The sequence below is a fragment of the Papio anubis genome, chromosome X, assembly GCF_008728515.1.
Source record: "Papio anubis isolate 15944 chromosome X, Panubis1.0, whole genome shotgun sequence".
NCBI classification, from domain to species: Eukaryota; Metazoa; Chordata; class Mammalia; order Primates; family Cercopithecidae; genus Papio; species Papio anubis.
In genome coordinates, this window is record NC_044996.1 from 80,353,956 (window position 1) to 80,424,566 (window position 70,611).

A 70,611-nucleotide genomic window follows, 5' to 3' on the forward strand; every position below is an offset into this window, starting at 1 on the left:
GCCGGGCCAAGCCAGGTCCCAATTCTCCCTCAGCCTCCGCTCGCCCACCCTATAATCCTTCTGTCACCTCCCCTCCTCACACCCGGTCTGGCTTACAGTTTTGTTCTGCGACTAGCCCTCCCCCATCTGCCCAACAATCTCCTCTTAGAGAGGTGGCTGGAGCTGAAGGCATAGTCAAGGTTAATGCTCCTTGTTCTTTATCCGACCTCTCCCAAATCAGTTAGCATTTAGGTTCTTTTTCATTAAATACAAAAACCCAGCCCAGTCCATGGCCCATTTGGCAACAACCCTTAGACACTTTACCACCCTAGACCCAGAAGGGCCAGAAGGCTGTATTATTCTCGGTATGCATTTTATTACCCAATCTGCTCCCAACATTAGAGAAAGCTTCAAAAATTAGATTCTGGCCCTCAAACCCCACAACAGGACTTAATTAACCTCGCCTTCAAGGTGTACAATAATAGAAAAGAGTTGCAATTATTTGCCTCCACTGTGACAAAAACCCCAACCACATCTCCAGCACACAAGAACTTCAAAACACCTGAACCACAGTGGCCAGGAGTTCCTCCAGGACCTCCTCCCCCAGGATCTTGCTTCAAGTGCCAAAAATCTGGCCACTGGGCCAAGGAGTGCCTGCAGCCTGGGATTCCTCCTAGGCCGTGTCTCGTCTGTGCAGGACCCCACTGGAAATCGGACTGTCCAACTCGCCCAGCAGCCACTCCCAGAGCCCCTGGAACTCTGACCCAAGGCTCTCTGACTGACTCCTTTCCAGATATTCTTGGCTTAGCGGCTGAAGACTGATGCTGCCCAATCACCTCAAAAACCTCCTGGACCATCACAGACGCTTTGGGTAACTCTTACAGTGGAAGGTAAGTTCGTCCCCTTCTTAATCAATACAGAGGCTACCCACTCCACATTACCTTCTTTTCAAGGGCCTCTTTCCCTTGCCTCCATAACTGTTGTGGGTATTGATGGCCAGGCTTCTAAACCTCTTAAAACTCCCCAACTCTGGTGCCAACTTGGACAACATTCTTTTTTTTTTTTTTGAGACGGAGTCTCACTCTGTTGCCCAGGCTGGAGTGCAGTGGTGTGATCTTGGCTAACTGCAAGCTCCGCCTCCCGGGTTCATGCCATTATCCTGCCTCAGCCTCCTGTGTAGCTGGGACTATAGGTACTTGTCACCACGCCTGACTAATTTTTTATATTTTTAGTAGAAACAGGGTTTCACCATGTTAGACAGGATGGTCTTGATCTCCTGACCTTGTGATCCACTCACCTCAACCTCCCAAAGTGCTGGGATTACAGGCATGAGCCATTGTGCCTGGCTGACAACATTCTTTTATGCACTCCTTTTTAGTGCCCTTATTAGGTCAAGGCATTTTAACTAAATTATCTGCTTCCTTGACTATTCCTAGGCTACAGCCACACCTCATTGCCACCCTCCTTTTCCCAAGTTCAAAGCCTCCTTCCATATCCTCCCCTTGTATCTCCCCACCTTAATCCACAAGTATGGAATATCTCTACTCCCTCCTTGGTGACCGATCATGCACCCCTTACCATCCCATTAAAACCTAATCCCTCTTACCCTGCTCAATGCCAATATCCCATCCCACAGCACACTTTAAAAGGATTAAAGCCTGTTATCACTCGCCTGCTACAGCATGGCCTTCTAAAGCCTATAAACTCTCCTGACAATTCCCCCATTTTACCTGTCCAAAAACTGAACAAGTCTTACAGGTTAGTTCAGGATCTGCGCCCTGTCAACCAAATTGTCTTGCCTATCCACCCCGTGGTTCCAAACCCATATACTCTCCTATCCTCAATACTTCCCTCCACAACTCTTCCACAACCCATTATTCTGTTCTAGATCTCAAACATGCTTTATTTACTATTCCTTTGCACCCTTCATCCCAGCCTCTCTTCGCTTTCACTTGGTATGATCCTGACACCCATCAGTCTTGGCAACTTTCCTGGACTGTACTGCTGCGAGCCTTCAGAGACAGTCCCCATTACTTCAGTCAACCTCTTTCTCATAATTTACTTTCTTTCCATCTGTCTGCTTCTCAAAGTATTAAATATTTTGATAATCTTCTACTTTATAGCCCCTCCTACAAATCTTCCCAACAGGACACTCTCCTGCTCCTCCAACATCTATTCTCGAAAGGACATCGCACATCTCCCTCCAAAGCTCAAATTTCTTCCCCATCTGTTACCTACATGGGCATAATTCTTCATGAAAACATGTGTGCTCTCCCTGCCGATCACGTCCAGCTGATCTCTCAAACCCCAACCCCTTCTACAAACCAACAACTCCTTTCCTTCCTGGGCATGGTTGGACACTTTCACCTTTGGATACCTGGTTTTGCCATCCTGACTAAGCCATTATATAAACTCACAAAAGGAAACCTAGCTGACCCTATAGATCCTAAATCCTTTCCCCACTCCTCTTTCCATTCCTTAAAAACAGCCCTAGAAGCTGCTCCCACACTAGCTCTCCCTAACTCATCCCAACCCTTTTTCATTACACACAGCCAAAGTGCAGGGCTGTGTGGTCGGAATTCTTACACAAGAGCCGGGACCATGCCCTGTAGCCTTTCTGTCCAAACAACTTGACCTTACCATTTTACGCTGGCCCCCACATTATTCCTGATACCACATCTGACCCCCATGACTGTATCTCTCTGATCCACCTGGCATTCACTCCATTTCCCCATATTTCCTTCTTTCCTGTTCCTCACCCTGATCACACTTGCTTTATTGATGTTAGTTCTTCCAGGCCCAATCGCAAATCACCAGCAAAGGCAGGCTATACTATAGTGTCTTCCACATCTATCATTGAGACTACTGCTCTGCCCCACTCCACTACCTCTCAGCAAGCCAAACTCATTGCCTTAACTCAGGCCCTCACTCTTGCAAAGGGACTACGTGTCAATTTTTATACTGACTCTAAATATGTCTTCCATATCCTGCACCACCATGCTGTTATATGGGCTGAAAGAGGTTTCCTCACTACACAAGGGTCCTCCATCATTAATGCCTCTTTAATAAAAACTCTTCTCAAGACTGCTTTACTTCCAAAGGAAGCTGGAGTCATTCACTGCAAAGGCCATCAAAGGGCCTCAGACCCCATTGCTCAAGGCAACAATTATGGTCATAAGACAGCTAAAGAAGCAGCCAATATACCTACTTTTGTTCCTCATGGCCAGTTTTTCTCCTTCTCATCAGTCACTCCTACTTACTCTCCCACTGACATTTCCATCTATCCATCCCTCCCCACTCAAGGCAAATGGTTCTTGGACCAAGGAAAAGATCTCCTTTCAGCCTCACAAGCCCATTCTATTCTGTTGTCATTTTATAACCTCTTCCATGTAGGTTACAAGTCGCTAGCCCGTCTCTTAGAACCTCTCATTTCCTTTCCATTGTGCAAATCTATCCTCAAGGAAATCATTTCTCAGTATTCCATCTGCTATTCTACTACTCCTCAGGGATTTATCAGGCCCCCTCCCTTCCCTACACATCAAGCTCAGGGATTTTCCCCTGCCCAGGACTGGCAAATTGACTTTACTCACATGCCCTGAGTCAGGAAACTAAAATACCTCTTTGTCTGGGTAGACACTTTCACTGGATGGGTAGAGGCCTTTCCCACAGGGTCTGAGAAGGCCACCCCAGTCATTCCTTCCCTTCTGTCAGACATAATTCCTTGGTTTGGCCTTCCCACCTCTATACAGTCCAATAATGGACCAGCCTTTTTTTTTTTTAATTCTCCAACTTAAATCTTTTAATTAAAAAGTAAACTTTGGCTGGGCGCAGTGGCTCATGCCTGTAATCCCAGCACTTTGGGAGGCCGAGGTGGGTGGATCATGAGGTCAGGAGATTGAGACCATCCTGGCTAACACAGTGAAACCCCGTCTCTACTAAAAATACAAAAAAAATTAGCTGGGTGTGGTGGTGGGTGCCTGTAGTCCCAGCTACTCGGGAGGCTGAGGCAGGAGAATGGCGTGAACCTGGGAGGTGGAGCTTGCAGTGAGCCGAGATTGTGCCACTGCACTCCAGCCTGGGTGACAGAGCAAGACTCCATCTCAAAAAATAAATAAATAAAAATAAAAAGTAAACTTTAATGTCAAAAATGCAAACTTGGGGAAGGCAGAAAGATCACACACAAGGCTGTCACTTCACACTTGGAGGGTTGCACAGTGGCCAGGCAGAGGCTCTCCTCACTTCCCAGACGGTGGGTAGCCGGGCAGAGGCGCTCTTCACTTCCCAGTCAGTTGAGCGACTGGGCAAAGGGGCTCCTCACTTTCTAGAAGGTGGGTGGCCAGGCAGAGGTGCTCCTTATGTCCCAGGCAGGGCGGCAGCCGGGAAGAGGTGCTCGTCTCTTCCCAGACAGGGCAGTGACCAGAGAGAGGCGCTCCTCACTTGCCAGATGGCATGGCGGCCAGGCAGAGTTGGTGCTCCTCACATCCCAGACGGTGGGGGTGGGGGGGTGGGCAGAGGCGCTCCTGATTTGCCAGACAGGGCGGCAGCCGGGCACAGGTGCTCTTCATTTGCTAGATGGGGCAGTGGCCAGGCAGAGGCACTCCTCACTTCCCACATGGGTGGCAGCTGGGCAGAGGCACACCTCACTTCCCAGACAGTGGGGCAGCTGGGCAGAGGTGCTCCTCACTTCCCAGATGGTGGGCAGCCGGGCAGAGGCGCTCCTCACATCCCAGGCAGGGCGGTGGCCAGGCAGAGGTGCTTCTCACTTGCCAAACGGTGGGCAGCTGGGCAGAGGTGCTTCTCACATCCCAGATGGTGGGCAGCTCAAACTGGCCTTTATTAGTCAAATCACCCAAGCAGTTTACCAGGCTCTTGGTACTCAGTGGAACCTTCATATCCCTTACCATCTTCAATCTTCAGGAAAGGTAGAACAGACTAATGATCTTCTGAAGACATATCTCACCAAACTCAGCCTCCAACTTAAAAAGGGCTGGACAGTACTTTCACCACTTGCCCTTCTCAGAATTCGGGCCTGTCCTCGGGATGCTACAGGGTGCAGCCCATTTGAGCTCCTGTATGGATGCTCCTTTTTATTAGGGCCCTGTCTCATTCCAGACACCAGCCCTCTAGTTGATTATCTTCCAGTCCTCCAGCAGGCTAAACAGGAAATTCGCCAGGCTCCTAATCTTCTCTTGCCTACTCCAGATTTCCAGCCATATGAAGACACCCTAGCTGGACGATCAGTTCTTGCTGAGAATCTGACCCCTCAAACTCTACAACCTTGATGGACCAGACCCTACTTAGTCATCTATAGTACCCCAACTGCTGTCCAACAGCAGGACCGTCCCCTTTGGGTTCACTGTTCCAGAATAAAGCTGTGTCCATCGGACAGCCAGCCTGATCTCTCCTCTTCCTCCTGGAAGTCACATGTACTCTCCTCTACTTCCCTTAAACTCACTCGCATTTCTGAAGAACAGTAATAACCCTTATGAGCCTAATACATCCTTTCATTTTTATTAGGTCTCTTCTTCCTTAGCCTACTCTATACAATAGGGCTTTACCCAGTCACCCCCCACTAATTGGACTGCACCCCAAAAACTTGTCATCTCTACTATCTTCTGTCTAGTCATACTCCTACTCAACATTCTCAACTACTCGTAAATGCCCTGCCCTTGTTTACATGGCTGGTTTACACTTTTCCTCCAAACCATCGTAGCAGATATTATCTGGTATTATCCCCAATCCGCCATTCTTACTCCCTCTTGGAGTGGATGGATGATCTTTGCTGACAGGGCACACTCCAATACTTTCACCCTGATGAAGTCCTATTCTTTACTTTTATACTCACTCTTTTTTTTTTTTTTTTTTTTTTTGACACAGAGTCTCACTCTGTTGCCCAGGCTGGAGTGCTGTGGCATGATCTCGGCTCACTGCAAGCTCCGTCTCCTAGGTTCACGCCATTCTCCTGCCTCAGCCTCCCGAGTAGCTGGGACTACAGGCACGTGCCACCACGCCTGTCTAATTTTTTGTATTTTTTTAGTAGAGACGGGGTTTCACCATGTTAGCCAGGATGGTCTTGATCTCCTGACCTCGTGATCTGCCTGCCTCAGTCTCCCAAAGTGCTGGGATTACAGGCATGAACCACCGCACCCAGCCTACTTTTATACTCACTCTTATTCTCATTCCTGTTCTTATGCCACCCTCTACTCTCCCCAGCTATCTCCACCACACTATGAATTTCACTCACTCTCTCCTAGCCGTTTCTAATCCTTCTTTAACAAACAATTGCTAGCTTTGCCTTTCTCTTTCCTCCAAAATTACCCAGGTCTCGACTTACTCACTGCTAAAAAAAGGGGACTCTGTATATTTTTAAATGAAGAGTGTTGTTTTTACCTAAATCAATATGGCCTGGTATATGACGACACAAAAAAACTCAAGGATAGAGCCCCAAAACTCGCCAACCAAGCAAATAATTACACTGAACCCCCTTGGGCACTCTAATTGGATGTCCTGGGTCCTCCCAATTCTTAGTCCTTTAATACCTGTTTTTCTCCTTCTCTTATTTGGACCTTGTGTCTTCCATTTAGTTTCTCAATTCATACAAAACTGCATCCAGGCCATCACCAATCATTCTATATGACAAATGCTCCTTCCAACAACCCCACAATATCATCCCTTACCCCAAAATCTTTCTTCAGTTTAATCTCTCCCACTCTAGGTTCCCATGCTGCCCCTAATCCCACTCGAAGCAGCCCTGAGAAACGTCGCCCATTATCTCTCCATACCACCCCCAAAAAGTGTTTGTCACCCCAACACTTCATCACCATTTTATTTTGTTTTTCTTATTAATATAAGAAGACAGGAATGTCAGGCCTCTGAGCCCAAGCTAAGCCACCATATACCCTGTGACCTGCACGTATACATCCAGATGGCCTGAAGCAACTGAAGATCCATAAAAGAAGTGAAAATAGCCAGTTCCTGCCTTAACTGATGACATTCCACCATTCCTGCCCCACCCTAAATGATCAATTGACTTTGTGACAATACACCCTCCCCGCCCTTGAGATAATGTACTTTGTGATATTCCCCCATCCTTGTGAATGTACTTTGTACGATATACCCTCCCCACCCTTGAGAAGGTACTTTGTAATATCCTCCCCAGCCCTTAGGAAGGTACTTTGTAATATTGTCCCCACCGTTGAGAATGTACTTGGTAAGATCCATCCCCTACCTGCAAAAAATTGCTCCTAACTCCACCGCTTATCCCAAACCTATAAGAACTAATGATAATCCCACCTTTGCTGACTACTTTTTCGGACTCAGCTTGCCCGCACCCAGGTGAAATAAACAGCCTTGTTGCTCACACAAAGCCTGTTGGTGGACTCTCTTCACAAGGATGCACGTGACAGTCAGGAGTTTGGGACCAGCCTGGCCAACATGGTGAAACCCCCTCTACTAAAATACAAAAATTAGCTGGGCGTAGTGGCGTGTGCCTGTAATCCCAGCTACCTGGGAGGCCAAGGCAGGGGAATCACTGGAACCTGGGAAGCAGAGCCTGCAGTGAGCTGGAATCATGCCACTGCACTCCAGCCTGGGAGACAGAGCAAGACTCCATCTCAAAAAACAAACAAACAAGAGAGAGAGAAAATATATCATTTTTCTTGGGATGACAGTAATAGTATTAACATGATCATATTAACTTTTCAGGCCAGGCGCGGTGGCTCACGCCTGTAACCCCAGCACTTTGGGAGTCCGAGGCGGGTGGATCACGAGGTCAATAGATTGAGACCATCCTGGCTAACACAGTGAAACCCCATCTCTACTAAAAATACAGAAAATTAGCTCGGCGTGGTGGCGGACGCCTGTAGTCCCAGCTACTCTGGAGGCTGAGGCAGGAGAATCTCTAGAACCCAAGAGGCGGAGGTTGCAGTGAGCTGAGATTGCGCCACTGCACTCCAGCCTGGGCAGCCTGGGTGACAGAGTGAGGCTTCCTCTCAAAAAAAAAAAAAAAAAAAAAAAAAAAAAAAAAAAGCTGGGCACGGTGGCTCACACCTGTAATCCCATCATTTTGGGAGGCCGAGGTGGGTGGGTGGCTTGAAACCAGGAGTTCTAAACCAGCCTGGTCAAAATGGTGTAACCCTCTCTCTACAAAAAATACAAAAATCAGCTGGGTGTGGTCGTGCACGCCTGTAATCCCAGCTACAGGGGAGGCTGGGGCAGAGAATCACTTGAACCGGGTAGGAGGAGGTTGCAGTGAGCAATTGTGCCACTGCACTCCAGCCCGGGTGACAGAGCTGGGTCTGCCTCAATTTCCAGACTGGGCACAGTGGCTCCGCAGCCTGTAATCCCGAGCACTTTGAGAGGCTGAAGCGGTTGATCACCTGAGGTCACCGCCTCAGGTTCGTCAAAGACCACCGCCTGGGGAGGCTGTTCAAGACCAACCCACAGCTAACATGGTAGAAACCCTGTGTACAAAAATACAAAATTGGCAAGTTTGAGACCAAGAGGACAAAATCACAAGGTCAGAGATCAAGACCATCCTGACCAGCCACGGTGAAACCCGTCTCTACCAAAAAGGCGAGGCGGTGGCTCAAGCCTGTAATCCCAGCACTTTGGGAGGCAGTGAGGTGGATCATGAGGTCAGGAGATGAGACATCCTGGCTAACATGGTGAAACCCGTCTCTACTAAAAATGTCCCTAAAAACTAGCCGGAGGTGGTGGTACAAGTCCCAGCTACTTCGAGGGCTGAAGCGGAGAATAAAGAAGCGTGGGCCGGGAGGTGGAGCTTGCAGTGTGAGCGAGATCGGCGCCACTGCACTCCAGCCTGAAGACAAACAGACAGTCTCAAAGGTAGCTGGGCATGGTGGCTGGTGCCTGGAACCAGCTTTTGGGGGGCTGGGGACTAGGAGGAGTCACTTAGTCACTTGAACCGGGGGAGGCAGGGGTTGCTGTGTGGCGAGGATAAAAGCCTGCCTCCAGCCTGGTGACAGGAAATGAACTCCATCTCAAAAAATTTAGAAAAAAAATCACTGAAGAGGAAAATATTTATTTTAGAAAAAAAAGAATGGAAAGCCCACGGCCTTGGTGGCTCAAGCCTGTAATCCCAACACTTTGGGAGGCAGAGGCCAGGCCGGATCACAGAGGAGTCAGGAGATGAGAGACCATCCCTGGCTAACAAGGTGAGAAACCCGTCTCTGCAAAAAATACAAAAAACTAGCGGTGACGTGAGGCGCCTGTGGTGCTTCTCGGGGAGGCTGAGGCAGGAGAATGGCGTGAACCGGGGCCGGAGCTGCGGTGGTGAGATCCGGCCCTGCCTCCAGCCTGAAGCGACAAGCCAGACTCAGTCAAAAATTAAAAATAGCTTCGGGTCTTGGTGGATTCGTGCCTGTAATCCCAACATGTTGGGAGGCCGAAGCGGGGCAGATCGAGGTCAGGAGTTCAGACCAGCCGGCCAACATGGTGAGACCCACATCTCTACTAAAATACAAAAATTAGCCAGGCGTGGTGGCCTCAGCCTGTATTCCCAGCTACTCCAGGAGGCTGAGGCAGGAGAATGTGCATTGCCTGGGACTGTGACCAGCTACTCAGGAGGCTGAGGCAGGAGAATCACTTGAACCCCGGGGAGCCGGAGGTTGCCCGGCGAGCCAAGTTAGCACCATTGCACTCCAGCCTGAGCGACAGTGAGACTCCATCTCAAAAAAAAGAAAAAAGAATTAAAAATAATTCATTATACAATTCAGTGGATTTTAGTATATTCACAGATCGTGTATACAATTCAGTGTAGTTTAGTATATTTGCAGATATGTGTAACCATTACCAGTCAATGCTACATTTTCATTACCTCAGAAAGAAGGCCTATACCCTTTAGCTATCACCCCCATTTCCCCATCCTCCCAGCCTTTTTCTTTTCTTGTTTTTTCATTTGTTTGTTTTGCCAATTGAGTCTCGAGCCAGTGTAGCCTCAGATACTTATTTTATTTATTTTAAGAGATTTTGTGTATTTATTTATTTTTCCTCCAGCCTTAAATAACCACAATACTACTTTCTATCTCCATAGATTTACTTATTTGGGACATTTCACACAAACGGAATCATATAATATGTGGTCTTTTGTGGTTGCCTTTCAGTAGCATATTTTCAAGGTTCATCCACATTGTAGAATGTACCATTAGTTCATTCTTTTGTATTCATATTCAGTAATGGATAGACCATGCTTTATTTATGCATTTATCAGTTGCATGGGTTGTTTCACTTTTGGCTATTATTAATAAATGCTTACTTTATAAACATTTATTATTACAAGGATTTTTGTGTGAACATATATTTTCAGTTTTCTTGGGTAGATAACTGGGAGTGGAAATGCTGGGTCACCTGCTATGTTTAATTGTTTGAGGAACTGCCAGACTGTCTTCCAAAATAGCTGTACCATTTTACATTCCCACTAGGAAGGTTTCAATTTCTTCACATCCTCGTCCACACTTGTTACTATCTGACTTTGATTCTAGCCATCCTAGTGGTTGTGAAGTAGAATCTCATTGTAGGTTTGATTTGCATTTCTCTGAAGACTAATAATGTTGAGCATCTTTTCACGTACTTTGAACCTTTTGTATATCTTCCTTGGAGAAATATATATTTAAAATTTTGTACTTTTGAATTGACTGAGTGTTTTTTTTTTTTTGTTTGTGTTTTTTTTGTTTGTTTGCAGAGTTTCACTCCTGCGCCCAGGCACAGGTCACAATGGCGCAATCTTGGCTCACTGCAACCTCCACCTCCCAGGTTCAAGCTGATTCTCCTGCCTCAGCCTCCCAAGTAGCTGGGACTACAGGTGCACCACCACCATGCCTGTGTTTTGTGTTTTGAAGTGAGGCGGGGACACCTGAGGACAGGGCCATTCTGGGCTCCTGGCCTCAGGTGGTCACACGTTGGCTCCCAAAGTGCCGGTTACAGGCATGGATCACCCATTTTATTTACTATCTTTGTAACTTGAGGTGCAGGGGTTTCTTTAGCATGTCCTGGATGGCCCCTTGTAATGGGATGATTTACAAATATTTTTGTTCGTTGGAAATTTTCCATTTTCTTTGGGGTGGGTCGCTCTCAGCCGAAGTGGTCAGCCGGATCAACTCACGCTGCAAAGCTCCGCCTCAGTCCACCTCAGCCTCAATGCTGGGACTACAGCGCTCCCACTCCTCCGGCTTGGGTACCCTGTGACCTGAGAAACGGTTTCACTGTAATTAGCTTCAGGATGTCTTGACATCTCGACCGCTCGCCTATCTCGACCTCCCAAAAAAGATGCTGAGACAAACCCTTCGCCATGCATCATTTTGTAATAATGTAATTTGAAGCATAAAAGTTTTAAATTTTTTAGGACACCTGCCCAGAAAGTTTTCATTTTGATGTAGTCCAAGTTATCTATTTTTTCTTTTTTTTTTTGAGACGGAGTCTCGCTCTGTTGCCCGGGCTGGAGTGCAGTGGCCGGATCTCAGCTCACTGCAAACTCCGCCTCCCGGGTTTATGCCATTCTCCTGCCTCAGCCTCCCGAGTAGCTGGGACTACAGGCACCCGCCACCTCGCCCGGCTAGCTTTTTGTATTTTTTAGTAGAGACGGGGTTTCACCGTGTTAGCCAGGATGGTCTCGATCTCCTGACCTCGTGATCCGCCCGTCTTGGCCTCCCAAAGTGCTGGGATTACAGGCTTGAGCCACCGCGCCCGGCCTATTTTTTTCTTTTGATGTCTTTGCTTTGGGTGTTATATTTAAGAATTCATTGCCAAATTCAAGGTCATGAAGATTTATCTCTATGTTGTCTTCTAATAGTTTTATAGGCCAGGTGCGGTGGCTCACGCCTGTAATCCCAGCACTTTGGGAGGCAGAGGTGGGTGGATCACTTGAGGTCAAGAATCTGAGACCAGCCTGCCCAACATAGTGAAACTCCGTGTCTACTAAAAATACAAAAATTAGCTGAGCATTGTGGTGCATGCCTGTAATCCCAGCTACTCAGGACTCCAAAAAAAAAAAAAAAAAAAAAAAAAAAATTAGAAAATGTGAGTCCTTGGCCTCACAAGAGCTTGTTAAAAAGAGAAAGAGAGAAAGAGAGAGAGAGAGAGAGAGAGAAAGTGTGAGTCCTCCAATTTTGCTCTTATTTTATCAAAGTTGTTTTGGCTAATCTGGGTCCCTGGGAATTCCATCTGAATTTTAGAATCAGCTTGTCAAATTCTACAAATAACTTAGTTAGGATTCTGATAGGGATTGCATTGAATTTTTGGTTAACTTGGGGAATATTGTCATTTTAACAACATTAGGCCTTCCGATCCACAACCATCAAGTGTTTTTCCATTTACTTAGATCCTCTTTAATTTCTTCTTTTTTTTTTTTTTTGAGATGGAGTTTTGCTCTTGTTACCCAGGCTGGAGTGCAGTGGCGCGATCTCAGCTCACCGCAAGCTCCATTTCCCGGGTTCAAGTAATTTTGCTGCCTCAGGCTCCCGAGCAGCTGGGATTACAGGCGTCTGCCACCACGCCCAGCTAATTTTTTGTATTTTTAGTAGGGGTGGGGTTTCACCATGTTGGCCAGGCTAGTCTTAAACTCCTGACCTCAGGTGATCCACCCGCCTCGGCAAAACCTGGCCAACATGGTGAAACCCTGTTTCTACTAAAAATACAAAAAAAAAAAAATTAGCCGGGCATGGTGCTGTGTGCCTATAATTCTAGCTACTCCGGAGGCTGAGGCAGGAGAATCGCTTGAACCCGGGAGGTGGAGGTTGCAGTGAGCCGAGATCAAGCCACTGCACTCTAGCCTGGGTGACACAGTGAGACCGTCTCAATAACTAAACAAAACAAAACAATATTTTGTAGTATTCAGAGTGTAGGTTTTATACTTCTGCTGTTACATTTATTTCTAAGCATTTTATTCTTTCTGATGCTACTATAAATGGAATAGTTCCCTTAATTTTTTTTCTTTTTGTAGTACATGTTGTGGCTGTGGTGTTTCCTTAATTTCATTTTCAAATTGTTCATTGCAAGTGTATAGAAATATACTTGACTTTCCTATATTGACTTTTGTATATCCTGCAGCCTTGCTGAATTCATTTCTTTGTTCTAATAGGTTTTTTTTTTTTTTAGTAGATGCCCTAGGATTTTCTATATACAACATCATGTCATCTGCAAATAGATACAGTTTGACTTCTTCCTTTACATTCTGGATATCTTTTCTTTTTCTTGTCAATTGCTCTAGCTAGAATCTCTAAGTACAATATTGAATACAACTGTCATTCACTTATAGTCCTTAAAGCAGAGTGTTGCAAACTGGGCCATTCACTTTTTCTTGATTGATATTTCTTATGTATCTAGTTACTTATTATTGAGGACAGAAATCCTTAGTATTGATAAACCCCAATTATGTTCAGTACCTTGAAAGTATTCAAGTAGTATGGAATTAATAATGATACTTAGAAAAAAATGGCCTCTTGGCTGGGCGCGGTGGCTCATGCCTGTAATCCTAGCACTTTGGGAGGCTGAGGCGGGTGGACTCTTGTCTCAAAACAAACAAACAAACACACAAACAAAATTAGGTGTGGTGGCAGACGCCTGTAATCCCAGCTACTTGGGAGGCTGAGACAAGAGAATGGCTTGAACCCAGGAGGTGGAGGTTGCCGTGAACCGAGATCGTGCCATTGCACTCTGAGACTCAAGGAAAAAAAAAAAAAAGACCAGGGGCGGTGGCTCACGCCTATAATCCCAGCACTTTGGGAGGCCAAGGGGGCAGATCACAAGGTTAGGAGTTTTGAGACCAGTCTGGCCAACATCGTGAAACCTTGTCTTTACTAAAAATACAAAAATGAGCTGGGCGTGGTGGTGCATGCCTGTAATCCCAGCTACTTGGGAGGCTGAGGCAGGAGAATTGCTTGAACCCGGGAGGTGGAGGTTGCAGTGAACTGAGATCACGCCACTACTCTCCAGCCTGGGCAACACAGCAAGACTGTCTCAGGGGGAAAAGAAAAGGAAAAAAATGGCCTCTCAAAGCCTTGCTTGGACCTTCTTTCTCTGTTGCTTTGGCTGACTCCTCTCCATCACCTGCCTCTTAACTGTAGATGTTTTGCAGGCTTCTGTCCTAGGTTGTCTTTTTTTTTTTTTTTTTTTTTAACTTCAGTTTTCTCATTCCCTCATGCCCTCAGCTTCCACTACCAACATTAGGTTGACAACTCACACATTGTCTATGTCGACAATCCAGACCTCTATTTTGTCATTTAGACCTACATTTCAATTGGCTTGTAGCCAATTACATGTTATCTCCACCCGGACATTCTGCATACACTTAAACTCAACATGACCAAAACTGCACTGATTGACTTTCCCCAAATTTTGCTCTTTTTCCTCTATTTACTATCCTGGTTAGTGGCACAACCAGACTTCCAGGCACCCAAATCAGAAACCTGGGAATCATTCTAGTCTTCTTCCATTCCTTACCCCCTACATTTAACTGGTTATTAAGTTCCCTTGATCCTACCTTCTAAATATCTGAATTTGGTTTCTTTCTCTTTACCCCTACAACCACTGCTGTAGTTCAGTACTTCCTGGTTTCTTACCTGAATTATCATCATTGTATCCTAATTGGTGTCCCTATCTCCTAGCATAACTCCTCCAATCTATTTTACACTCTGTTCCCAGGGTTATATCCATGTCCTCTTCCCTGGAACCCATGAGTGTTAATTTATATGGCAGAAAAGAAGGACTTTGCAGATATGATTAAGTTAAGGATCTTGAGATAGAGAGATTATCCAAGTGGGCCCTAAATGCAATGACAAATGTCCTGATAAGAGAGAGAGAAATTTGACACACAGAGACGAGGAGAAGGCCATGTGATGATGGAGGCAGAGACTGGAGTGAAAGGGCCACAAGCCAAGGAATGCCAGCAGCCACGAGAAGCTGGAAGAGACAAGAAACAGATTCTCCCCTAGAGCCTCTGGAAGGAGTATGCCCCTACCAACACCTTGATTTCATCTCAGTGATAATGACTCCAGATTTCTGTCCTCCAGAACTGTAAGAAAATACATTTCTCTTGTTTTAAGCCATCAAATTTGTGGTAATTTGTTACAACAGCCTCAGGAAACTAATACAGTGACTTTCTAAAATTCAATCCTATCACAGATGGAAAAAAATGATTTTCTCTGTCTCTGTGTCTCTGTCTCTATATATCTATCATTCCATTTATGTATTTATGTATCTATATGTCTATGTATGTATGTATGTATCCATCCATGTGTGTGTATACCTGAAAGAAAAAACTACCAAAATGTTAAAAATTATTTCTGGACAGTGGGATTATGATGATTTTTATTCTGTGCATTTTCCAATTTTTCCCTCAAAAAGCATATATTACTTTTGTAATCAGAAAAAGCAATATAAATTTTTTTTTAAACCCTTCAATGGCTCCCCATCACTTACAGATTAAAGTGCAAACTTATTTTTTTTTGAGAGGGAGTCTCGCTCTGTCGCCCCGGCTGGAGTGCAGTGGCCGGATCTCAGCTCACTGCAAACTCCGCCTCCCGGGTTTACGCCATTCTCCTGCCTCAGCCTCCGGAGTAGCCGGCTAGTTTTTTGTATTTTTTAGTAGAGACGGGGTTTCACCGTGTTAGCCAGGATGGTCTCGATCTCCTGACCTCATGATCCGCCCGTCTCGGCCTCCCAAAGTGCTGGGATTACAGGCTTGAGCCACCGCGCCCGGCCTAAAGTGCAAACTTCTAAGCATAGCACAGGGCCTTAATTTTTTGGTCTTTGCCTATGTCTCTAGCCTAATTTCCTATCACTCAGCCTCCCAACTTCTCTTCAGCCATGAAAAACTACCCAAAACATATCATTCTGCCTCTGACACTTTGCATATTGACCTTTTTGACTTCATCCTCTTGGTCAAGAACTAATTCATATCAGGGAAGGTGGCTCATGCCTGTAATCCCAGCACTTTGGGAGGCTGAGGCAGGAGGATGGCTTGAGCTCAGGAGTTTAAGACCAGCCTGGGCAACATGGCAAAACCACGTTTCTACAAACACACAAACAAACAAATTAGCCGAGTGTGGTGGTAAGCATCTGTAGTCCCAGCCACTTGGAGGCTGAGGTAGCAGGATTGCTTGAGACCAGGAGGTCAAGGCTGCAGTGAACCGTGTTCATGCCACTGCTCTCCAGCCTGGGTGACAGCCAGATAGTGTGTCAAAATAAATAAATAAATATATAAACCAATTCAAAGGTATTCTTTCCTGCGAAGCCATTCCTGATCTACTTAAGCAGATCTATGTTACCCTTTACTGCTAACTGTACCTCCAATATGTTACTATTATTTTATTTGCATAAGGTATTGCAATTATTGGTTGTTACATGAACATCTTTCCAGTTATTTTATTAACAACGTATAAATTCATTAAAATGTTATTGAATCTATAGTGTTTTTTTGTAATTATGTATTTTCTCACTCAGCAGATAACTAAAAACTATCATGTGGCAATCTATAAAATGTTTGACATTAAAAAGTAGTCCTGGGCAGGTACAGTGGCTCACGCTTGTAATCCTAGCACTTTGAGAGGCCGAGGTGGGCGGATCACTTGAGGTCAGGAGCTTGAGACCAGCCTAGCCAACATGGTGAAACCCTGTCTCTACTAAAAATACAAAAGTTAGCCGGGCGTGGTGGCAGGCCCCCGTAATCCTATCTACTCGGGAGGCTGAGGCAGGAGAATCGCTTGAACCTGGGAGGCAGCGGCTGCAGTGAGCCGAGATCACACCACTGCACTCCAGTCTGGGCAACAGAGCCAGAATCCGTCCCCACGCCAAAAAAAAAGTGGTCCTCCGCTGGGCGCCCTGGCTCATGCCTGTAATCCCGGCACTTTGCCAAGCGGAGGCGGGATTGCTTACACTCAGGAGTTTAAGACCAGTCTGGGCAACATGGTGAAACCCTGTCTCTACAAAACATACAAAACGCCCCCCGGGGCGTAGTTGTGCACTCCTGTAGTCCCAGCTACTCAGGAAGCTGAGGTGGGAGAATCGCTAGAACCTGAAAGGCAGAAGCTGCAGTGAGCCGTGTTTGTGCCACTGCACTCCAGCCTGGGTGACAGAACAAGACTCTGTCTCTAAGTAAATAAATATAAACAGTACATACATAGAAAATAAAACGCAAGAAAGTGGTCATAATTGCTATCTCTAGAGAATGAATAGAGCGGGAGACTTTTCCTTTATACTGTTGGGTATTTTTTTTTTTTCCCCCATGAGTAGGTATTAGTTTTCTTCTTTTTAAACTGAGACGAGGTCTCACTCTGTCACTCAGTCTGGCGTGCAGTGGCGCGATCTCTACTCATTGCAGCCTCTGCTTCCCAAGCGAGCTGAAGCTATCCTCCCACCTTAACCTTAACCTCCCGAGTAGGTGGGACTACAGGGACGCTCCACCATGACAGGCTAATTTTTGCTTTTTTTTTTTTTTTTTTTTGGAGATGGTTTTTCGCCGTGTTACCCAGGCTGGTCCCGAACTCCTGGGCTTAAGTGATCCTCCCATCTCGGCCTCTCAAAGTGCTGGGATTACAGGCATGAGCACTGCACCCAGCCAGAATTAAAAATTCGGGTTCTCAGTTGCATTAGTTCTATTTCAATGGCTACTTATAGTTAGTAGCTGCCATATTGAACACAGCAGACATAGGACCTTTCCATCATTGCAGACAGTTCTATTGAACAGCCCAAGTCTAGATCATTGCGTTCCCACATAAGGTGGCGCCCATTGGGATACCCTGCAACCCTGAGTGTGAATTAATTAATGGGAATTAACAACAAATACTTATCAATTGATCCTTGTAGTCCTTGGTTAACCACGGGGGCAGGGCGAGTTAGGGATTACTGAAACAATGAAGGTTAGTTACTGATAGGCCTCCTATGGAATATACAGTCTGATCTAGAGGCCTACAATATATCCATGGCAATGATGACACCTGTTGAATCTCTCTGTAAATCATAGGAACAATAGTGATGTTTGGACTGCTAAGTTTTCTGGTTACCATGGAAATGAGGGTGCTGGTTACAATTCTGTGTAATCACGCAGAGACTAAGGTATGATGCACCCCCTCCTCCCCCATCCCGTCTGTAACCATGACCAAAGAGTTGACTATTTCATTTGCGTTTCCCGAGCAGCCCCAGCAACAGGAGAAGCACCTAGAAATCATGTAGTGTCAGGATGCAAGCCCTAAAAAGGAAGTGTGAAAAAAGAAACATGGCGGGGCACTTTTTCAGTAGGAAAAGGCCAAATCTATTACACTGAATACAATGACATTGTTACTCTTGCTTCTTGCACAGGCGCAGTGCAGGACTGCTCCGAGCACGCCTACGCGCGCATTTTCTCCCCTTCCTCTCCCTCTTTCCACTTTCCTCTCCCATTTTCTCCTCTCCTTTCCCCCTCCCACCACTTAGTCTTTGAGTCTTTCAGTTAGTTCGTTTATGTCTCTCCTTCCGACCCCCAGCCCCAGCTCCTCTCCTTTTCCTTTTCCCCCTCCCCCTTTCCTTTTCCGTCTCACGCGCCAGGCCGCTTGCACATGCGCATTAGGTACAGAGCCTCGCTCTTTGTCCCCATCTGTCGTTCACACGAACGCAAGCCTTTGGCATTCGGCAGCCAATAGAATCTAAGAAATGGCGGAAAAATGATTCCGCTCGGGAGATAAACCTTGATTGGCAGTTCAGCTAACCAATCGAGAATGCCACTTTGTACCCCTGGGAGGCACCGAGCTCCGTCGTCTCGTTTCCGGCGGTCGCGCGCTCTTTTCTCGGGACGGGAGAGGCCGTGTAGCGTCGCCGTTACTCCGAGGAGAGACCAGTCGGTAGAGGGTGAGTTTTGGGACCGCTTGGTTCTTGTTTGGGAGGGTAGTGGGATTTCTTGGAACAATCAGCGAAAGAAGAGGCGAGGGTGAAGCTAGGTTTGGAGGGAGGATGGCGGTTCCGAGGCCCCTTGAGGCCTTGTCTCCGCCGCCACACTGCCTTCTCAGCCCACCCGCGGGGGCCCACCTCTCTTAACTCGCTTCGCATCGGGCTTTCCCCGTTTTCGTTCCCGTCGCGTTTCTTTGTGCAACTCATCTCCGAATCTTACCCGTGTCAGTGTAAGTTGCCGGCCTCTGAGCCGTTCTGGGCCCGAGGGTGTGGGGTCTATTATGAGAGATCGCTGAAGTCGTGGTTGGTTGGAGGAGGAGGCGCTTTGTCGGGCGCTCCTCCTCTCGGCCCCGCGAGGCCATTAATTCAGAATGGGCAAATGGGGCCCCTCGAGCGATATTTCTTTGTCAAAATTCTTAGCTGGAAAGTTCCTCTGCATATCCAGAGCCCACCGCTTTCGTAGTCTGATTTCTGTATGCCCTTTTTCTAGTCTTACCGCCTGGCTCCTTGACGCATTTATATAGCGTCACTTTTTAAAATGAAACTTAAATTTATGGATTTCGCATCGAGTATTTTATTTTCCAGATTGAGAAACTCTTACCATAACCTGACACGTTTCTTTGTGTTTTTAACAGAGAAGTCGAGGTTAGAGAGAACTGGGAGGCACTTTGCTGTCTTTAATCGAAGTTGAGGTAGGTGTAAGGGATAGGGTTGCCAGACAAAACACGGGGCACCCAGTTGAATTAGAATTTCACATACACAACCAATTATTTTTAAGTATACGTTGCATAGTTTCAACTAAATTTGAAATTCAAATTTAATTGTGGGTTGTGTATTTTATTTGCTGAATCTGGCAACTCTAGTGGGGGGGGGGTGGCCTGGCTATATTTATACTGTGTCTTTGTCCACCTTCTTTGTTATTAAATGAAAAGTCCTAAGAAACTCTTAGCAAAGGACCTTAGTTCATTTTGCAGCTTTCAGGCTGGCCATCCAGGCGGCCATCTCAGTCTCGTAAATTTATACCAGATTAAGATTTCAGATATGTGTGATGTAGTGTTTGGTCCTGTACCTAAACATTTGTTCAATTGTAACATGCCCAGTAGTTAGTCTTTCTAATCAGCAATACGTATTTTCTCTCAGAATTCTTCATCAGGATTATTAGTCTCAGGAACACATAAGTAGATAGAAATCTTCGCTGCTGATGTTTGCGCTGTGTTCACTTTTCAGAGGCCCAGTATTTAGGCGACGGTGAATTTATTACTCTGAAGAGGGCTCTGCACATATTTCCAAATTATATTGGTGGTCATGAGAAGTAGGTGATAGGAAGAAATACTTCTCGAGCTACTTGCTACTTGGTAGGCACTGTTCTAGGTGCTTTATACAGTATGACAGTCTTCACTAGTACATTCCATCTTGGGCCTCTCCGGGGCCAGGGGAAGAGAGAGGTAACACCTGGAACCCAAATAGGAAAAGATTTGATTCTGATGCCCACCTTACCCCATCCCCAGCTCTTTCCAGGGTGGACTTTAGATTTCGTGTGTTTTAACTTCCTGCTTTTATATCTTATTTTTTAAAAGACTATTTCCTTTTTTTTTTTTTTTTTTTTTAAGGTATCTCATTTGCCATGAAACTGCTACACCTGCTCGTGGCATTTAAAATCCTTACAACTTTTTGAGAAAACGATGTTGCACTTTGTGGCAAGGGTCACAGGGTAGATTCTATTTTTAAGAATTTATCCTATGGAAATAATTAAATGGAAATAAAACTGAAAGCCAGAAGACATTTACTGCAGCATTATAATAGGAAAAGCCAAAAACAACAACCTAAATGTCTTGTAGTAGGGTGTAGTTTAGTAAATTAAATTAGTACATCCTGGGGAACTTTAGTCATTAAAAATTACAATTATGTTGACGTTAGCAGAAATTAGGAAACTGAATATACAAGGGTGCATTATCAGTTACCAAAATGATAATGTATGTCTAAATAAGCAAGAATGGAAAATTGTGGGAGGAATATTTAATCATGGATATGTCCAAAGATTTAGCTATGAGCATTGATTATAATGGTGAAAAATAAGAAGCAACCCAGGTGTCCAACACAATAGGGACTTGGTTGACAACTGAATGCTGTGTCCATTAGCGTAAAAGATTTAATGACGTGAAAACTGTTTATGATACATCATAAAGTGGAAAAAACAGGTTACAGAATAGTTTTTATCATATCTCATTTCAAATACCTAAATTAATGATTAGAAGGATATACCAACATGTTAATAGTGACTATTTTTAGTGGCAGGTCTGTGGATTTTTATATTTGTATTTTTATTTATTTTGGTTTTTCTAAATTTTCTATATTAATACATTTTGTAATAAGTATCCGATAGTAATTTCTGTTTAAAAATTTTTAAATAGATTTTTAATTGTAATTTCTGATACCTTATAAAATTGATGAAAAACAAAATTGATTAAATGATATAAACGTGAAAATTTAAATCTTGGCTGAAATGTCAAATATTGTGAGGTTTATTACCATCTGCCTCCTTCCACTCCCTAACCACTTTACCTTCCTCCCCCGTTTTAATTTATTTTCCCATAGCACTTACCTCTTCTTAAGTACTATATAATTTACTTATATATGTTGTCTCTCACTAGAAGTAAGCTCTGTAGGCAAGAATCTGCTTTGTTCACTGATCCACTCTAACCATCTAGAATAGTGCCTAGCAAATGGTAGGCATTCACTGAATATTTTTTTAATGAAATCGTGAATTGAAAAATTATCAGTAACCTACAAGCAATGCAGTTTTCATTTTTGCCTACCTTCTGTTCCTTGTCTATATTCACACCTTTAAAATTAAAAAAAAAAAAAAAACCCTTTCCCCGTTAGAGTATCAGACATAGTCGTGTTTATGTGGTCTTCATAATTTTTAATGCTGTGAATATTCTATTATATAGCTGTACCATAATTTCATGAAAACCTTTCCCCTAGTTTTGGAAATTTAAGTCATTTTTATTATTTTGTTACTATAAAGGCCATTACAATGAACATTTTCACGAGTGTAGTTTTCAATTTTAAAATTATTAGGATAAATTTCCAGGAGTAGAATTTCCGAATTAAAGACTATGAATGAACATCTTGATAGCTCTTGTTAACTGTTCTCTTACTAAACTTTTGGATACAGAATTTGGTAATTGCATTGATGTTTTCAGTTTTGGTGGGATGTGACATAAAATGGATTAGGAATGTTTTTATACACATGAAAATATTCCCATATACTCATCGTCAAAATCAGTAGTTATCAAGCCTGTGTCACATTTCTTTCATTTGAGAAATATAATTTTTTGTGTTTATTATGTTTTGAGACAGAGTCTGTTGCCCAGGCTGGAGTGCAGTGGCACCATCTTGGCCTACTGCAGTCTCCGCCTCTCAGGTTCAAGTGATGCTCCTGCCTCAGCCTCCTGAGTAGCTGGGATTACAGGTGCCCACCACCATGCCCAGCTAATTTTTGTGTTTTTGGTAGAGACGGGGTTTCACCGTGTTGGTCAGGCTGGTCTTGAATTCCTGACCTCAAGCAGTCCACCCTCAGCCTCCCAAAGTGTTGGGATTACTGGTGTGAGCCACCACGCCTGGCCAATTTTATTTTTTGTTTTTTGTGTTTTGTTTTGTTTTATTTTGTTTTGTTTTTGAGATAGTCTCAATCTGTCGCCCAGGCTGGAGTGCAGTGGTGTGATCTCAGCTCACTGCAATCTTTCTCTCCCGGGTTCAAGTGATCCTCCCACTTCAGCCTCCCAAGTAGCTGGGATTACAGGTGCATACCACCATGCCTGGCTAATTTATTTATTTTATTTTTATTTTTGAGACGGAGTCTAGGTCTGTCGCCCAGGCTGGAGTGCAGTGGCACAATCTCGGCTCACTGCAACCTCCGCCTCCCGGGTTCAAGCGATTCTCCTGCCTCAGCCTCTCGAGTAGCTGGGATTACAGGCACCCGCCACCACTCCCAGCTAATTTTTGTATTTTTAGTAGAGACGGGATTTCACTGTGTTGGCCAGGCTGGTCTCAAAACTTCCTGACCTCATGATCTGCTCACCTTGGCCTCCCAAAGTGCTGGGATTACAAGCATGAGCCACTGCGCCTGGCCTGATTTTTGTATTTTTAGGAGAAATGAGGTTTCACTATGTTGGCAAGGCTGGTCTTGAACTCCTGACCTCAAAATGATCCACCCACTTCCACCTCCCAAAGTGCCACAATTACAGGCGTGAGCCGTCGTATCCTACCTAATTTTCTTTATTTTTATTTATTTGTTTATTTTTTGAAGTGGAGTCTTGCTCTGCCGTCCAAGCTGGAGTGCAGTGGTGCGATCTCAGCTCACTGCAACCTCCACCTCCTGGGTTCAAGCAATTATCTTGCCTCAGCCTCCTGAGTAGCTGGGACTACAGGCACCCGCCACCACGCCTGGCTAATTTTTGTATTTTTAGTAGAGATGAGGTTTCACCATGTTGGCCAGGCTGGTCTCGAGCTCTTGATCTTTGTGATCTGCCTGCCTCAGCCTCCCAAAGTGCTGGGATTACAGGTGTGAGCCACCGCAGCCAGCCAATTTTCTCTTATTTCAAAGGAAGCATATAGTATTAATATGATGCTCGTAAAAGTCCTTTTCTGCATCTTTCCTTCAGCTAAATTATTACTAGAGCGTCTTGTGTTTGAGGGAATGGATTTAGGTTTGATGTCCTTTTAATTCCTGGAGAACTGTCCTTGAATAAGGAAGACCGTCCTCAGTTTGTTAACCTGATCGATTTGAAAATTTGCATTTTAAAACTCCACTTTTGAATTCAGTCTGGATTATACCAATAATCTTTTTTTTTCCTTTATTTTTATTTATTTATTTTGAGACGGAGTTTCACTCCTGTCGCCCAGGCTGGAGTGCAACGGCCATGATCTCAGTCCACTGCAACCTCCGCCTTCCAGGTTCAAGCGATTCTCCTGCCTCATCCTGCCGAATAGCTGGGATTACAGGCATGCGCCACCACGCCTGGCTAATTTTTGTATTTTTAGTAGAGACAGTTTCACCATGTTGGCCAGGCTGGTCTCGAATTCCCAACCTCAGGTGATCCTCCTACCTTGGCCTCCCAAAGTGCTAGGATTACAGGCGTGAGCCACCGCGCCCGGCCTGTTTATTTTTGAGACCAAGTCTCACTCCGCTGCGCAGGCTGGAGTGCAATGGCAGCATCTCTGCTCACTGCAATCTCGGCCTCCTGGGTTCGAGCAATTCTCCTGCCTCAGCCTCACAAGTAGCTGAGACTACAGGTGCACACTGCCACACCTGGCTAATTTTTTGTATTTTTAGTAGAGACAGGGTTTCACCATGTTGGCCAGGCTGGTCTCAAACTCCTGACCTCAGGTGATCTGGTCTGCCTCAGTCCCCCAAAGTACTGGGATTACAGGCATGAACCGCCGCGCCCAGCCTATTTTTTTCATTTTTTTGAGATAGGGTCTCATTTTGTTGCCTAGGCTGGAGTGCAGTGTTATGATTTGCCTCACTGCAACCTCCTCTTCCTGGGCTCAAGTGATTGTCCAGCCTCAGCCTCCCAAATAGCTGGGACTACAGGCATGAGCCACTGCACCTGGCCTCCCCTCCACCCTACCTTTTTTTTTTTTTTTTTTTTTTAAATAGAGACTGAGTCTTGCTATGTTGCCCATGCTGGTCTCCCGGGTTCAAGCCATCTTCCCGCCTCAGCCTTCCAAAGTGCTGGGATTACAGGCCTGAGCCACCATGCTGGCCTTGTTTGTTTTTTTTTTTATTTCAACATTTGGGAGCACGGAACACTTGTTTTCTTTTTAATCTTATGTTGATTTTTAAATGATAGAATTTAACATTTTATTATTTTTATTTTTTAAATTTATTTATTTTTCTTGAGATAGGATCTCATTCTCCCTGCCCAGGCTGGAATACAGTGGCGTGATTACAGCTCACTGCAGCCTCAGCCTCTCAAGTAGCTGGGACTACATGAGTGTGCTATCATGCCTAATTTTTTTATACATATTTTTTGTAGAGATGAGGTCACTATGTTGCCCAGGCTGGTCTCTAACTACTGGGCCCAAGCAGTCCTCCCATCTAGACCTCCCAAATTGCTGGGATTACAGATGTGAGCCACTGTGCCCATCCTGTTTATCTTTTCTCCTTTTATTTATTTTGTTTGTTTTTGTTTTTGTTTTTGTTTTGAGACAGAGTTTCGCTCTTGTGCCCAGGCTGGAGTGCAGTGGCACAATCTCGGCTCACTGCAGCCTCCGCCTTCCAGGTTCAAGTGATTCTCCTGCCTCAGCCTCCTGAGTAACTGGGATTACAGGCATGTGTTACCGCGCCACTCAAATTTTTGTATTTTTAGTAGAGATGGGGTTTCACCATGTTGGTGAGGCTGTTCTTGCACTCCTGACCTCAGCTGATCCACTGGCCTCGGCCTCCCGAAGTGCTGGGATTACAGGCGTGGGCTGTCTCGCCTGGCCTATCTTTTTATGTTTGCTTTTATTGCTTTAGTAGTCATTTGTCTTTCCGTTGTGATTAATAAATATTTAGAGTGTGTACTGTATGCCATTAGTGAGCCAGCATTTTCACATGTTTATTCTCATAGCCTCTTTGAGAGCGGTATTTTTATCATCCCCTTTAGAACAACTGAAGAAACAGGTACAGAATAATTTACTAGTAAGTAGTACACAATTGAGAAACACAATTCAAACTTAAGGATGCCTAACCTCACAGCCCATACTTGTACCACTGTTACTTACACAGTATGTACTGTGGGCTAGGATTGGTGGGTGCCAGAGAAGATAAGACTTTACTAGTCTTTGTCCTTGTGATAACCAGAATCTATTTCAATCATTTTGTTTTTATAGTGTGCCTGAATGTGTGATGGGGCCAGTTTTTAAGAGTAGATTCTTTTGGAAAAGTAGTTTTCTATTAATGTATAGTATTGAACTGGGAAGTTCCTTAAGCCATTCTAGTACAAACTGTCCTCATCCAGTACTGATTTAGTTTTTATGTGCAGTGTAACTGCTAATGCCTGGTTGTTTTTAGATTTTTGTTTTTATTTATTTTTTTTCAGATAGGGTCTTGCTCGGTTGCCCAGGCTGGAGTGCAGTGGCACGGTCATGGCTTGTTACAGCCTCTAACTCCTGGGCTCAAGTGATCCTCCAGCTCCAGCCTCCTGAGTAGCTGGGACTACGATGCCACTATGCCTGGGTAGTGTTTTTTTGTTTTGTTTTGTTTTGTTTTTTGGAGACGGAGTCTCGCTCTGTCACCAGGCTGGAGTACAGTGGTGCGATCTCAGCTCACTGCAACCTCCGCCTCCCAGGTTCAAGCGATTTTCCTGTCTCACTCAGCCTCCCAAGTAGCTGGGATTACAGGCACCTGCTATCATGCCTGGCTAGTTGTTGTATTTTTAGTATAGATGTGGTTTCACCATGTTGGCCAGGCTTGTCTCAAACCCCTGACCTGGTGATCCACCCACCTCGGCCTCCCAAAGTGCTAGGATTACAGGCTTGAGCCATGCACCCAGCCTGCCTGGGTCATTTTTAAATGTTTTTGTAGAGATGGGGTCTCGTGGTATTGTCTAGGCTGGTCTTGAATTCCTGGGCTCAAGTGATCCTCCCACCTCAGCCTCCCAAGTACCTGGAACCACAGGCGTGTGCCACCACACCCAGCTAATTTTTGTATTTTTTTTGGTAGAGATGAGCCATGTTGCCCAGGCTGATCTCAAACTCCTGGACTCAAGCAGTCCTCCCACCCCCGCCTCCCAAAGTGTTGTGATTATAGGCATGAGCCACTGCACCTGGCCTTTTTCTTTATTTTTTCTTTATTTTTTCCTTTTTTGTTTGATTTTTGCTATATTTTGTAACCTCCAGAACGCAAGATTTTTTTTTTAACATTGTTTCCATATACAACACTCATACATTTTCGAATTGTTCTTCTTTGTCATGGTTGTTCACAAGTAACCAATTGTTTGCCTCTGGCAAAAGCCAGAGCACCAAAGGTGATGAATTACATATAATTCATCAGGAAGGTGGCTGATTGTGTTATTAGTACTGAATTTATTTATTAGTCTACTTTTTCTTTGTAGGGTGCAAAAATGCAGAGTAATAAAACTTTTAACTTGGAGAAGCAAAACCATACTCCAAGAAAGCATCATCAACACCACCACCAGCAGCAGCACCACCAGCAGCAACAGCAGCAGCCGCCACCACCACCAATACCTGCAAATGGGCAACAGGCCAGCAGCCAAAGTGTGTATATGCTAGGTGATGGAGTAGAAATAGATTCCCTCTGGGAATGGTTTCTTGGTTTTTAGATTAGTTTCTCGGGCTTATAAGGGAATTAGATAGGCCTTTATGGCACACCTTTGTTCTTCTTTACCTCTTAATACTTCTTATGATGGAAAAGGCTGATTTTCCGAAACCAAGGAGCAAACATGTATGAAAGCAGTTGAGTACAAGTTGCTTTGCTGTGATGGCACATTCTATTGCTAAACAGATGTCTGCATGTGTTACCTCAGCATGGTTCTTAGGGGTAGTCATCAGATGACTGGTAGTTAAAAAGAATATAGAAACGTCTTTAAGGCTTAAATGGAGGAGTCTGGTACTGAGTACTGTACTTATAGCCTTGAGCCTGTACCAGCTCATTGTGAAAAGTCTTTAAGTATATGTTCCCGTGTGAGTACCAATTGTGTGCCTCTAAGACTAGAACCAATCCCAACTTTATTTCCAGAGATTACTATAAAGAATTGCTCTTTCATAACTCATCATTCCGTTGCCCCCAGCCTGAAAGAATGGGAACTGTTAAGGTTATGAAAATTGGTGAGAGATTAGGAAAATGGAACCGTTACTTTGTTTTGGTTTTGGTTTTGTTTTTATTTTTATTTTATTTTTGTTTGTTTATTCTCATCTGAAGGTATGTTTTGAATGTTAAAATCTGATCCCTTGTAACATAGGGCTCCTTCCTTGAATTGCTTAATTTTTCTCTTTGGCCAGTGGCGCCTATATTTTTCTCTCTCTTGCTTAGTCCAGCTTGACTTCTGGCCTGTCATAGAGCTGTTCAGATGTCCTTGCAGATTTCTGCATACTGCTTTCACATTCTAAGGCACAATATACTCATAAGTGATTAGGTTGCCTTGGGAAATGGTGTTTGCATTCTCTACAACAATTAATGTTTCCTAATCTATCAATGGTTATAGGTCCTTGAGGATACAACTGTAATTCTATTTCCCCAGTCTTTTAAGTGACTGTGTGTCTTCTCTCAGATGAAGGCTTGACTATTGACCTGAAGAATTTTAGAAAACCAGGAGAGAAGACCTTCACCCAACGAAGCCGTCTTTTTGTGGGAAATCTTCCTCCCGACATCACCGAGGAAGAAATGAGGAAACTATTTGAGAAATATGGAAAGGCAGGCGAAGTCTTCATTCATAAGGATAAAGGATTTGGCTTTATCCGCTTGGTGAGCAACTGTTGGCTTTTGAGGCATGTAAAGGTGGGGAAGCTGGAGAATAATAGATATGCAAAAATAGGCAGTGGAAATGATTCGCAGATGATTTGTTCATTAAAAGCTTGTTGATGAAACAACCACCAAAATGGCACATTTTAATTTTCCCTCATTGGTTTTGTTTCAAGGATAACAGGTTTTTTTGCCTAGGATACTGGAGTTAAAGTATGCCCTTTTGAGACGGAGTATCACTCTTGTCACCCAGGCTGGTGTGCAGTAGTGGGATCTCAGCTCACTGCAACCTCCACCTCCTGGGTTCAAACGATTCTCCTGCCTTAGCCTCCTGAGTAGCTGGGATTACAGGCATCTGCCACCTCGCCTGGCTAATTTTTGTATTTTTGGTAGAGACGGAGTTTCACCATTTTGGCCAGGCTGGTCTTGAGCTCCTGACCTCAGGTGATCCACCCACCTTGGCCTCCTAAAGTGCTGGGATTACAGACGTGAGCCAACACACCTGGCTGGAACTTTTTTGTTTTAATTGGGAAATTTCAAACATACAGAAGTAGACAGAATAATGATGAACCTGCACATATGCATTGTATAGCTTCAGTCATTATCAAGTTGTGGTTAATTTTGTTTTATCTATACCCTTCCCCTGTTTGGTCCCCCCATGATCAAGAGATGGGTGTCTCACCCTGTTGCCTTGGCTGGACTTGAATTCCTGAGCTTAAGCAATTCTCTGTCCTCAGCCTCCTGAGTAGCTGGGACAATAGATATGCACCACGGTGTCTGGTTTATTTGTATCTTTAAAATTTTTTTTAAAATTGAATTCGCCAGACATGGTGTGTGTCTGTAGTCCTAACTACTCAACTAGGCTAAGATGAGAGGGTTGATTGAACCTAGGAGTTCGAGGTTACAGTGAGCTATGCTCATAGCACTGCACTTCAGCCTGGGTGATAGAGTGAGACCCAGTCTCTTAAAAAAAAATTAGTGATGGTAAAACAAACATAACATAAAATTTACCATCTTTACCATTTGTAAGTGTAGACATTATTTTAAAATCTGTTTCGATTTAGGGAAAGTATATGAGAGGAAAACATTTCTAGACATTATCTACCTCCGTAAATGGAAGAGAATAATGTGACAGCAGGATCACTGAATGGGGTGGTCAGAACTGGTTTTCATTCCCATCTGCCACTAACTGTACTATATAGGCAAGTTATTTTTCTCTGTGTATCAGATTTCTCTTTAGTAATATGAAAGGGATCCTATCAAGGTTCCTCGTTCCAAAGAGGTTTCTTGGAGGATATACGTGATTCTGGTACATACCTAGCAATAATTAGAATGAGCACGGTGGCTCATGCCTGTAATCCCAGCACTTTGGAAGGCCAAGGTGGGCGGATCACTTGAGGTCAGGAGTTTGAGACCAGCCTGGCCAACATGGTGAAACCCCGTCTCTACTAAAACTACAAAAATTAGCTGGACATGGTGGTAACCGCCTGTAATTCCACCTGCTCAGGAGGCTGAGGCAGAATCGCCTGAACCTGGGAGGCAGAGGTTGCAGTGAGCTGAGATCGCTCCACTGCACTCTAGTCTGGGCGAAATAGCAAGACTCCATCTCGAAAAAAAAACCTAAAATATTCTGGGTGATTTTAGGGTAGTCTTTGTGTTTTTGTTTTTTTGAGACGGAGTTTCGCTCTGTTGCCCAGGCTGGAGTGCGGTGGTGCGATCTTGGCTCACTGTAACCTCCACCTCCCGGGGTCAGGCGATTTTCCTGCCTCAGCCTCTGGAGTAGCTGGAACTACCGGTGCTTTCTACTGCACCCAGCTAATTATTTGTATTTTAGTAGAGACAAGGTTTCACTGTATTAGCCAGGTATTCACCTGCCTCGGCCTCCCAAAATGCTGGGATTACAGGCGTGAGCCACCGTACCCGGCCAATGGTCTTTGTTTTCTGGATGATCTGTTGTCACTTGGGAGAATAATACCTATGAAATTGATGACCACCTAAGTGTTATTAACTTCTAGGATTACATGTGATTTATTGCAAGGCCATCAGAAGCAAACTAGGGTGGCCAAAGAACTAAAGCACACAGTTAAGTTCTTTCACTTCTGTTTCTTTGTATGGTGGTTAGTTTTTCAGGGGAGATACTTTGTTATTGAACTATACTGTTTTAGACTGTTGATGGCTGCTAAGGTATTCTTTGTCAAACTGAGTTATTCTAATTTTCCTCTGCTTCCTAGGAAACACGAACCCTAGCGGAGATTGCCAAAGTGGAGCTGGACAATATGCCACTCCGTGGAAAGCAGCTGCGTGTGCGCTTTGCCTGCCATAGTGCATCCCTTACAGTTCGAAACCTTCCTCAGTATGTGTCAAACGAACTGCTGGAAGAAGCCTTTTCTGTGTTTGGCCAGGTAGAGAGGGCTGTAGTCATTGTGGATGATCGAGGAAGGCCCTCAGGAAAAGGCATTGTTGAGTTCTCAGGGAAGCCAGCTGCTCGGAAAGCTCTGGACAGATGCAGTGAAGGCTCCTTCCTGCTAACCACGTAAGTGAGGGTCATTTTCAGACATAGACCTTAGATTGCTAATTCCTTCCATGGTCTGGAAAGTTAGCCTCTAGTAACCACGTTTCTATGTTTAAAGACTTTTGGTCAGCCGGGCATGGTGGCTGACACCTGTAATCCCAGCACTTTGGGAGGCCAAGGCAGGCGGATCACCCGAGGTCAGGAGTTCAAGACCCACCTGGCCAACATGATGAAACCCCGTCTCTACTAAAAATACAAAAAATTAGCCAGGCATGGTGGCATGTGCCTGTAGTCCCAGCTACTTGGGAGGCTGAGGCAGGAGAATCGCTTGAACCCAGGAGGCAGAGGTTGCAGCCATCTGAGATCACGCCACTGCACTCCAACCCGGGCAACAGAGTGAAACTGCTTCAAAGAAATAAATAAATAAAAGGCCAGGCATGGTAGATCACAAGGTGAGGAGATCAAGACCATCCTGGCCAACATGGTGAAAGCCTGTCTCTACTAAAAATACAAAAATTAGTTGGGTGTGGTGGCACACACGGGTAGTCCCAGCTACTCGGGAGGCTGAGGCAGGAGAATCACTTGAACCTGGAAGGCGGAGGTTGCAGTGAGCCGAGATTGCGCTACTGCACCCCAGCCTGACGACAGAACAAGACTCTCTCAAAAAAAAAAAAAAAGACTTTTGGCCAATGTGAGTGGATCACGAGGTCAGGAGATTGAGACCATCCTGGCTAACACGGTGAAACCCCATCTCTACTGAAAAATACAACAAATTAGCCGGGCATGGTGGTGGGCACCTGTAGTCCCAGCTACTCGGGAGGCTGAGGCAGGAGAATGGCACGAACCTGGGAGGTGGAGCTTGCAGATTGCGCCACTGCACTCCAGCCTGGGCGACAGAACAAGACTCTATCAAAAAAAAAAAAGAAAGACTTTTGATATTAGGCTGGGTGCGGTGGCTCACGCCTGTAATCCCAACACTTTAGGAGGCTGAGGCGAGTAAATCACGAGGTCCTGAGTTTGAGACCCGCCTGGACAAAGTGGTGAAACCCCGTCTGTACTAAAAATACAAAAATGTGGGTGCCTGTGATCCCAGCTACTCAGGAGGCTGAGGCAGGAAAATCGCTTGAACCCGGGAGGCAGAGGTTGCAGTGAGCCGAGATAGCACCACTGCACTCTAGCCTGGGCGACAGAGCAAGACTCTGTTTCAAAAATAAAAAAAAGACTTGGTACTAAGTGAGCTTTCTCATATGATTTTTGCTATAATCTTATATTAATAGAAGTGGAATGACGATTATGAAAATTAACTTTTTAGTCACTCCGTACGTTTTAATTTAATTAGTGTTAAGTCTCTCCTTACTTTGAAGTTTTAGAGCTCTGAAAAGTTGATTTGTGCATGCAGTATCTCTTAGTGTTTACCACGAGTCATTTCTCAGATTGTCTGTAGATGTTCAGGCTGTACTTAAGTACTACATCTACCTACTTGGAATATCTTTGAGACTGTATTCAGAGATCTGAGGCCTGATTTCTCCTATCAACCCCAGATTTTCTTTTTCTTTTTCTTTTTCTTTTTTTCTTTTTTTTTTTTTTTTTTTGAGACAGAGTCTCACTTTGTATTCCGGGCTGGAGTGCAGTGGTACAATCTTGGCTTATTTCAACCTCTGCCTCCTGGGTCCAAGCGATTCTCTTGCCTCAGCCTCCCGAGTAGCTGGGATTACAGACGTCTGCCACTATACCCAGCTAATTTTTGGTATTTTTAGTAGAGTCAGGGTTTCACCATGTTGGCCAGGCTTGTCTTGAACTCCTGACCTTGTGATTCACCTGCCTCGTCCTCCCAAAGTGCTGGGATTACAGGCATGCGCCACCGCCCCTGGCCCAACCCCCAATTTTTTATAATGTCATTAGGTATAAAAACTCCTTCAGAAGTGTTTGTCCAATCCTGAGCCCTAGCTAATTCATTGTGCCAGTGATATGTGTAGAGAAGAAACCTGGTGTGGAGTATGATTTAACACTGAACTTCGTTCTTTCTCTTAGATTTCCTCGTCCTGTGACTGTGGAGCCCATGGACCAGTTAGATGATGAAGAGGGACTTCCAGAGAAGCTGGTTATTAAAAACCAGCAGTTTCACAAGTATGCTGTCTTGATAGATTTCCCTATTAGGTGTTTCCTTCTTAAGGAAGCTTATAAAGGGATATGTAAAAGAGGCAGGTCTTTGCTGCACATGTTCACTGGCAGCCATTATCTTGGTCCTCACAAGGAATGCAATACTTAGCTGGGGTAATCCTGGACAAAGTTAGTAACCTAGGAACCTTGCCTATAGGGAACGAGAGCAGCCACCCAGATTTGCACAGCCTGGCTCCTTTGAGTATGAGTATGCCATGCGCTGGAAGGCACTCATTGAGATGGAGAAGCAGCAGCAGGACCAAGTGGACCGCAACATCAAGGAGGCTCGTGAGAAGCTGGAGATGGAGATGGAGGCTGCACGCCATGAGCACCAGGTCATGCTAATGAGACAGGGTGAGTCTAGGCCTGTAAGTTTTAAAGCTGAAAGAACAAAATGACATTTTTAAATGGGTTTCTTTGTATCAATTAGCAGAAAGGCCTAAATCTCTGCTTTTATACTTTGAAATATTTTGCGTTGATTTTGGTAGATAAGTAGATTTGGAGATGTGGCAGAGATACTGGATTCTGTGAAGAAGGAAATGATAGGTTTGACTTCATTTTGGAATCTGGACACCACAGGTGGCTCCAAAGGAATTATATCCTCTTTGCTTTCTGGATCTTTATTTGAAGAAAGTCATTAGATCTATATGAAGACAATGAGGAATATTCTTAAGTCTGTTGTTTCTTTAGATTTGATGAGGCGCCAAGAAGAACTTCGGAGGATGGAAGAGCTGCACAACCAAGAGGTGCAAAAACGAAAGCAACTGGAGCTCAGGTAACTTTTCTCGAACCCTTTCCTCTGACAACTCTAAAAGGTAATGTCTCATTCCTCTTTCCTACTGCCATGCTACCTCATGCATTTATAAATGTGTTGGCAAATATTTCCTGGCTGCTTCTCAGGTTCTTTGGATTGGAGATGTTTTTAGCTGCCCATGGTTCTAGAAGTTACCTGCTAAAAAGAAAGCTGAATACTGGTCTCATGAGGTTTCTTTGGGGGTTGCCTCAGGGCTGGGCACACTTAACAGTGAGTTTCCTGGTGAACTGTGATAGTTTTCAGTAGGCTGGTCTCCTCGGTCGAGTCCCCTGTTAACCTACTCAAGTTCTGAAATGCCTCTATCTTAAATATATTGGTGACTCTCTCTAGGCAGGAGGAAGAGCGCAGGCGCCGTGAAGAAGAGATGCGGCGGCAGCAAGAAGAAATGATGCGGCGACAGCAGGAAGGATTCAAGGGAACCTTCCCTGATGCGGTATATCTCCCATGTGCCCATGATGTGCCAGGCCAGTCGTGATAAGACAGACTCACCATGAATTGTCTGCTAGGTTATCGGTTATGACCACTTTTCCCGTGTTGTGAAGTAACCCTTTAGAAAAAAGAATTCATAAGGAGAGGTAAGGTTTAAAGAGGAGTTCTTGCCTCACAAGCAATATAGGATGAAAAACTGGATCTGCTGTATTCTGTTTAGACTCACTATAGGAAGAGATATGCAACCTTGGCTAGTCCTCTGCTGTCCTTGCAATTGTACAAGTTGGACCTTTAGAAGAAATCTCTTCCCCCTTTCACCTCTCTGGAGGCTCTGGCTTGTGTCCTAGTAGCTCTGTGACCTTGAATTTGTTGCACAACTAGCAAGGGTTGTGCTCCTCAGCTTGGTCTCAGTGCTCTTTGGATGTGTTACCACTCTATCTACTTCCCTTAGTGTGTGGTCCTTGATGGATTGTGGTAGAATGCACTGCTGTCTTGGACTTTCTTGAGTATTTTTTGTTTTTCAGAGAGAGCAGGAGATTCGGATGGGTCAGATGGCTATGGGAGGTAAGGACTTAAGAGATTAATGGCTCTGATTTCCTTTTTTGTTTGGTCTCTGGTGAACTATGTAGCTTTTGCTACCTACTTTAAGGGGGTGACGTGCATGTCTTAGCTCAGAGGTCTTGTAGAATTGTTTCCTTTGGCATAGAAAGAGACTAACAATCTTTATCCCTTGTACTGATCACACTACTCTGCCTTAGGTGCTATGGGCATAAACAACAGAGGTGCCATGCCCCCTGCTCCTGTGCCAGCTGGTACCCCAGCTCCTCCAGGACCTGCCACTATGATGCCGGATGGAACTTTGGGATTGGTAATAAACTGCAAGGCCTTAACAGTAATTCTAAATGGTGGTAGGAGGAGAACAGGCATTGCTTTCATAGCCCCTGGGGGCCTACCTCAATTTGCTACAGACAGCAATCTTTTTTTTTTTTTTTTTTTGGAGACAGAGTTTCCCTCTTGTTGCCCAGGCTGGAGTGCAATGGCATGATCTTGGCTCACTGCAACTTTGCCTCCTGGATTCAAGCGATTCTCCTGCCTCAGCCTCCTGAGTATTTGGGATTTCAGGCATGCGCCACTGTGCCCAGATCATTTTGTATTTTTAGTGGAGACCGAGTTTTACCACGTTGGTCAGGCTATTCTCGAACTCCTGACCTCAAATGATCCGCCCACCTCGGCATCCCAAAGTGCGGAGACTACCGGCGTGAGCCACCAAGCCCGGCCTAGATAGCAGTCTTTAAGACTGCTGGTATCCATTAAATGTAACCTCAAGGTCTTTATTTTTGAATCTTGAGCAAACTCGGTCTCTATACTTAATCTAGGAGTTAAGTAAATGCCACCGTCTGACTGGCCACTCTGATTGACTATGTTTGTTGGAGGGAAATCAATGAAGGCTAGGCATTATCAAATAAAATAGTTGTGAATCCAAATACTTCATGGCTCATGCAATCCTGAGGTGGTTTTGGTTATGGTGTTAAGATGCCAAAACTAGACAGTTTGGTTTATTGTTTTTTCTTTCTTTTCTTTTTGAGACGGAGTTTTGCTCTTTGTCGCCTAGGCTGGAGTGCAGTGGTGCAATCTTGGCTCACTGCAACCTCCGCCTCCCGGGTTCAAGCGATTCTCCTGCCTCAGCCTCCTGAGTAGCTGGGATTACAGGCATACGCCACCACTTTTGGGGTTATCCACTAGAGTTCTAAACAGACTTAATCACCCACTCCTACCTACCATCAGGAGCCTTGAATAGTTGAATGGAAATAGCCTCCAGTGGAGGGACTACAGATGGGTGGGAAGCTTCCAGCAATGGCTCTGTTACAATGCTGCTCTCTTTTTCTCTTTAAGACCCCACCAACAACTGAACGCTTTGGTCAGGCTGCTACAATGGAAGGAATTGGGGCAATTGGTTGGAACTCCTCTAAAATGCTTAGGTGCAGCTCCTGGAGCTGAATTTGCTCAAGCGTGGTGCAAGTTGCAGTGTCAAACATAGTACTAAAGAAAGGACCCTTTTTGGACTAGCCAGAATTCTACCCTGGAAAAGTGAGTTAGATACCCCTGCCTACACTACAGGGGTATGCTGGAGGCAGAGGGCAAGGGAGGGTGGTATTAAACAAAGTCAATTCTGTGTGATATATTGTTTAATCAATTCTGTGTGGTGCATTCCTGAAGTCTCAAATATGTGATTGTTGAGGGCCTGGGAAACCATGGCAAGTGGATCCAGTTAGAGAGCCCATTAATCTTGGGTGCCATTCCGTTTTTTGTCCATCTTGTTTCGACACTTTGCCCCAAAATGAGTCTCACTCTCTATCACCAGGCTGGACTGTACTGGCGCGATCTCGACTCACGCCGACGCACTCAGGACAGAAGCATCCAGGCGATCTTGAACTCCTGACCTCATGATCCATCCGCAGTATAAAATCTCTGGGATTCTGGGGTGAGCCACAGTGCCATCCTCACTTGCTTTTTCTTCTCCTTACGCTTCTGGGTCACCGTCGGCACGCCGCACCATCCGATACTAAGCGATGTTGGCTGGCTGGCACCGTTCCATCCGGTGAATTCAGACCGGCGTCACCGGAGTCGCGAGGCAGCGTGTGTGCGGTTCTGTTATATCCATATATTACCTTCTGAGAGAACATTTTTCTCTTAGAGATTTTCATTTTAGTATATCTTTGAGAAAAATCTTGCATGGTGGCGCTGCCTCCATCTTTTTCTTGGTGAGGACACCCAGGAATGACCCTTTTATTAATCTATGATGTTGCTGTTCACGGCATAGCGATGAACTAGTACAATCTGCAAGGAACAGGGGTTGCTGTACTGAGTCTGACAGTAGCTCTTAAAGGCTGTACCTCTTCTTGGTGAGCCAGCTGTGCATTTTTTTTCATTGGTGTGCCATGTTTGATTTGTCTGCAGTATGTTTGGGTTTGAGAAATGGAGCAGTAATGCAGCATCAACTACTTAAAAATACATTTGTACTTTTAATTTTTCTGTGAGTTGACTTTGAAGGGGAAAGGAGGAGATGAGCAGTAGGCTCTATAAAGGTAATCCTTTAGACATTTTGATTACAGTATTCATCTAGACAAACATGGGGAGGTGGGGATGAGATGCGTCAAATGGCTGAAGTGGTCGGCGAGGATTAGTGCTGTTGACACTATATGGAAGTAATAATGGAGGAAAGCTGCCCCTTTGAAAGAGGCAGAAAATGGGCTTAACCCTCATTGAGCTGGGGGTGGGGGAGGTCTCAATATTGGTGTTTGTTTCTTAGCAGCTGCTGCTGTGTCCAAGGCTTGGAATTGCCGTGGTGAATCTAAAACTGTCTCAGTAGTGGTGAGCTGACCTCACCCAAGTTCCAAGCCCTACTCTGCCTGATCCTTTTTTCCTGAGCCTCAGAGCTAAAATGCCCCTGAGCTCTTTTCTATTGGCTGGAAAGACCAATTGAAGTTCCCTTGCCCATGTTAGGAGGTGTACGCCTCCTGAACTAAAGATAGAAACAGCTGGCCCTTCCAGGCATCTAAAAGCCTCCAGACTAAGAGGTGTTCCCCATTCGGCAGCCAGACTCCTTGAAATACCCTTTCAGTAATTATTCTACCAACGCTTCCATGTCTCTACTCTGTCGTAACAAAGGCTGTGGGCAGCACTTTGACCCTAATACCAACCTTCCTGGTAAGTAAATGATCCTGACCTGGCCAGGGGCTGTGCATGGGTGTTGTGGAGTGGTCAGCTGGGGGGCAGTATGTTTGAGGAGCAGGGAAAGAAACTACCTGCCCTAGTTTAATTGGTCTAAGTGATCTTACAGCCTTTGATGCGTTTTTGTTTTTGTTTTTCACGTTATATGGGAAGAAACCATAAATATAAACCCGGGGAAGAGGTGAAAAATTATACTTGGTATAGTTATCTTCCCTTCCTTGATAACTTGTACTGATGTCCACAGATTCCTGTTGCCATCACCCTGGGGTCCCAATCTTCCATGATGCACTTAAGGTGAGGAGTAGGTGAGGGGGGTTAGCAAGAGCATTTCCCAGAAGAGATACACCCAGGAAGCTAAGCTGATCTGGGTCTCTTGTTATCAGGGTTGGTCCTGCTGCCGAAAGCGAACTGTAGATTTCTCTGAGTTCTTAAACATCAAGGTAAATTATTTACATACTTGGATTCTGCCCCCAGTAGAAGGATTCTATCCCTAATCCTTATCTCCTTATCTATACTAGGGCTGTACTATGGGACCACACTGTGCTGAGAAGCTTCCTGAGGCCCCTCAACCTGAAGGCCCTGCTACAAGCAGTTCACTTCAGGAGCAAAAACCTCTGAATGTGATTCCAAAGTCAGCAGAGACCTTGCACCGGGAGAGGCCCAAGTAAAGAGGAGGAGGCCCCTGGACTTTTCCTATTTTCATGTAGCTTCCTAGGAGTGATTAATGGGTCATTGAGGGCTGGGAACCAGGGACCAGGGATGTGAGGAGGGCCAGATGTCAGGGTTTGGATGGTGTATATCCTGTGCCTTAGGGGAAATTTGTGTCTGGAAATAACGCCCTTTTCTCTAAGGTGGTATGGGATGATGGGATAGATATCTGAATCAACAGAGTAGATAAGGCTGGGCGCGGTGGCTCACGCCTGTAATCCCAGCACTTTGGGAGGCTGAGGCGGGAGGATCATGAGGTCAGGAGATCGAGACCATTCTGGCTAACACAGTGAAACCCCGTCTCTACGAAAAATACAAAAAAATTAGCCAGGCGTGGTGGCGGGCACCTGTAGTCCCAGCTACTCGGGAGGCTGAGGCAGGAAAATGACGTGAACCTGGGAAGCGGAGCTTGCAGTGAGCGGAGATTGCGCCACTGCACTCCAGCCTGGGCAACAAAGCAAGACTCTGTCTCAAAAAAACCAACAACAACAACAACAACAAAAAATAGTAGATAGCCCCTCACAAATACATCCTTAGTATATAACACAAAAGGGATTGTTGAGAATGACTTCTCTTTCTAGAAAAGAACTTTAAGATAAATCTCCTATCAAGAAAAGGATGTATTATTGGCAGCCAGGAGACTTCCCAAATTTTATGGGAATAATAAGAGCAACAGAAGGAAGTCATATTAGGTCCACGATTAGATAAAAGAGGAAGAGGATATGACTCAGTTCTGCAGAGAAAATGGTTAGGTTTAGAGCAACTGAGTAGATGGATAAGAGGAGTGCTGGGGATTTCTCTAGGGTTCAGGTATTTGGGATGTCCACAGAGATGAAAATTGGCAATGGGGTTGCTACCCAACCTCTCCAACTCTGCCTCACTTTCACCAGGCTTGTTTAATTCCATTACCATCGGTGGGAGTGTTGGAGCTAGCAATCATAGCTAATGGGTCAGAACTAAATCACCACCCATAACCCCTAGGTCAGAGTTGCCTCTGAAGCTGCTGCCGCTAAATATATCCCAAGCCCTGGAAATGGCATTGGAACAGAAGGAATTAGACCAGGAACCTGGGGCAGGTAGGTGGGTCTTTAGTAAGATCAACTTCATAAACTGGAATTTAGTGGAAGTGCCAATTGAGTGGGGGGATGGATAAGTTCCTGACTCTGTTTCCCTTGCCCAGGACTTGATAGTAGTCTGATCCGGACTGGTTCCAGCTGCCAGAACCCAGGATGTGATGCTGTGAGTGAGAGTTTTGAGGGGCTCAAGCATATGGCTGAGGGATGACTGGGTATAGATATGAGGCTGAGTAGGATATACCTTAGAATGACCTGGTTCTACTTTATCCTTCTTAGGTTTACCAAGGCCCTGAGAGTGATGCTACTCCATGTACCTACCACCCAGGAGCACCCCGATTCCATGAGGGGTGAGGGAGGGGCCTGGGTGGGCTATGAGACAGGTTTCTCCTAATATTTGATCATAAGATAAATACTGGGGGTGAGAGAATTCAGTTGAATTATCTTCCTACTTCAGGATGAAGTCTTGGAGCTGTTGTGGCATCCAGACCCTGGATTTTGGGGCATTCTTGGCACAGCCAGGGTGCAGAGTTGGTAGACATGACTGGGGGAAGCAGGTAAGCCCCAGTTTTCCTGAACTCTTGATTAGGACCCAATCTCAGAGGTAAATTCTCCTCCCTCTCTGTACCACATAACTAAGCTCCCTGTCTTCTCCCTTTAGTACAGACCAAATAAGATTCTGCTCCTTGTCCCTCAACAGCCCAGAGGCTTAGCAATATGAGGTTGTGTTAATCTTTTTGAGACTCTCTGTCTCTTCTCCATATGCATCATGAGAACTCCCCTTGGGCTAAGAATTTATTCTTACCACCTACATTTCACATCTTCTCTTTAGCTCCCAGCATCTTGCCGCCATGATTGGCACCAGACAGATTCCTTAGTAGTGGTGACTGTATATGGCCAGATTCCACTTCCTGCGTTTATCTGGGTGAAGGCCAGTCAAACTGAGGTGAGCAATGATCTGATGTTGGATGGGAGGATAGTGAATTGGGTGATACTACAATCTCACAGGCAGAGTTGCCATATGCTGTTAACCTGTAGGCTCCATAGTACCCTTAGAGGAAGGGAGAGCTATTAGGTCAGGGCTGTCTGGCCAATCTGTGGATCACACCTCTGACCTGGTTATCTGTCGTAATGACCTGTTCTGACCTTCTGGGTTTGTTACTACCCCTGTAATTCTTTTCTCTCAGCTTCATGTCCACATTGTCTTTGATGGTAACCGTGTGTTCCAAGCACAGATGAAGCTCTGGGGGGTAAGTGAAGACCAGGGGGCACAGGAGGGGGAGGCAGATGGGGTGAAAGAGCGGCTAGACTGGAATAGAGGGTGTCTTGAGGGAAGGAGTTGTAGTAGGAAAATAGAGATTTTCTCTTCATTTGCTTTCATTTTCTCTCTCTCTCCTGCTCTTCCTACTTTCCTCTTTCCCTCCTCTCTTCCTTCTCCCTTTTCATCTCTCATTTCTTTCCTCTCTCTCCCTTATTATATTGTCTTATTCCTCCCTTGTCTTTTTTCTTACCTTATTTTAAAAATTTTTCTCTCTCATTTGTCACCACTCTACGCTGACCCCAATGCCTTTGATTTCCTCATTCTGTCTTTCTTCTGTTTTCCTTTGCTCCTCCTCAGGTCATAAACGTGGAGCAGAGCTCTGTCTCCTTGATGCCATCTCGGGTTGAAATCTCCCTGGTCAAGGCTGACCCAGGATCCTGGGCCCAGCTGGAGCACCCTGATGCACTAGCTAAGAAGGCTAGGGCAGGGGTTGTGTTAGAGATGGATGAGGAAGAATCTGACGATTCAGATGATGATCTGAGCTGGACAGAGGAGGAGGAAGAGGAGGAAGCAATGGGGGAATAGTGACCAGACAGTTGATGTCTAGATAGGACCTCAATGATTCCCTTAGAATCTTAGAGACCAGGATATTGTTGGCCATGTGGTATTGAGCAGCAGGAGGCTGAAGGAGGGGAGAACAAAATTGTCCAAACCATGCTGTTTTTTCCCTTAAATAAATCTTGTATTCTTCAGTTTCACATAGTGTCATTCTCTCACCTCACTATCTAAGATTGTATTTATTACCCCCAACTGTGTGTTTAACACACATTGTGAAAACAAGCACATGCACATTCAATCTATTCCTCACAACCACCAGGTATTTACTGAATACTTCCTATACGCCCAGTTATGTGTTAGGTGGTTTAGAAATATCTGAGAAGCAGAAGACTTACTCATTTCTCTCAACAAAGTAACAACCTGGCTGACAAGTCAAGACCAGTCTACATGAAATAATAATAAACATTATCAGGTAGTTTAACTGAGTGCTAAATTGTGCAGTACAGTTTTTAAGAACTGTGGTTGAAAGAATGGAAAAGTTAATGTGGACAGTAGTGAAAAGGGAAGACTCCGTGGAAGAAGTCCTTTTTTTTTTTTTCTTTTAGAGACAGAGTCTCTCTCTGTCGCCCAGGCTGGAGAGTGCAGTGGTGCAATCTCAGCTCACTGCAACCTCTGCCTTGTGGGTTCAAGCGATTCTCCTGCCGAGTAGCTAAGACGACAGACGCTCGCCACCATGCCCAGCTAATTTGAAATACAGTTTATTTTTTTCTTTGGTTGCTTATACTTTTGATGTCATATCTAAGAAACCATTACCTAATCCAAGGTCATGAACATTTGTCCCTATGTTTTCTTCTAAGAGTTATATAGGGCTAGGCGCGGTGGCTCACGCCTATAATCCCTGCACTTTGGAAGGCTGAGACAGGTGGATCACCTGAGGTAGGGAGTTCGAGACCAGCCTGGCCAACATGATGAAACCCCATCTCTACTAAAACTACAAAAAATTAGTTGGGTGTGGTGGTACACGCCTGTAATCCCAGCTACTCAAGAGGCTGAGGCAGGAGAATCGCTTGAACCCGCGAGGTGGAGATTGCAGTGAGCCGAGATCACTCCACTGCACTCCAGCCTGGGCAACAAAGAGCAAAAACTCCGTCTCCAAAAAAAGTGATATGGTTTTTTAGCTCTTACATTTAGGTCATTGATTCATTTTCAATTAATTTTTGTATGTGATGTGAAGTAGGGGTCCAACCTTATGCTTTTGCATGTGGATGTCCAGTTGTCTCAGTACCATTTGTTGAAAAGACTATTCTTTCTCCCATTGAATTGTCTTGGTTCCCTAGTTGAAAATTAACCATAAATGTGAAGGTTAAGAAGTCCAGTTGACCCTTGAACAATGCAAGGTTGGGGCACTGACTTCCCACACATTTGACTTCTTTTTTTAAATTTTTATTTATTTATTTATTTTTTGAGACAGAGTCTCACTCTGTTGCCCAGGCTGGAATGCAGTGGCATGATCTTGGCTCACTGCAACCTCCGCCTCCTAAGTTCCAGCAATTCTTATGCCTCAGCCTCCTAAGTAGGTGGGATTACAGGCATGTGCCACCACACCTGGCTAATTTTTTTTATTTTTAGTAGAGATGGGATTTCACTGTGTTTCCCAGGCTGGTCTCAAACTCCTGACCTCAAGTTATCCTCCCACCTCTGCCTCCCAAAGTGCTGGGATTACAGGTGTGAGCTACCACACCCAGCCACCAAATAGTGGACTTTTTTTTTTTTTTTTTTTTTTTTGGAGACGGAGTCTAACTCTGTAGCCCAGGCTGGAGTGCAGTGGGGCAATCTCGGCTCACTGCAACCTCCGCCTCCCGGGTTCAAGTGATTCTCCTGCCTCAGCCTTCTGAGTAGCTGGGATTACAGGCGCCCGCCGTCACGCCTAGTGAATTTTTGTAGTTTTAGTAGAGACGGGATTTCACTGTGTTGGCCAGGTTGGTCTTGAACTCCTGACCTCATGATCCACCTGCCTCGGCCTCCCAAAGTGTTGGGATTACATGCGTGAGCCACTGCCCCCAGCCCATAGTCGACTTTTGACTTCCCAAAAACTTAACTACTAATAGCCTACTGTTGACCAGAAGCCTTACTGATAACATAATCCATTAACACATATGTTGAATGTTATGCGTATTATATACTACATTCTTACAATAAAGTAGGCTAGAGAAAAAAAAAAATGTTATTAAGAAAATCAAGGCCGGGCGCGGTGGCTCAAGCCTGTAATCCCAGCACTTTGGGAGGCCGAGATGGGCGGATCACGAGGTCAGGAGATCGAGACCATCCTGGCTAACACGGTGAAACCCCGTCTCTACTAAGAAATACAAAAAATAGCCGGGCGAGGTGGCGGGCGCCTGTAGTCCCAGCTACTCGGGAGGCTGAGGCAGGAGAATGGCGTGAACCCGGGAGGCGGAGCTTGCAGTGAGCTGAGATCCGGCCACCGCACTCCAGCCTGGGCTACAGAGCCAGACTCCGTCTCAAAAAAAAAAAAAAAAAAAAAAAAAAGAAAATCATAAGGGGCTGGGCATGGTGGCTTATGCCTGTAATCCTAGCACTTTGGGTGGCTGAGGTGGGCAGATTACTTGTGCCTAGTTCAAGACCAGCCTGGACAACATGGCGAAACCCACTCTACAGAAACATACAAAACTACAAAAAAATTAGCCAGACATGGTAGCGCACACCTGTAGTCCCAGCTACTTGGGAAGGTAAGGTGGGAGGATCACCTGAGCCCAGGAGATCGAAGCTGCAGTAAGCCGTGATCGTCGCATTGCGCTCCAGCCTGGGCAACAAAGTGAGGCCATAAGGAAGGGAAAATATATTTATTATTCATTAAGTGGAAGTGGGTTATCATAAAGTTCTTCATCATTGTCTTCATATTGAGTAGGCTGAGGAGGAGGAGGAGGAGGAGGAAGATGAGGAGTTGATCTTACTATCTCAGGGGTAGCAGAGGCAGAAGAAAATCCACATATAAGTGGACCCGTGCAGTTAAAACCCTTGTTCAAGTGTCACCTGTACATTTGAATGGAAATCTGAATAATGAGAAATTAATTTTGATGGGTATGGAAGATTAGGGAGAGCGATACTAGGGCAAAAGTTGTTTTAATTTATTTATTGTGTTTCATTTTAAATTCCAAAAGTAGTACATTATCACTGAAAAAAAATTAAATGCAGAAGTATGTAGAGTAAAAAGTAAATGCTTCTCTTCAGAGTCTCTCCAAGCTTAGTCCTCTTGTAAGCACTGGTAACATATCAGAGGTTATGTTGAAGAAAGAAGACGAAAAAATTAAATGGAGTGTGGCTAGATTAACAGGAGCCTAAAATTCTAGGTCAAGGATTTTCAAAGTGATTTAAAAGAGAGTTAAAAGGGCATTATAGGCCTTTTTTTAAAAAAAAGAAAAAAAATATATATATATATATATATATTTTTTTCTCTCTCTTTTTTTTTTTAAGACAAGGTCTCGCTCTGTCTCCCAGGTGCACAGTGGCCGCAATCTTGGCTCACTGCAACCTCTGCCTCCCGGGTTCAAGCCTCACCCTCACGATTAGCTGGGACTACAGGCATGCACCACCACGCCTGGCTAATTTTTACATTTTTAGTAGAGATGGGGTTTTACCATGTTGGCCAGGCTAGTCTCGAACTCCTAGCCTCAAGTGATCTGCCCACCTCGGTCTCCCAATGTGTTGGGATTATAGGTGTGAGCCACCATGCCCAGCCACTTCTTTCTTTTTTCTTTTTCTTTTTTTTTTTTGAGACAGAGTTTTACTCTGTCACCCAGGCTGGAGTGCAGTAGCATGATCACGGCTCACTGCAGCTACAACCTCCCTGGCTCAAGCAATCCTCCCATCTCAGCCTCCTGAGAAGCTGGGACTACAGGCGTGCGCCACCACGGTCGGCTAATTTTTTATATTTTTAGTAGAGGCAGGATTTTGCTATGTTTCCCAGGCTGGTCTCAAACTTCTGGCCTTAAGCAATCCTCTCACCTCAGCCTCCCAAAGTGCTGGGATTACAGGTGTGAGCCATTGCACCCAGCCAAATGTAGATTCTTTTTATGTATGTATGTGTGTATGTATGTATTTATTTTTGAGACAGAGTTTCACTCTTGTTGCCCAGGCTGGACTGCAGTGGTGTGATCTCGGCTCACCGCAACCCCCGCCTCCCGGGTTCAAGCGATTCTCCTACCTCAGTCTCCCAAGTAGCTGGGATTACAGGCGCCTGCCACCACACACGACTAATTTTTTGTATTTTTAGTAGAGATGGGGTTTCACCAGCTTGGCCAGGCTGGTCTTGAACTCCTGACCTCGTGATCCACCCGCCTTGGCCTCCTAAAATGCTGGGATTATAAGTGTGAGCCATAGCGCCCGGCCTCAAATGTAGATTCTTAATCAGAGGAGGAGTGAGGAGTGATCTCTCTCTCTGTCTTTCTCTCTCTCTTTTTTGTTGTTGTTGTTGAGGTGGTGTCTTGCTCTGCCATCCAGTCTGGAGTGCAGTGGTGCCATCTCGGCTCACTGCAACATTCACCTCCCAGACTCCAGTGATCCTACCACCTCAGCCTCCCAAGTAGCTGGGACCACAGGCACATGTCACCACAACTGCCTGATTGTTGTATTTTTTGTAGAGATGGGGTTTTGCCATGTTGCCCAGGCTGGTCTTGAACTCCTGGACTCAAGTGAACTGCCTGCCTCAGCATCCCAAAGTGCTGGGTTTACAGGCACACGCAACAATGACCGGCTAATTTTTGTATTTTTAGTAGAGATGAGGTTTCACCATGTTGGCCAGACTGGTCTTGAACTCCTGACCTCAAGTAATTCGCCTGCCTTGGCCTCCCAAAGTGCTGGGGTTACAGGTGTGACCCACTGCACCTGGCCCATTAATCTTAAATGTACAACTTTTTTCTATCTTCTTATCAAAATCAGGGAACCAGCAAATATCCAGAAATTCTAAAGAGAACAGAGGTGAGGAATCAAAAGTTCAAGTAACTCTTGGCCGAGTGCAGTGACTCAAGTCTATAATCCCAGCACTTTGGGAGGCCGAGACGGGCGGATCACGAGGTCAGAAAATCATGACCATCCTGGCTCACACGGTGAAACCCCGTCTCTGCTAAAAATACAGAAACAAAAATTAGTTGGGCGTGGTGGCGGGTACCTGTAGTCCCAGCTACTTGGGAGGCTGAGGCAGGAGAATGGCATGAACCTGGGAGGCGGAGCTTGCAGTGAGCCAAGATCACGCCACTGCACTCCAGCCTGGGCGACAGAGTGATACTCCTCTCAAAAAAAAAAAAAAAAAACCACCAAGTAACCCTTGTTGTATATAAATTTAACATATACAATTTGAAAGTCAAGTGCGGTGGCTTACACCTGTAATCCCAGCACTTTGGGAGGCCAAGGTGGGCAGATCACTTGAGGCCAGGAGTTCGAGACCAGCCTGGCCAACGTGGTGAAACCTCTTCTCTAGTAAAAATACAAAAATTAGCCGGGCATAGTGGCGGGCACCTGTAATCCCAGCTACTCAGGAGGCTGAGGCAGGAGAATCACCTGAAACCGGGAAGCAGAGGTTGCAGTGAGCCAAGATCATGCCACTGCATTCCAGCCTGGGTGACAGAGCTAGACTCCGTCTCAAAAAAAAAAATTGAAATTTATAGCATTAATAAAGTAGAGTACTAGCTCATTTCACATGGACAAAGCCTAAAAGGTGAGAAATTTTCAAGCAGGTGTATGACATAAAAACAACAACAGTAGCCATAGTTACCATTTCTGATACAAACTGTGCCAGGCACTATGCTAAGTGCTTTGCATGCGTTATCTCATTTAATTCCCCATTTCCCACCATCAAATCTACATATTTGCTCACATTAGAACAAATCCTCTTCCTACCTCCTTTTATACTTCTCATTTCTTCCTACTATATGCGATCTCCTTACACCTTCCCAGAAACCTTCCACTATTAATTATCCCTTCTCTCTCCTGTTTATTCAACATTCCCCTCTCACTGAGGTTTTTTTTTGTTTTGTTTTGAGACGGAGTTTCTCTCTTATTGCCCAGGCTGGAGTGCAATGGCAGGATCTCGGCTCACTGCAACCTCCACGTCCCGGGTTCAAGCGATTCTCCTGCCTCTGCCTCCCGAGTGGTTGGGATTACAGGTGCCTGCCACCACACCTAGCTAATTTTTGTATTTTTAGTAGAGACGGGGTTTCACCACGTTGGCCAGGCTGTTCTTGAACTCCTGACCTCAGGTGATCCACCCACCTCGGCCTCCCAAAGTGCTGGGGTTACAGGCGTGGGCCACTGCATCCGGCCTTGTTGACATATTTTTATTGACATTTAAATATGCTCCAGTCTCTCCAGTCTTACAAAAATGATTTCCCTTGAGTTCACATCCCTCTCCAGCTACCAACTAACACCCTTCTATCCGTTATAGCCAAACTTCTTGAAATAACTATTATTTTTCCATTTCCTCCTTCTTACTCCCTTTTATTAATATAACACACTCTAATCTGACTTCCTCAGTCTGTGGTGATAATGTTACCAATGACTATCAAATCACTAAATCCAATGGATACTTTTAGTCCTCATCTCACTTGACCTGTCAAGCAAAATATGACAAGAAATAATCCTTGAAATACTTTGATACATTGGCTTCTGTGACCTATCATGCCTCTTCTTTGTCCTACTTCTCTGGCCATTCCTTTCAATCTCATTTTTATTTTTATTTACTTATTTATTTTTCTTTTTTTTTTTTTTTTTTTAATTGACCGAGTCTCGCTCTGTCGCCCCGGCTGGAGTGCAGTGGCCGGATCTCAGCTCACTGCAAGCTCCGCCTCCCGGGTTCATGCCATTCTCCGGCCTCAGCCTCCCGAGTAGCTGGGACTACAGGCGCCCGCCACCTCGCCCGGCTAGTTTTTTGTATTTCTTAGTAAAGACGGGGTTTCACCATGTTAGCCAGGATGGTCTCGATCTCCTGACCTCGTGATCCACCCGTCTCTGCCTCCCAAAGTGCTGGGATTACAGGCTTGAGCCACCACGCCTGGCCTATTTATTTTTCAAATTAATCTTTTTAATATATTTTTTTGGGGGGATGACAACAATAGTATTATTATGATAGTATTAACTTTTCTTATTTTTATTGCTTTTATCAGTTAAAAAAGTAATAAACGGGTATTCTTACAAAGTTAAACATATAGGAATACACAAAGTAGAAAATTAAAGACTCTCTAATCCCATTCCCCTATAACTACCTGCAGACAGAATGGGAAGATTTCATCATAAATACAAAGAAGATACATGGAAAAAAATGGACAATTATTAACTCTAGGAAAAATACAATCATAGCATACTCCTCGGCTCAGAAGTGAAAAGTATTTACGTGGTCATTAAAAAAAATACATATGGATTCCCCCCCCTCCTTTTTTTAATTTTTTTGAGAAGGAGTCTCGCTCTGTTGCCCAGGCTGGAGTGCAGTGGCACAATCTTGGCTCACTGCAAACTCCGCCTCCCGGGTTCACGTCATCCTCCCACCTCAGCCTCCTGAGTAGCTGGGACTACAGGTGCCCGTCACCACGCCTGGCTAATTTTGTTTTTGTGTTTTTAGTAGAGATGGTGTTTCACCGTGTTAGCCAGGATGGCCTCTATCTCCTTACCTCGTGATCCAACCGCCTCGGCCTCCCAAAATGCTGGGATTACAGGCATGAACCACCGCACCTGGCTGTAATTTTTTTTTTTTTTTTTTAGATGGAATCTTGCTCTGTCACCCAGGCTGGAGTGCAATGGTATGATCTCGGCTCACTGCAATGTCCACCTCCCAGGTTCAAGTGATTCTCCTGCCTCAGCCTCCCAAGTAGCTGGGATTACAGGTGCCTGCCACCATGCCCGGCTAATTTTTGTATTTTTTAGTAGATACCATGTTTCACCATGTTGGTCAGGCTGGTCTCGAACTCCTGACCTCAGGTGATCCACCCGCCTCGGCCTCACAAAGTGCTGGGACCCAAAATTTTTAACACAGCCACATTGGGAAGATTGAGGAAGGTAGGAGAAGTATAAAAGACTGAATAATTCCCCTTTATTCTTTTATTAAGTGACAGAAATATATGTATTGTATTTAGCAACATGTATGCACATATGAGTAGTTTCTTCTAGGGAATGAAATTTGGTGCTATGGGTAGGGCAGACAAATAACACCTGTGTTTGATTTTAAGCCTTTTAGAGCTATGTTACTTTATATTTTATAGGTATTTACAATTTATTTTATAGTTACTTTCAATTTATCCAGATTGGGATAAAGCTGCAAGAAATATGATGACAAAACACCCATATTTAAAGACAAAATTATCTTGAAAAGTGTATTAACATAAATAACAATAAATCATTCAACTTTTCGGTCTTCAGGAAGTTTGTGGGGTGTTTTTCAAAGTAGTTACATTTTTTTTTTGAGATGGAGTCTTGCTCTGTCACCCAGGCTGGAGTGCAGTGGCGCAATCTCAGCTCACTGCAAGCTTCGCCTCCCAGGTTCATTCCCTTCTCCTGCCTCAAGCTCCCGAGTAACTGGGACTACAGGCGCCTGCCACCATGCCCGGCTAATTTTTTTCTATTTTTAGTAGAAACAGGGTTTCACTGTGTTGGCCAGGATGGTCTCGATCTCCTGACCTGATGATCCACCCACCTCGGTCTCCCAAAGTGCTGGGATTACAGGCATGAACCACCACTCCTGGTCAATTTTTTGTATTTTTAGTAGAGATGGTGTTTCACTATGTTGGCCAGGCTGGTCTCGAACTCCTGACCTCGTGATCTGCCCACCTCGGCCTTCCAAATCTTTTCTCAGCCAGGCGCGGTGGCTCACACCTGTAATCCTAGCACTTTGGGAGGCCGAGGCAGGCAGATCACCTGAGGTCAGGAGTTCAAGACCAGCCTGGTCAACATGGTGAAACCGTGTCTCTACTAAAAATACAAAAATTAGCCGGGTGTAGTGGCGTGTGCCTGTAATCCCAGCTACCTGGGAGGCTGAGGCAGAAGAATCGCTGGAACCTGGGAGGAGGCAGAGGCTGCAGTAAGCCTGGATCGCGCCACTGCACTCCAGCCTGGGTGACAGAGTGAAACTCCATCTCAAAAAGAAGGAGAGAAAATATATCATTTTTCTTGGGATGACAGTAATAGTATTAACATGATAGTGTTAACTTTTCTTATTTTTATTAAAATCAGATCATCAAGATTGTTACTAACAAATCTTAATTTTTATTACTGTGCTAGGGCAAGATTTTAATCACTAAGTTTCTTTCTCATCACGGAAATATGTGCTTTTCTTTATCCTTGGGCATCTTGAATCATCTTGTTCTTCAATTTTGGCTTGCTGGAATGCTGTGGCCTGACTCAGGCTGTCAAGAGCAGGATTCTCCCCTTCATCTCTACTTTCTTCTACTTCCTCAATTTCTTCTGATTCAGGAACTTTCTTTTTTTTCTTTTTTTCTTTCTTCTTTGGAGGCCCACGTTCTCCAAGCATATTTTTCGGACAGGCATAACTTAAATGTCCACTTTCCCCACATTCATAACACTTGGATTTATCAAAGTAGTTTCGCCTTTGGATGAACACAGCTGCTCTTCCATTGTCAATAGCAATGCTTCCTCTTGTTTTTGTTTTTTTTTTTTTTTTTTTTTGTTTTTTTTCTTTTCTTTTTTTTGAGATGGAGTCTTGCTCTGTCACCCAGGCTGGAGTGCAGTGGCGTGATCTCCGCTCACTGCAACCTCTGCCTTCCAGGTTCAAGTGATTCTCCTGTCTCACCTCCCTAGTAGCTGGGATTACAGGCGCGCCACCACACCTGACTAGTTTTTGTACTTTTAGTAGAGATGGAGTCTCACCATGTTTGGCCAGGCTGGTCTTGAACTCCTGGGCTCAAGTGATCCGCCCCCTTCGGCCTCCCAAAGTGCTGGGATTACAGGCATGAGCCACTGCAACCAGCCAATGCTTGCTTTTATCACTCTACCAAATAACTGTTGTGTATTGCCCTGGTACAGTTTTGTGCCGTGTTTATGCAAAAATACAATAAATGCAACCCCTTTACTCTTCCTGATATCTTTATCTTTCATTATGGTAACCTTTACAACTTTGCCATAGTTGGAAAATATCCGCTACAGGTTATTGTCAGGGAAAGGGCAAGCTGGATACATACACTGTGCTCTTACTTGGAGCCAATCCACCACTCATTTCTTCAGGTGGGGCGGTCCTGGGAGACCAGAAGAGTGCGAGCCCTCGGCTCATTTGGGGCTCAACCCCACCTCAACCCCGACTCTTCATAGCCGCTCGCAGCAGCCTTGGCGTCACGAGTCCTGGGACTCATTTTTACACTCCTCTTTTTCTTCCTGGCCATTCAGTGATTCAGTTCTTTAGGACTCACTCCTAGGATTGCTCTCTTCTCATATAACTCTTCCAGACACCCTCAGTTATGTATGTGACTTCAAATATCACCCCCATACAGATGACTCACATTTTAATCTCTAGGCCATATCATTCCTCTAAGGCTCAAATCCAGTAAACATGTGTTTGCTATTATTATTACTGCTGCTACTATTCCTTTTCTTCACTGAAAGTTTTTTACCTCAGCATGTTAGGAAAGTTAGATGACTTTTTTATTGAAGGGGGGCGGACACATCTCCAGTATCCAATTTTATAATGTTTTTAAGAAAATAGGATTTTCAGCCGGGCACAGTGGCTCATGCCTGTAATCCCAGCACTTTGGAAGGCTGAAGCGGGCGGATCACGAGGTCAGGAGATCAAGACCGTCCTGGCTAACACGATGAAACCCTGTCTCTACTAAAAATACAAAAAAATTAGCCGGGTGTGGTGGCAGGTGCCTGTAGTTCCAGCTACCTGGGAAGCTGACGCAGGAGAAAGGTGTGAACCTGGGAGGCGGAGGTTGCAGTGAGCGGAGATTGCGCTACTGCACTCCAGCCGGGGTGACAGAGCGAGACTCCGCCTCAAAAAAAAAAAAAAAAAAAAAAAACAAGAAAGAAAATAGGATTTTCTTGACAGTCTGACAGTCAGGTTTTGCTCCTCTATAAAGTGATAACATAATTACCACACAATTGCATCAGCTTCAGGATTAAGGGAGACTATATTCACCTGATGAGGGAGTACAGTATTCTGTACAGAATACCACTGTGCTAGGCACTTCTACCCACATTATTTTATTTAATCCTCACACTTGCTCTGTGAGGTAGGTATTATTATCACAACTTCTTGTAGATGAGGAAACTAGGGAACAAAATATAAAATAGCTTGCCTGGGGTCATACAGCTACTGATTAAAACCTCAGGCATTGCTAAGAGCTGTCCTAGAGTCATTTGAAAACATCTAAAACCTAAAAGGGATCTTGGAAGAGGATCTTGATATGACGCCCCTCTAGCCTAGCAGAGTTCCTTTGAGAAAACTTAACTGGGGAAGAGGGAGGCTCTTGGTTGATCAGTGATATCTTAACATTGATGTAAGGCTTTTCCAAATAACCTTTACATCTCTGATCACCTGCTCTCTAACCTCACTGAGATGCCTAGGTACTCCACCTCTCAGTTCATCCAGATCAAGTAATTATCTCCCAGTTATACTAGTTTTCTCTCCCACACTCCATGAACAGCCACTCCAATGTTACTGTCTCTGAGATCCCTGCCTCCATTATCCTCTTTCTTCCTTTCTGCTCCCAAAGTCCCAGAAACTGCTAGAGTGAGAACCAAGTAGACAAATATAAATTCATGCTGTCCAATTTCAACTTGGCCCTTGCAGCTGCTCAGCAACCCTTTTATTTGACTCATACATTCCCTGGCACTCTCCCACAGAGGCTGTTCCAGACCTTCCTCTTCTTAAATTCCAGCTCCTCCTGTTCTACTCCTTCAGACTAATCTGTACACTTTCATTAGATGCTTGAGAATTCAATAACATTGTTTTAAAACTTTTTAATGAAGAATTTATAACATGTATAAAAGTAGACAGACTAGTATAATGAAAATATTTCACTATATTTCTCTAAAAAGTAAGATTTTTTAAAAAATCATTATAATATTAGCACACATAAACAATAATTCCTTCATATCAGATACCAAGAAGATACCTTCATATCATCAAATACCAAGTATTTATATACATATGTGTATATATATATATACACATACATATATATATATTTTTTTCTGAGATGAAGTCCCAGTCTATCACCCAGGCTGGAGCTCACTGCAACCTCTGCCTCCCGGGTTCAAGCAATTCTGCCTCAGCCTCCCGAGTAGCTGGGATTACAGGTGCCCACCACCACGCCCAGCTACTTTTTGTATTTTTAGTAGAGACGGGGTTTCACCATGTTGGCTAGGCTGATCTCGAACTCCTGACCTCAGGTGATCCACCTGCCTCGGCCTCTCAAAGTGCTGGGATTACGGGCATGAGCCACCACACTCGGTCTATATATATATATATATATGTGTGTGTGTGTGTGTGTGTGTATACATATATGTGTATATATATGTGTGTGTATGTATATGTGTGTGTGTGTGTGTGTATATATATATTTAGACAGAGTCTCGCTCTTATCTGCCAGACTGGAGTGCAGTGGCTCAATCTTGGCTCGCTGCAACAACCGTTTCCCGGGATCAAGGGATTCTCCTGCCTCAGCCTCCCAAGTAGCTGGGATTACAGGTGCCCGTCAGCATGCCCAGCTAACTTTTGTATTTTTAGTAGAGACGAGGTTTCACCATGTTGGCCAGGCTGATCTCAAACTCATGACCTCAGGTGATCCACCTGCCTCGGCCTCCCAAAGTGCTGGGATTACAGGAGTAAGCCACCATGCCCAGGATTATTTTTTTTATTTTTATTTTTTTTATACAGAGCCTCACTCTGTCACCCAGGCTGGAGTGCAGTGGCCTGGTCTCCACTTACTGCAACCTCCACTTCCCGTGTTCAAGTGATTCTTGTGCCTCAGCCTCCCAAGTAGCTGGGACTACAGGTGCACACCACCACATCCAGCTAATTTTTTTTTTTTTTTTTGACACTGAGTATCACTCTGTCGCCTAGTCTGGAGTGCAGTGGCAGAATCTCATCTCACTGCAACCTTCGCCTCCCAGGGTCAAGCGATTCTCCTGCCTCAGCCTCCCAAGTAACTGGAATTACAGACATATACCAACACACCCGGCTAATTTTTGTATTTTTAGAAAGACGGGGTTTCATCATGTTAGCCAGGCTGGTCTCAAACTCCTGACCTCAAATGATCTGCCCGCCTCAGCCTCCCAAAGTGCTGGGATTACTGGCATGAGCCCGCATGCCCAGACACTTTTTGTATTTTTAGTAGAGATGGGGATTCACCATGTTAATCAGGCTGGTCTCAAATTCCTGACCTCAAGTGATCCGCCCACCTTGGCCTCCCAAAGTGCTGGGATTACAGGTGTGAGCCACCATGACCAGCACAGGAACCCTTAATTTGAAAGTGACATATACTGGAGCTGGGCACAGTGGCTCAGGTCTGTAATCCCAGCACTTTGTGAGGCCCAGGCGGGCAGATCACTTGAGGTCAGGAGTTCGAGACCAACCCAACCAATGTGGTGAAACCCTGTCTCCACTAAAATCACAAAAATTAGCTGGGTGTGGTGGCGGCCACATGTAGTTCCAGCTACTTGGAACTTGGGAGCCTAAAGCAGGAGAATTGCTTGAACCTGGGGTCGGTGGGGCGTTGAGGGGAGGCTGCCGTGAGCCGATATCATACCACTGCACTCCAGCCTAGGTGACAGAGCGAGATCTCCCTCTGAAAAAAAATAAAAATAAAAAATAAATAAAGGTTCTCTTTTTCTCATTTTTTCCTTGCAATTTTTTCATTGAAGGAATTGGGTTATTTTTCAGTAGAGTTTCACACAGTCTGGGTTTTGCTGATTGCAACTTTGTCACATAATTTAATATGTTTCCTTGACCTGTGTGTTGTATATATTGATAAAATTGTATATATTGATAAAATCAATAACATCTTGGCCAGGCGCGGTGGCTCACACCTGTAATCCCATCACTTTGGGAGGCTGAGGCGGGCAGATCACAAGGTCAGAAGTTCCATACCAGCCTGACCAACATGGTGAAACCCCATCTCTACAAAAAATACAAAAATTAGCCTGGCGTGGCAGTGGGTGCCTGTAGTCCCAGCTACTTGGGAGGCTGAGGCAGGAGAATTGCTTGAACCTGGAAGGCAGAGGCTGCAGTGAGCAGAGACCGTGTGGCTGCAGTCCAGCCTGGGCCATAAAGTAAGACTCCGTCTCAAAAAAACAAAACAAAAAACATCTTTTTGTTTGTTTGTTTGTTTGTTTTTTGAGACAGACTCTCTCTGTGGCCCAGGCTGGAGTACAGTGGCACAATCTCGGCTAACTGCAACCTCTGCTTCCTGGGTTCAAGCGATTCTCCTGCCTCAGCCTCCTGAGTAGCTGGGACTGCAGGTGCCCGCCACCACGCCCGGCTAACTTTTGTATTTTTAGTAGAGACAGGGTTTCACCATGTTGGCCAGGCTTGTCTCAGACTCCTGACCTCAAGTGATCCGCCCGCCTCAGCCTTCCAAAGTGTTGTGATTACTGGTATAAGCCACCATGTCTGGCCCTACATTGCATCTTTTATATTCATTGTCCTGGGGTTTTTTTGTTTCTTTTTTGTTTTGAGATGGAGTTTTGCTTTTATTGCCCAGGCTGGAGTACGGTGGAGCAATCTTGGCTCACTACAGCCTCTGCCTTCCAGTTTCAAACGATTCTCCTGCCTCAGCCTCCTGAGTAGCTGGGATTACAGGCACCCGCCACCATGCCCGGCTAATTTTTGTATTTTTAGTAGAGACTGGGTTTCACCATGTTGGCCAGGCTGGTCTTGAACTCTTGACCTTGTGATCCACCCACCTCAAGTCCCCAAAGTGATGGGATTACAGGCGTGAGCTACCACGCCCGGCCCCATTGTCCTGTTTTTAATGGTAACCAAGGAAATGGAAGGTGTCTGACTTGGAAAGTGACTCAGGAAGGAGCTGGGACCTCTTTAACAAGACTGAAACACATGGTTGGGGTGAAAGCTTAATAAATAGTAACGAAGGTCCAGGCAAGATAGGAGGGGTGAGGGGCCATGTAGTGTCATATTTCTACTCAGCTGGTATGTAGAATATGTCAGGCAGGGAAGCAGTTGGGCTGAAGACAGAACTGGAAAAGGAGAAGTAGCAGTTGAGGCAGCAGCTGGGATTATTTATCAGGGGATTACTCTACACTATACCCTGTTTTCTAAATATATCTTATTAATTCCCAACTCTATGCCTTTGCCCAGGATGTTTGTCCTGGTTGGAATATCATCTCCTTTCTCTTCACCTATCCAAAGCCTACTTATCTTTTTTTTTTTTTGCACCAGAGTTTTGCCCTTACAGGTGTGAGCCACCATGCCTGGCTAATTTTTTTTTTTTTTTTTTTGAGACAGAGTCTGCTCTGTCATCCAGGCTAGAGTGCAGTGGCGTGACCATGGCTCCATGGCTCACCACAGCCTCAACCTCCTGGGCTGAAGTGATCCTCCCATCTCAGCCTCTTGGGTAGCTGGTACTACAGGCATGCACCACCATGCCCAGCTAATTTTTAAATTTTTTGTAGAGACAAGGTCTTACTATATTGTCCACACTGGTCTCAAACTCCTGGACTCCAGCGATCCTCCCGCCTTTGCCTCCCAAAGTGCTGGGATTACAGGCTAGAGCCACTCCACCCGGCCTCCAAATCCTACTTATCTGCTTTTAAAATTTATTTTTGTAATTACTTTTTTGAGATAGAGTCTTCCTCTGTTGCCCAAGCTGGAGGGTAATGGCAGGATCATGGTTCACTGCAACCTCGACCTCCTGGACTCAAGTGATCCTCTCAACTCAGCCTTCCAAGTAGCTGGGACCACAGGCATGTGCCACCAGGCCTGGCTAATTTTTTATTTTTTATTTATTTATTTATTTTGAGACGGAGTCTCGCTCTGTTGCCCAGGCTGGAGTGCGGTGGTACGATCTCAGCTCACTGGAAGCTCTGCCTCTTGGGTTCAAGCCATTCTCCTGCCTCAGCCTCCCGAGTAGCTGGGACTACAGGCGCCTGCCACCATGCCCAACTAATTTTTTTGTATTTTTAGTAGAGACAGGGTTTCACCGTGTTAGCCAGGATGGTCTCAATCTCCTGACCTCGCGATCCGCCCGCCTGGGCCTCCAAAAGTGCTGGGATTATAGGCGTGAGCCACTGCGCCTGGCCTAATTTTTAATTTTTATAGAGATGGGGTCTCACCATGTTGTCCAGGCTTATCTCGAACTCCTGAGCTCAAGTGATCCTCCCACCTCGGCTTCCCAAAGTGCTGGAATTACAGGTGTGAGCCACCACACCCGCCCAATCCTGCTTATCTTTAACAGGCAGTGCAAATTCCTTCTTTTCCATATTTTTGCTTATAGAGTCATAAAATATCTCTGGAAAGATAAATAAGAGATAAATAACATTTATTGCTTTCCCAGGAATGGAACTGGATGTCTAGAGGATTGAGCTGGGAGGGAGAAAGATACTGATTTGTTGCAGGAAGAATAGTTAATGTAATGAAACTGTCTAATATGAAGTTTTTGGAAGTAGAAAGAGGGAGACTGGAATTTGTAGTTTGAAGAGAAAGAGGAAGGTCTGGAACAGCCTCTGTGGGAGAGTGCCAGAGAATGTATGAGACAAATAAAAGGGTTGCTGAGCAACTGCAAGGACCAAGTTGAAATTGGACAGCATGAATTTATATTTGTCTACTTGGTTCTCCCTCTAGCAGTTTCTGGGACTTTGGGAACAGAAAGGAAGAAAGAGGATAATGGAGGCAGGGGTCTCAGAGACAGTAACATTGGAGTGGCTGTTCGTGGAGTGTGGGAGAGAAAACTAGTATAACTGGGAGATAATTACTTGATCTGGATGAACTGAGAGGTGGAGTACCTAGGCATCTCAGTGAGGTTAGAGAGCAGGTGATCAGAGATGTAAAAGTTATTTGGGGCCCGGTGCGGTGGCTCACACCTGTAATCCCAGCACTTTGGGAGGCTGAAGCAGGCAGATCACCTGAGGTCAAGAGTTCAAAAACAGCCTGGCCAACATGGCGAAACCTCGTCTCTACTAAAAATACAAAAATTAGCCAGACGTGGTGGCATGCACCTGTGGTTCCAGCTACTCAGGAAGCCGAGGCAGGAGAATCACTTGAACTCAGGATGCGAAGGTTGCAGTGAGCCGCTATCATTGAGCCACTGCACTCCAGCCTGGGCAACAGAGTAAGACTCCGTCTCAAAATAAATAAATAAATAAATAAATAAATAAATAAATAAATAAATGTTATTTGGAAAAGGCTTATATCAATGTAAGATACCACTATCAACCAAGAGCCTCCCTGGTCCACAGTTAGGCTTGTCAGAGGGACTCTGCTAGGCTAGAGGGGCATCATATCAAACTCCTCTTCCAAGATCCCTTTTAGGTTTTAGATTTTGGATGTTTTCAAATGACTCTAGGACAGCTCTTAGCAATGCCTGAGGTTTTTAAGCTGGTAGATTTAATCACTGAACCTGGATCTTCTGCAAGAGGCATGGTGGGAGTAATACAAAAATTAAACTACTATTTATTTATTTATTTTTTTTATTTTTTTATTTTTTTTGAGACGGAGTCTCGCTCTGTCGCCCAGGCGGGAGTGCAGTGGCCGGATCTCAGCTCACTGCAAGCTCCGCCTCCCGGGTTTACGCCATTCTCCTGCCTCAGCCTCCCGAGTAGCTGGGACTACAGGCGCCAGCCACCTCGCCCGGCTAGTTTTTTGTATTTTTTAGTAGAGACGGGGTTTCACCGTGCTAGCCAGGATGGTCTCGATCTCCTGACCTCGTGATCCGCCCGTCTCGGCCTCCCAAAGTGCTGGGATTACAGGCTTGAGCCACCGCGCCCGGCTAAACTACTATTTATTGAGCCTTTATTATGATCTAGACATTGTAATAAAGATATATATATACATACATACATACATACATATATATATATTGTCTGTTCTCTCTTTTTGTCTGTGTGTGTGTGTGTGTGTCTATTCTCATTCTCACAAAAATGTATATTACTTTTTTTTTTTTTTTTGAGACAGAGTCTCGCTCTGTCTCCCAGGCAGGATTGCGGTAGCACGATGTCAGCTCCCTGCAGTCTCTGCTCCCAGGCTCAAGCAATTCTCCTGCCCCAGCCTCCCGAGTAGCTGGGACTACAGGCATGTGCCACCATGACTGGCTAATTTTTGTATTTTTTAGTAGCGATGGGGTTTCACCATGTTGGCCAGGCTGGTCTTGAACTCCTGACCTCAGGTGATCCACCCGCCTCAGTCTCCCAAAGTGCTGGGATTACGGGCATGAGCCACCGCGCCTGGCCTATTACTATTTTTTTAATAGATGAGGAAACAATCCCAGGGAAGTTATATGATTTTCCTTAGGTCACACAGCTGGCAAGTGTCAGAGCAGGGACTTAAATCCAGGTCTGACTACAAAACCTGTATTCTTTTTTTTTTTTTATTTTTTACTTCATGTCATGAAATTCAAAGCCTATATTCCTTGGTGTCCAGCAATACTTTTTCAGCAAACACTCCCCTCTATTAAATGAATCTTATTTTGCCAGTGACATCTGTTGTAAAATTATAAATGCATTCTCACCAAAGAAACTATACAGAGTTAAAAGCTTTAGGTGACCAAGGGGTTAACTGGGTAGGGTGGGAGAGAAGCTTGGAGGCACTAAAATGAGTTGAAGGTAATTGCAGTGGTCCAAGGGAGAAGGATGAGACTCCAGATTAACGGTATGGTAGGAGAAATGGAAGAGGGGGTAATGGATTTAAGAGATAGTTCCAAAGGTAGGAATGAAAGTAATGTGGCCACGCTGGTCTTCTGTATTCCCTGAACATATACAGCTCACTCCTTCCTCCGTTCGTCTGTACTATCTGATACTCCTGTCTGGAATTCTCTCTCTTTTTTCTTTCTTTTTTCTTTTCTTTTCTTTTCTTTTTTTTTTTTTTTTTTTACAGGTTCTCACTCTGTTGCCCTGGCTGGAGTACAGTGGTGATCTCAGCTCACTGTAGCCTCCACCTCCCGGACACAGGTGATCCTCCCACCTCAGCCTCCCAACTAGCTGAGACCACAGACGCACACCATCATGCCCAGCTAATTTTTTTGTAGAGACATGGTTTTGCCATGTTGGCCAAGCTGGTCTTGAAACTCCTGGGCTTAAGCAATTTGCCTACCTCAGCCTCTCAGTGTTGGGATTATAGGCGTGAGCCACTGCGCCCAGCTGGAATTCTCTATTTTTTTTTTTTTCTTTGGAGACAGAGTTTTGCTCTTGCTGCCCAGGCTGGAGTGCAATGGCGCGACCTCAGTTCACTGCAACCTCCACCTCCTGGGTTCAAGCTACTCTCCTGCCTCGGCCTCCCAAAGTGCCGGGATTACAGGCATGAGCCACTGTGCCCGGCCTTCCAGCTGGAATTTTCTTACTCCAGAATTTTTTTTTTTTGAGAAGGAGTTTTGCTCTGTCCCCCAGGCTGGAGTGCAGTGGCACCATCCCAGCTCACTGCAACCTCCACCTCCCTGGTTCAAGTGATTATTCTGCCTCAAACTCCCAAGTAGCTGGGATTACAGGTGCCCACCACCATGCCCAGCTAATTTTTGTATTTTTAGTAGAGACAGGGTTTCACCATATTGGCCAGGCAGGTCTCGAGTGCCTAACCTCAAGTGATCCGCCCGCCTCAGGCTCCCAAGGTGCTAGAATTACAGGTGTTTACAGGCGTGAGCCACTCTGCCTATTTGTTTGTTTGTTTTTGTTTTTGTTTTTGAGACAGGGTCTCACTGTGTTGCCCAGGCTGGAGTGCCATGGCATGATCACAGCTCACTGCAGCCTCTAACTGCCCAGCTAAAGTGATCCTCCCGCCTCAGCTCCCAAAGTAGCTTAGACTATAGGCATGCACCACCACATCCAGCTAATTTTTGTATTTTTTGTAGAGACAGAGTTTTGCCACATTGCCCAGGCTGTTCTCAAACTCCTGAGCTCAAGCGAGCCGCCCACCTCGGCCTCCCAAAGTGCTAGGATTACAGGCACGAGCTACCACCCCTGGCCTCTTCCTCCAGATCTTTGAATAGCTGGCTCCTCATTCAGGTCTTAGCTCAAATATCATCTCTCCTGATGGAAACTGATTAATTATCTTGAAAACTGGTCAATGAAGGGGAAAAAAATCAAACATTTATCCTGCTTTTCCTAGGTAAACTGGGTAACAAAATAGTAAATGAGAGCACATGTCTTTACACAACTATTCCAATAAATAAAAAGAAAAATAATAGAATATAACAATTTTTAATTCTCAATAAATAGATATAGGTAGTGAGCATTAACAACTTCTTTTTGTTTTTGTTTTGTTTTTTTATTTTTTGTTTTTTTTGAGATGGAGTCTCGCTCTGTCGCCCAGGCTGGAGTGCAGTGGTGTGATCTTGGCTCACTGCACCCTCCGCCTCCCAGGTTCAAGCAAGTACCTGGGACTTGCTCCTGCCTCAGCCTCCCAAGTACCTGGGACTACAGGCATGTGCCACCACGCCTGGCTAATTTTTGTATTTTTAGTAGAGATGGAGTTTCACCATGTTGGCCAGGCTGGTCTTGAACTCCTGACCTCAAGTGATCTGCCCACCTCGGCCTCCCAAAGTGCTGGGATTACAGGCATGGGCCACCACACCCGGCCTAAAATTATTCTTTTTTTTTTTTTTGAGACGGAGTTTTGTTCTTGTTGTCCAGGCTGGAGTGCAGTGGCATGATCTTGGCTCACTGCAACCTCTGCCTCCTGGGTTCAAGTGATTCTCCTGCCTCAGCCTCCTGTGTAGCTGGAATTACAGGCGCCCGCCACCACGCCCAACTAATTTTTTGTATTTTTAGTAGAGATGGGGTTTCACCATGTTGGCCAGGCTGGTCTTGAACTCTTGACTTGAGGTGATCTACCTACCTCGGCCTCCCAAAGTGCTGGAATTACAGGCGTGAGCTACTGCCTCCGGCCATGATTTTTAAAAAAAAAAAAAAAAAAAAAAAAAAAGGCCAGGTGTGGTGGTGTACACCTGTAATATCAACACTTTGTGAGGCTGAGGCGGGAGGATCCCTTGAGTTCAGGAGTTTGAGACCAGCCTGGGGAACATGGCAAAAACCTGTCTCTACAAAAAATACAAAAATTAGCCAGGTATGATGGTGTACATCTGTAGTCCCAGCTACTCAGGAGGCTGAGGCAGGAGGATCACTTGAGCCCGGGGCATGGAAGCTGTAGTGAGCTGAGATGGCGCCACTGCACTACAGTCTGGGCAACAAAGTGAGACCCTGTCTGTAAATAAATAAATAGGGCTGGGCACGATGGCTCACGCTTGTAATCCCAACACTTTGGGAGGCCAAGGCGGGCAGATCACCTGAGGTTGGAAGTTCGAGACCAGCCTGACCAACATGGAGAAACCCTATCTCTACTAAAAATACAAAATTAGCCGGGCGTGGTGGTGCATGCCTGTAATCCCAGCTACTCAGGAGGCTGAGGCAGGAGAATCACTTGAACCAGGGAGGTGGAGGTTGCAGTGAGCCAAGATTGTGTCATTGCACTCCAGCCTGGGCAACAAGAGTGAAACTCTGTCTCAAAAAATATATAATAATAATAATAAATAAAACCTCTCAGAAATGTCTTTTTTGACCATCTTCTTGTTATAAGTAAAATGTTTATTCAGAAACAGAATGCTTGTTCCTCAGTACCACAAGGAAAAATTAGCATTCAGACAAAAAGTTCTCTCAGCAAGGCAATTTTACTTTCTGTAGAAAGTAAATTTCTGCATTGTTCCATGTGTGAGGCGCACCCTTTCTGCAAAAAGTAAAATTGCCTTGCTGCAAAAACTTTTTGTCTGAATGCTGATTTTTCCTTGCAGTACCAAGGAATAAGCATTCTGTTTCTGAATAAACATTTTACTTACAAAATTCTCTAAATTAGCACCTATTGTCTCAGTGACTATCACATTACCCTGTTTGATTTTTTCCATAGCCCTTATCGACTGAAGTTTCCTTACATGAGAAGCAATAGAACATGATTGTTGAAAGGGCAAACTATAGCATGAGGATGCCTGGATTTAAATTTTGTCTCTCTACTTACTAGCTATATGATCTTCAACTACTTAATAGCTATATGCTTCAGTTTCCCCAATTGTAGAATGGGGATAATAACAATGTTTATATCATGGAGTCATTAGGAGTATTAAATGAGTTAACACATCCAAAGCCCTTAGCCCAGTGCCTGGCACAGGGTAAACATATGTTAGCAATTGTATTGCATAATTACTTGTTTATGTGTACCTTGTTTCTCTTTCACTAGAATATGTCTATTTTAGTGCACTCCTCCCAGCAACTAAAATTGCCTAGCATTTGTGATTAATAAATATTTGTTGAATGCAGGACCTAAATTGGAATGGCAAAGAATAGATAGGAGAGAGGCTGGGTGCAGTGGCTCACACCTGTAATCTCAGCACTTTGGGAGACCGAGGCAGGTGGAGTGCCTGAGCTCAGGAGATCGAGACCAGCCTGGCCAACATGAGGAATCCCCATCTCTACTAAAAATACCAAAAAAATAGCTGGACATGGTGGCGGGTGCCTGTAGTTTCAGCTACTTGGGAGGCTGAGGCAAGAGAATCACTTGAACCCGGCAGATGGAGGTTGCAGTGAGCCCAGATCATGCCACTGTACTCCAGCTTGGGTGACAGAGCAAGACTTTGTCTGAACAAAACAAAACAAAACAACAGAAAAAAACAACCAACCAACCAACCAACAAACAAAAAATAGATAGGAGAGAGACATGTAAAATATTATTAAAAAGAAGAAGAAAACCCTGAACCTAATTTTTTTTTCTGATGAGGAGGGAAGGGTATAAGATCACTCCAAGGGTTCAAGCTTAAGTAACAAGTGGAAAGCTAGTGCTTTTAACAAAAATAGGAAAACCATGAACTGGAACTAATATTATTTGAATATTATTCTGATAATGAATTTTATTTTAGGTATGAGTTTGAAGTAATGGCAAAACATGCCAGTGGACATGCTAGCAGGCAGTTAATTGTAAATGCAGAATAGGAGTTCATGAGAAAAGTCAGCACTGAAGATAGGTTTGAATATCACCTGTGCCGTTGTGACACTTAAATATTCAACATTCTGATATGAGCTTCCTTCATCTCTAAAAAGCAAGAAACTTGCAGAAGTGAGTATAATGAAAAATAAAAGACTTGAACCCTTCAATTTATTCTTCAGAGAAAGTCACTATTAGCAGTAGTGAGCCGAGATCGCGCCACTACACTCCAGCCTGGGTGACAAAGCGAGACTCCATCCCCAAAAAAAAAAAAAAAAAAAAAAAAAGCCAGGAATGGTGGCACATGCCTGTAGTCATGGCTTCTCAGGAGACTGAGGCAGAAAGATTGCCTGAGCTCAGGAGTTCAAGGATATGGTGAGCTATGATGGTGCCACTGCACTCCAGCCTGGGTGATAGCGAGACCCTGTCTCAAAAAATAATAATAAGGCCGGGTGCGGTGGTTCATGCCTGTAATCTCAGCACTTTGGGAAGCCAAGGTGGGTGGATCACCTGAGGTCAGGAGTTCGAGACTAGCCTGACCAAAATGGTGAAACTCTGTCTCTACTAAAAATACAAAAAATTAGCCAAGCATGGTGGCAGACGCCTGTAATCCCAGCTACTCAGGAGGCTGAGGCAGGAGAATCCCTTGAACCTGGGAGGAGGATGTTGCAGTGAGCTGAGGTCGCGCCATTGCACTCCAGCCTGGGTAGCAAGAGCAAAACTCTGTCTCAAAAAAACAAAAAAACAAAAAAAACCTTCATACTTACAGCCTTCAGTAAAATTTTGTCATTTTACTTATATAAATGTTTTGTATATTTCTTGTTAGGTTTATTCCCCTATCATTTTTTTTTTTTTTTCCGAGACGGAGTCTCACTGTCGCCCAGGCTGGAGTGCAGTGGCACAATCTCGGCTCACTGCAAGCTGTGCCTCCCAGGTTCATACCATTCTCCTGCCCCAGCCTCCCGAGTAGCTGGGACCACAGGCGCCTGCCACCACGCCTGGCTAATTTTTTTTGTATTTTTAGTAGAGACGAGGTTTCACCATGTTAGCCAGGATGGTCTAGATCTCCTGACCTCGTGATCCACCCGCCTCGGCCTCCCAAAGTGCTAGGATTACAGGCGGGAGCAACCGCGCCCAGCCATATTTCACTATGGAGTATGATGATTGCAATTGTTTTCTCATAGATAACTCTTTATCAAATTGTGAATTTCTACAGTTCCTAGCCTATTGAGAATTTGTTTGTTTGTTTGTTTGTTTGTTTGTTTTTGAAACAGGGTCTTGCTCTGTCATCCAGGCTAGAGTGCAGTGGCGCAATCGTGGCTCACTGCAGCTTTGACCTTCCGGACTCAAGTGATCCTCCCACCTCAGCCTCCCAAATAGATGAGACTACCAGCAGACACCACTACACTCAACTAATTTATTTTTATTGCTTGTAGAGATGGAGTCTCCCTATGTTGCCTGAACTGGTCTTGAACTCCTAGGCTCAAGCAGTCCTCCTGCCTTGGTCTCCCAAAGTGGTGGAATTACAGGCATAAGCCACAGTGCCTGGCTGAGAACATATTTTTAAGATACTATAAGAACAAAGTAAATAATTCAAATAGTAGAAGAAGGTATGTGAAGAGTTGCCCATCTCTGTTTCCAAATTTCCTTGCTGACAGGCAATTCCTGTTCTTTTTTTATATATCCTACCAGAGATGAATTGATCCAAATATAAGCACATATGTGAATGCTACTTTTTACACAAATAGTAGGATAATATATATACTGTTCTGAGCCCTGATTTTTTTTTTTTTTTTTTTTTTTTTTTTTTGAGATGGAGCCTCGCTCTGTCGCCTAGGCTGGAGCGCAGTGGTATGATCTCGGCTCACTGCAACCTCCACCTCCTGGGTGCAAGCAGTTCTCTGCCACAGCCTTCCAAGTAGCTGGGATTACAGGCGCCCGCCACCATGCCCAGCTAATTTTTTGTATTTTTAGTAGAGATGAGGTTTCACCATCTTGGCCAGGCTGGTCTTGAACTCCTGACCTTGTGATCCACCCGCCTCAGCCTCCCAAACTGCTGGAATTATGGGTGTGAGCCACTGCGCCCAGCCTAAGCCCTGATTTTTTAAGTCAAGCTGTGAGTAATTTCTTTTTTCTTTTTTTTTTTTTTTTTGAAACAGAGTCTTATTCTGTTGCCCAGGCTGGAGTGCAGTGGCATGATCTAGGTTCACTGCAATCTCTGCCTCCCGGGTTCAAGCGGTTCTCCTGCCTCAGCCTCCTGAGTAGCTGGGACTGCAGGTGCTCGCCACCATGCCTGGCTAATATTTGTATTTTTAGTAGAGACGGGGTTACACTATGTTAGCCAGGCTGGTCTTGAACTCCTGACCTCAGGTGATCTGCCAGCCTCGGCCTCCTAAAGTGCTGGGATTACAGTCATGAGCCACCACCACACCCAGCCTTTTTTTTTAAATTAACAAAATAGATACACAAATACCATTGTGTTACAATTACCTACAGTATTCAGTATAGTCACATGCTGTACAGATTTGTAGCCTAGAAGTAATAGGCTATACCATATAGCCTAGGTATGTAGTATACTATACCACCTGGGTTTGTGTAAGTACACTCTATGATGTTTGTACAGTGACAAAATCACCTAGTGATGCATTTCTTAGAATGTATCCCTGTCATTAAGCAATATATGACTCTGTCTGAGTCCCTGTTTTCAATTTTTTTGGGTCTATACCAAGAAGTAGAATTGCTGGATCATATGGTAATTCTATGTTTAACTTTTTGAGGAATTGCCAAACTGTTTTCCACAGTGGCTGCAACCATTTTACCTTCACATCAGCAACGTACAAGGGTTCCAACTTCTCCACATCTTTGTCAAAACTTGTTATTTTCCTTTTGTTAAAATCATAGCCATCCTGTGGGTGTGGAGCAGTATCTCATTGTAGTTTTTCCTCTTTTGTTTTTCTTTTTTTTTTTGAGACAGAGTTTCACTATGTCACCCAGGCTGGAGCACAGTGGCACAAACATAGCTCACTGCAACCTCAATCTCCCGGGCCTAGGTGATCCTCCTGCCTCAGCCTCCCAAATAGCAGCCTCCGAAGTAACTGGGACTACAGGTTCATGCCACCATGCCCGGCTAATTTTCGTATTTTTTGTAGAGTCCAGGTTTTGTCAGGTTGCCCAGACTGGTCTCGAACTCCTGAGCTCAAGTGATCCTCCTGCCTCATCCTCCCAAAGTGTTGGGATTACAGGCGTGAGCCCCTGCGCCCAGCTTCATTGTACTTTTCATTTGCCATTTCCCTAATGAAAATCATGTTGAGCATCTTTTTATGTGCTTATTGGCCATTTGTATATCTTCTTTGGAGAAATGTCTATTCAAATCTTTAGTCCATTGTTGAATTGGGATTTTTTTAATAGTAGGAGTTATTCACGCGTTCTGAATATTATCAGGTATATGATTTGCAAATATTTTCTCCCATTCTACGAGTTGTCTTTTCATTTTCTGGATAATGTCCATTGATGTTGGTAAAATTTTAATTTTGATGAAGTCCAATTTATTTATTTGTGTATATATATATAAATAATATATACATATATATATATTTTTTAGACAGGGTTTCAGCTTTGTCACCCAGGCTGGAGTATAGTGGTGCAGTCACTGATCACTGCAACCTCAACCTCCTGGGCTCAAACAATCCTCCCATTTCAGCCTTCCGAGTAGCTGGGACCCCAGTTGTGCATCACTACACCTGGCTAATTTTTTATTTTTTATTTTTTAGACAGAATCTCACTCTGTCACCAGGCTGGAGTGCAGTGGCACCATCTCAGCAACCTCCACCTCCCGGGTTCAAGCGATTCTCCTGCCTCAGCCTCCCAAGCAGCTGGGACTACAGGCGTGCACCACCACGCCCAGCTAATTTTTGTATTTTTAGTAGAGACGGGGTTTCACCATATTGACCAGGATGGTCTTGATCTCTTGACCTCATGATCCTCCCACCTTGGCCTCCCAAAGTGCCGGGATTACAGGCATAAGTCACTTCGCCCAGTCTGATTTTTTAATTTGTAGACACAGGGTCTCCCTATGTTGCCCAGACTGGTCCTGAACTCCTGGGCTCAAGTGATTCTCCCACTTCAGTCTCCCTAAATGCTGAGATTACAGCTGTGAGCCACTGCACCTGGACCAATTTATCCATTTTTTTTCTTTTGTTGCCTGTGCTTTTGGTGTTATATCGAAAAATCATTGCCAAGACAAATGTCATATAGATTTCCCCCTATGTTTCCTTCCAGGAGTTTTATAATTTTAGTTCTTACATTTAGGTCTTTGATTGATTTTGAGTTAATTTTTAAAAATATGGTATAAGGTGAATGGGTGTGGTGGCTCACGCCTATAATTTGCATTTTGGGAGGCAGAGGCAGGTGAATCACTAGAGGCTAGGAGTTTCAGACCAGCCTGGCCAACATGGTGAAACCCCTTCTCTACTAAAACTACAAAAACAAACAAACAAAAAACAACCAAAAATTAGCCGGGTGTGGTGGCACACACCTGTAATCCCAGCTATTTGGGTGGCTGAGGCAGGAGAATCACCTGAACCCAGGAGGCGGAGGTTGTAGTGTGCCGAGATGGTATCACTGCACTTCCAGTCGGGGCAACAGAACAAGACTGTCTCAAAAAAAAAAAAAAAATGGTGTAAGGCAAGGGTTCAACTGCATTCTTTAGCATGTGGATATACAGTTTTCTCTGTACCATTTGTTGAAGAGACTCTCTTTTTCCCCATTGAATATTGTTGGTACCCCCTTGTCAAAATATGTAGTGTTTGTCTTTCCATGCCTGGCTTATTTCACTTGGTGTCATGTTCTCCAGTTCCATCTATGTTATCACAAATGACAAAATTTCCTTGTTTTTAATGGATGAATAGTATTCAGTTGCATATATATATATATATATATAGAGAGAGAGAGAGAGAGAGAGAGCGAGCACATTTTCTTTATTCAGTCATCTGTTGATGGACACTTAGGGTGATTCCATAACAGGGCTATTGTGAATAGTGCTGCAAATACTGTTCTCATTCATAAGTGGAATCTAAAACAAACTCAAAGAAGCAGAAAGTAGAATGGTATTTAACAGAGACTGAGGGGTGGAGGAAATGGGGAGATGATGGTCAAAGGGTACAAAGCCTCAATTAGGAGGGATATGTTTTTTTAAATTTGAGATATAAGGCTGGGTGCAATGGCTTACACCTGTAATCCCAGCACTCTGGGAGGTTGAGGCAGGTGGATTACCTGAGGTTAGGAGTTCCAGACCAGACTGGCCAACATGGCAAAACCCCGTCTCTACTAAAAAATACAAAAAATTCAGCCAGGCATAGACCAGGCACGGTGGCTCATTGTAATCTCAGCACTTTGGGAGGGCGGTGGATCAATGCAGGTCAGGAGACCCAGACCATCCGGCTAATATGGTGAAACCCCCGTCTCTACTAAAAAAATACAAAAAATTGCCGGGCGAGTGGCTCAATGCCTGTAATCCCAGCACTTTGGGAGGCCGAGGCGGGTGGATCACAAGGTCAGGAGATCGGTGACCACGGTGAAACCCCGCTTCTACTAAAAACAAGCAAAATTAGCCGGGCGCTGCATGGCGCCTGTAGTCCCAGCTACTCAGGAGGCTGAGGCAGGAGAATGAAGGTGGAACCCGGGAGGCCGAGCTTGCAGTGAGCCAGAGATTGGCGCCCACTGCACTCCAGCCTGGGCGACAGAGCCGCAGACACTGTCTCAAAAAAAAAAAATGAGTTGAAAAAATTAGCTGGGCATGGTGGCAGGTGCCTGTAGTCCCAGCTAATCGGGAGGCTGAGGCAGGAGAATGGCTGAACTCCGGGAGGCAGACCTTGCAGTGAGCCGAGATCATGCCACTG

The 70,611-nt window shown here is 44.8% G+C and overlaps 2 protein-coding genes and 1 pseudogene across 5 annotated transcripts; 2 read left to right on the plus strand and 1 right to left on the minus strand.

Moving 5' to 3' along the window:
- The first annotated feature begins 18,230 nt into the window (after window positions 1-18,230).
- Window positions 18,231-36,250, plus strand: NONO (non-POU domain containing octamer binding). Of its 2 annotated transcripts, XM_003917857.5 has the most exons (12): window positions 18,231-18,816; window positions 19,491-19,547; window positions 26,961-27,123; window positions 28,137-28,330; window positions 30,559-30,860; window positions 32,871-32,966; window positions 33,157-33,353; window positions 33,690-33,774; window positions 34,144-34,246; window positions 34,767-34,806; window positions 35,001-35,110; window positions 36,136-36,250. In XM_003917857.5, exons 3-12 carry the CDS (start codon window positions 26,970-26,972, stop codon window positions 36,238-36,240), a joined length of 1,386 nt encoding a protein of 461 aa, XP_003917906.2. In that variant the 5' UTR covers window positions 18,231-18,816; window positions 19,491-19,547; window positions 26,961-26,969; the 3' UTR covers window positions 36,241-36,250. The 2 variants fall into 2 exon arrangements, with proteins under 2 accessions (XP_003917906.2, XP_003917907.2); XM_003917858.3 differs by lacking the exon at window positions 19,491-19,547 and having other exon boundaries at window positions 18,684-18,816.
- A 1,061-nt stretch (window positions 36,251-37,311) lies between these two features.
- ITGB1BP2 (integrin subunit beta 1 binding protein 2) lies at window positions 37,312-41,774 on the plus strand. 2 transcript variants are annotated; one of them, XM_003917860.4, is made up of 11 exons: window positions 37,312-37,950; window positions 38,219-38,268; window positions 38,358-38,414; window positions 38,493-38,638; window positions 39,664-39,758; window positions 39,863-39,921; window positions 40,035-40,105; window positions 40,213-40,312; window positions 40,588-40,701; window positions 40,943-41,005; window positions 41,374-41,774. In XM_003917860.4, the coding sequence occupies exons 1-11, from the start codon at window positions 37,887-37,889 to the stop codon at window positions 41,599-41,601; spliced, it is 1,047 nt and encodes a 348-aa protein (XP_003917909.1). In that variant the 5' UTR covers window positions 37,312-37,886; the 3' UTR covers window positions 41,602-41,774. The 2 variants fall into 2 exon arrangements, with proteins under 2 accessions (XP_003917909.1, XP_017809581.1); XM_017954092.3 differs by lacking the exons at window positions 38,219-38,268; window positions 38,358-38,414; window positions 38,493-38,638 and having other exon boundaries at window positions 37,314-37,950.
- Window positions 41,775-50,869: 9,095 nt separating this feature from the next.
- LOC101011436 lies at window positions 50,870-51,805 on the minus strand (annotated as a pseudogene). The gene is made up of 2 exons (XR_641975.4): window positions 51,557-51,805; window positions 50,870-51,221 (listed from the first exon to the last, which is right to left on the minus strand). The product of XR_641975.4 is annotated as a zinc finger CCHC-type and RNA-binding motif-containing protein 1 pseudogene (transcript).
- Window positions 51,806-70,611: the final 18,806 nt, after the last annotated feature.

What these genes read in the sequence shown, in the direction of transcription:
- NONO (XM_003917857.5), top strand. Translation starts at nt 26,970, where the DNA reads ATGCAGAGTAATAAAACTTTTAACTTGGAGAAGCAAAACCATACTCCA. An exon ending in CGAAAGCAACTGGAGCTCAG is followed by an intron (nt 33,775 to 34,143) that starts GTAACTTTTCTC and finishes GACTCTCTCTAG; the next exon opens with GCAGGAGGAAGAGCGCAGGC. An exon ending in GGGTCAGATGGCTATGGGAG is followed by an intron (nt 34,807 to 35,000) that starts GTAAGGACTTAA and finishes ACTCTGCCTTAG; the next exon opens with GTGCTATGGGCATAAACAAC.
- ITGB1BP2 (XM_003917860.4), top strand. Translation starts at nt 37,887, where the DNA reads ATGTCTCTACTCTGTCGTAACAAAGGCTGTGGGCAGCACTTTGACCCT. An exon ending in CTGAGTTCTTAAACATCAAG is followed by an intron (nt 38,415 to 38,492) that starts GTAAATTATTTA and finishes TATCTATACTAG; the next exon opens with GGCTGTACTATGGGACCACA. An exon ending in GCACCCCGATTCCATGAGGG is followed by an intron (nt 40,106 to 40,212) that starts GTGAGGGAGGGG and finishes TTCCTACTTCAG; the next exon opens with GATGAAGTCTTGGAGCTGTT.